The sequence below is a fragment of the Homalodisca vitripennis genome, chromosome 6, assembly GCF_021130785.1.
Source record: "Homalodisca vitripennis isolate AUS2020 chromosome 6, UT_GWSS_2.1, whole genome shotgun sequence".
NCBI lineage: Eukaryota > Metazoa > Arthropoda > Insecta > Hemiptera > Cicadellidae > Homalodisca > Homalodisca vitripennis.
In genome coordinates this window covers 150,816,724-150,870,251 of record NC_060212.1, presented here as the reverse complement: position 1 = coordinate 150,870,251, position 53,528 = coordinate 150,816,724, and the positions used below count along the sequence as shown (strand labels likewise).

At 33.2% G+C, this 53,528-nt stretch overlaps 2 protein-coding genes across 3 annotated transcripts; one reads left to right on the top strand and one right to left on the bottom strand.

Moving 5' to 3' along the window:
• The first annotated feature begins 2,772 nt into the window (after positions 1-2,772).
• Positions 2,773-50,223, top strand: LOC124365014. Of its 2 annotated transcripts, XM_046820894.1 has the most exons (6): positions 2,773-3,040; positions 3,383-3,452; positions 20,562-20,647; positions 21,414-21,482; positions 39,759-40,008; positions 48,540-50,223. In XM_046820894.1, the coding sequence occupies exons 3-6, from the start codon at positions 20,573-20,575 to the stop codon at positions 49,058-49,060; spliced, it is 915 nt and encodes a 304-aa protein (XP_046676850.1). In that variant the 5' UTR covers positions 2,773-3,040; positions 3,383-3,452; positions 20,562-20,572; the 3' UTR covers positions 49,061-50,223. The 2 variants fall into 2 exon arrangements, with proteins under 2 accessions (XP_046676850.1, XP_046676851.1); XM_046820895.1 differs by lacking the exon at positions 3,383-3,452.
• On the bottom strand, positions 16,722-17,912 carry LOC124365599 (piggyBac transposable element-derived protein 4-like). The gene has a single exon (XM_046821589.1). It carries the CDS (start codon positions 17,910-17,912, stop codon positions 16,722-16,724), a length of 1,191 nt encoding a protein of 396 aa, XP_046677545.1.
• Positions 50,224-53,528: the final 3,305 nt, after the last annotated feature.

The following is a 53,528-nucleotide window of genomic DNA, read 5'->3' as shown; positions in this document are numbered from 1 at the left end:
TACGACATCCTTTAAGCAGGCCGGTTTTCTCAAACACTTTTCAGGGGCCAGCCAAAGTTGAATACGGCCCTGCCTATTAATGATCAAAAATATTGAAAATATATGTTACTGATAGTATGCCGTTGTCCTTTCATACACTCTGCGATTAATATCAGACAGTATCGCGTTTATTCATAACAATGTACTAAAAAGTAAATGTAATAGAGTTCTTAGATGTTTAAATTAACTTACGTGCTGGATTATTACAGCAATATCAATCTCTGTGGTTTATTAGGCATATCATGGTTTCAATTAAATTTTACCAACAAATCTTATATTCTATTTATTTTTTGTGAAATTCATAGCATTTTATTTCAATAGTAACCTATATATGTTAAAATTAAAGGAATTTTCTAGTGGGAATATTTCCCCAACCCCCTACCATCGCCATCCTTTCTTAGCCACTATGACCAGTCCAGCCCGGTCTGGCTTCCGTTGGCTCTCGTGCAAGTGTTTCGTTACCGCGTGGGCCGAAACATTGATGGTACCAGGTACCAATTTAATTTCTTCAGGCAATGTCTCTAAAACTTTAAATTGATCGCAGCATGAGATTGTAAGATTTGTAGACCTGAATTTTACCACGAGCCTCATATTTGACCATCATACACTTGTACTGAAGATTTATATTTCACTTGGTCTGGTGGGCTCTAATTTTCTGTGGCTTCTCAAAAAGAACTCTGACAAACCATTTTCCTAATCATACACTGGAGCGCTCTCTTTAACTTGAGAAGGCTGTTGACCTTTTCGGTATTCATTTATTCTATTGTGGTACACTTCTGGTACTTATATTTCTTCACATTTTTTATACGATTTAAAAATACTAAAGTTTCTGTCACACTGGCTAAATGTATGGCCTCTAACTAGAAATAGTTGAATCACTTCTACATCCCTTGCATGTGAGTGCAAGTTAATTCAACATAATTAATTGTTGTACTTGTTTGTCCTGTAGTAGCATTACAACTTTTTTACGTTTGTTTTAACCCCGACTTCTCTATTAATTGCATAAAATACAAAGGAAACAACTGAATTAGAACACTTCTTAGCACATAACTTCAAAAATGTGAAGAAATACAATGTATCATCATTGTGGATGTGGCAGAGTTGAAAACATATCACTTGTAAAACTACTTTGTTACTGTGATTTTGGAAGTGGGGCATTTTGATTATAGTCAAACTTAACAACCAACACAGAAGATTGTTTTTTTTTAGAATTTTCAAAAAAGACGTTTTTAAATGTAAAAGTAATGTACGAGTAAATGTACGAAAAGTAGCCTGTCGAAAAAACGTATGGTAGGCCTTGTACTTCATGTTGTCAAGTGCCTGCCACATTGTTTCCAAGAAAAACATTGAAAACTCTTCAAATAGAATTTTTTAATTATATCTGGATTGTAGAAATAGATTTATTTAGTTAATAACGGGATGGTCTGTGTGGAATAGTATTTAGATGATCAGTTGCTAACTCTCAAACTTGAACACAATTTTGTTATAAGATTTCTTGCTTCTTTGTTATTTGAATGTCTCTCTTTAAAATATCTTTTTCTGAACAACTCTAACTATTTTAACTCATATTTGTTGAACACCAACAAGAAATTTGCTGCATACTTTAATTTCCACTGCTTTTTACTTAATTTCCAAAAAACGCTTCTTGCTCGCTCTTCGTCATACATTGTGAAATTAATGTGTCTTGTAACTCTTTACTATTGACATTGTAAAATCCGTCATGGTGATCGCTATCTTCAAAATTGTATAGCATTTTTCATTGCAACATTGTTTTATAGGCTGAAATGACTTACTGACCATTGTCCTTTTTTTGATTCTTTTTTTAGAGACATAGCCTAATGTTCTTTATGCAGTCGATTATTGTTTGCTACATTAGACTTCAATTTATACTTGTTTTAGCTATACTTTTCTTTTTACACTTTTTAACACATCTTCCTTACCACTATTTGAAGAAAATTCATTAGATTCTCCTGATTTACTCATGGTTAAACAAAATCTGTAAGAAATAAATACAAATATGAAAGAATAATGTTCTCTGCAAAAAGGCTTTCAACGTCATCTGGCTTAAAGAGCTGTAACTTTGTAATTGTGCCCATACAGAAATAATATTTATAGATTATACAATTGAAGTTATAGAAAGTTGGAATTTAATTGTGTTTGTGCCGAAAAAATCTTCGTGACCGAAGGTCCTTGTTTCAGCCACTGCTTCAATTCTCCTTAACTATCGCATCGACTTTAGCTGTCCATACTCAAAGCCAACGGCTATTCTTGGCCGTATAAAGTCGGTTTCCCTTGTTTTAATGATGAATTTTAGTTAAATTCGTTCGTTAAGTCTATCGCTAACAATTTGAGGTAGACCAGACAATCCAAATCGAATGATCGTAATGACATTAATCAAAGTATTTTCTATTTCATCTCATTTGAATTTATAGGATTCACATATTCAAATATAACAGACGTAACATATGTGAATTGTTTTACTCTAATTCTCCATCGGTAGAAGGCAGAATTTCATTTTAATTATGGGATATAATCAGAAACGTTTTCTGAAAATATGTTATCTATTTTCTTGTTAAATTAATATTTAATGTTGTATTACTATTTACCACAATATTGTCAAATATATGTTGGTAGTTTTATTCAAGAGTTTCTGAGTCTTGTTCATTTTCAACTCTATGGCCTGTGCTGCTTGCCTTGCAAAAATAACAATGCTTACTGCGTAGCCCGTTCCTTTGTTATAATCATTAGTGGACTGCTGAACCAGTGGACTTGTTATCTAAATCTGATAACAGAAATATACTCTTGCTCTTGTCTCTTTGAGCGTTGGCGCGTCATTCTAGAATTAGAGAGTTATGTGTGTTTTCTGATAGTGTTAATTGCTTGATGATATTTAAAACGAGCACTTGTTTAATATTGGTACTATTTCTGTAAAGTCAAGTCTTGAATAGGACTGTACCTAGAGATCTTCTATTAGTTAAAGTTTGTTGTGAGGATAAAGAAGGTAGGTTCAAATCCTTTGTTTGTCTGGGGAGAATTAAAAGAAAGTGTCAAATTACTCAAGTGTTGATAGTAGGGTTTAGTTTTTGTTGGGTTACTAATCATCTTATAAAAACATTTCTTCTTGCATTGGTAATTTTCATCCGTAGAACAAGCAGTTGCTTTTCTTTAACCGGTCAGATTGTCTTTGGGTGATTTGTATATAACATGGGTAAAATGTTTTGTTTACGGTATACCTATGTACATATATATTAGGTATCAGTTTATTGACAGTTAACTAGACAATACTGAGATGCCTTAATAATATTACAAATGCAAAAAATGCCTTTGTTTGTTTTGCTTTCAGGCTAAACTATTGTCAGATTTTACATGGACAATCAATCAATCAATCAATCATCTTTATTCATATTTGCACAGTAAGTACAACAAGAATAGTGTCATATTTTATCTTATTTCTATATATTTTTTTTTTTTCTTAGTAGTACACTATCATTACAATACAGAATTGTAAACAATCTAAAGACAGAACAATGCCATTACACACTCATTTATACTTAATTAAAATTTTTTATAACCACCAAACTAACATATTTGGTAATTATCATATTAACGGCCGGGGCGGAAAAATACGAGTTTTGCGTTAAAAACTTATTGGAATCGTCATATAGAACAAAAAAGTATAAGGTTTGATGGGGTGGAAATGAGAAATAACGAAGTTTTAGAAAATGAAAAATTAAATAACTTTTCAGTAATATCTCCATGTTCTACATCCACGTCTAGCGTCACGTGACCTTTTGTGGCCAATGATTGAACCTCGTGATGACGTCATCGGTTGCGCCGCCATCTTTGCAAACGTAAATGAAAAATAATACAGAAATGAGCAGAATTTTGATCAAAATAAATAATGTTTTTCTTAATTTCGAGAAAAAAATTAATTACGAGTGTCTCGGCCGCTGCCCCGCGGCGCTGATGTCAATAAAAGAAAAAATCCCTCGAGATAGTAACTATCAGTAAAATATATTAGGAATATATTAGGAATGTTGACAGGGGACATTGGGCCCTCTGAGGGGAAAGCACCTTTTGAAGGTAGGCCTTTAGTCGGCAAGAGCAAGCAGCGAAATGTAGACTCTGTGGAGAGGAGAGAGGATGTCAGCGCGGGAAGCAACATTTTGGTTGGATTGTCCTCCTGCCATCGTAGAGGACTAGGAAAAGATACCTGGGAGATTCCTCCTCAGCCCCAAGGACATCAAAGAACAGGAGCCTTAAATCTGATTGGTTTTTGCAAAAGCCTCGGTTTTTGAGGGCAACAAATAAAAGTAAGGGAGGCGCAACAAGGTCCCTTTTAGGACTAAGTGCGGGGGACAAAGTGTTTCCTCTTCCCCTCAGAAGGGAAAAAAAACAAAAAAAAAAAAAAAAAAAAAAAAAAAAAAAAAAAAAAATTAGTAAAATATAAAATACTAGAGGGGCTGATCAAAAATATAAATTGAAATGTAATGCAAAGGCAATTATGTAAAGTTAAAAAAACAAAATAATAATCTCCAAGAAAAACTCAAATATATAGATGGATCAGAGAACACATACCATTAGTGTTGTTGGCGGATACAGCTGGAGCAGCAGCTGCTGACACGAACTCATACACTCATTTTAAAAAATTCCATGTTCAATTAAAATGAGGATAATTTCGTTTCGGTTGATAACGTAAACTCTTTAAGGTGCCATACGAAACACTCCGACACACACAATTCACTAGGGTTAGGTTGAACTAGTGGATGGTTGATTCATCATTGTAAACGCACTCACTCAATCCGACCTACCTGACTGACACGATTATCTTGTGTAGAACTGTCCCATGCCCCGGGGGAACTCAGATAACAGGTACGTTATCAGGCGCTGCTATCAGTCCCGGGCCGCATAGATTAATATTCAAGTACGTAAACAGATTATTCCAGACACAGCACACAAAACTGAACATTAAAACATTAGGAACTTAACCCAATTATCAATATACACCCTAAAATTCATGTTTTATTTGTCATTTGCACCCCATTAGTACTATATATATTTTTTGTTCAGGAGGGTGAGCAGAATACGTTGGTAACGTCAAATTCGTGATTTGCCGCCCCCGCTGTTTAATCTTATGGTTCTACGAACATATTTTATTGCTGACATTTTAATTGTTGTGAGAAAATTAAACTCTTCTATAAAGTAAAAAAGCAGCATGTGCTAAGAATTTTTTCAACAATCTTAAAAAAGGTATTAGGGTTTTGGCTCTTTTTTGATGTGATTTTGGGGTAAATATTCAAAAAATTTATTTCCTTTAAAAGTGGGTTTTTTTTTGTTTTAAAAAATAATAATTTATGAGGTTCAACCCAATCTATGTGACCTAGTGTTATACCTATGGGATGTGTATTACCTATTGCAATTCTTTTATTGATAAATACAATTTAACTGACTGTAATGTACAAACTGTGTAAACTGTTAAATATATTAAGTTCTGAAACAAATGTTCTAACAGAGTTCTGTTTGCTTCAAAATTAAAACATGATTTTCTTAGTTGCCTTTTTTGTTGCATTAAAAGTTGGTCCATATTTCTTTTTCTTGTTGATCCATAAATGCAAATTCCGTAGGGGAAATATGTTGAATGGATATTAAAGCATAATATAAATTTTTTAAAGTTTTTCAATATTACATGAAATGGGCTCTAGTCTCCTTAAAGCCGTAAAGACCGCTAGACGTTTTACGAATTACAAGGATTAACATGTTCTTCCCAGGCTAAGTTTTCGTCTATAGTCAAGCCTAGAAATAGAAAAATTTTGTTTTCCTCCATCGCTGCTCCAATATTTCATTGTCCACTCAATACTGTAGGAAAAATTTTTATACTTGTTTGTTTTGTTGTGAAAAAGGAAACAAAACTTAGATTTAGATGTGTTTAAAAGAAGGTTTTTTACTGTTTAAAAAGTCTTTTATTAATGTCGATAGGCCAAAATGTTCGATGAAAATTCAACTAATTCTTCAGAGTTTTTGCATTTACGATTACATTAGTATCATCTGCATAAAGACAGACATTATTGTTGATAATTACTGTACTACTCCAGGTAAACCTTTTACGGTAGCACAAGAATAATAAAGGAAAGACCTAAAAAATCGATCACTGTGGGACTCCATATTGTACTTTTAAAATGGGTGAGAGGAAAATATTTTTTCTTTATACTTAATTTTTTTTACTATCCAAGACATGGTCTATTTCAAACATTATTGTTTTCTTTGGATAGATATGATTTGAACCAAGTTAAACTCAGTGTTCTCCACTCTTAGAAGGAATTTTGAAGCCACGATCCCACCTTTTTAAAAAAACTTTGAATTATGTTTTCTACGCTATCAAAGGCTCTTGAACAAATCTAAGAAGATTCAAATTACTTTTTTCACCTTTATCGACAGATTCAATAATCGACTTCTATAACTCAACACCGGCTGTTATAGTAGATTTGTTGGACCTAAAACCATGTTGTTCTTTGGATCAAGAATACCTTTATTAGACTCCTAGGTATTTATTATAAACATTGATTAAAAAAACTACTTTTTTCTAAAATTTTTGGGTTGAAAATACAGGAAGTAAAGATACAGGTCTGTAAAAACTTGACATACCATCTTCAAATTACCCTTTTTAAAAATAGGAATGACACTGAAGCTAATTTAAATTTTCAGGAAATACTCCTGAAATTAGAGAATGATTAATTATTATGGGTCAGCGGAATGCGGGAGGTGTTGATAAAAGGCAAGGCTACCTTAATGATCGTAATAGGGATGTCATCATTTCCTGTTGAGTATTTGTTTTTCAAAAGAATTTACTATTTTTTCCATTTTCGTTTTTCTGTTGCCATTACAAATTTAAATTTTGGTGTGTCCACTGTAGGGAAATTTGACAAATTCAAATTTGCAGACAGAATATTCTGTAATTTCTCGGTAACACTAAGTCTTTGACTGCATTAACAAAAAACTCATTGAAAGTATCACATATAGCAATTGGGTTGGAGGCTCGTTGTTACGTAATTCTCTTGATAAATAATTTAATATTTGCCTTACATTTTTTTGGCTGTTTACTGCTTCCCATGTTAACTAATTTCCATGTGGTTTTAATCTTATTTTTGGACAATGACAATTTTTTCCTCAAAGTAAGTTTTTTTTACTATTAGCTATATTACTTTTTAGCTCTCTTTTTTTATGTTTGATTAATAACTTTAAGTTGTTATCTTTAAAAAACCTTCTAAATTGGGAGATTCCAATTCTATAATTTCATTCTGTTTTATATTAATTCTTCATTCAATCCATTCTTTTGTTTTTACCCATGGGTTTTCTGGGGTTACATACCGTTATTAGGAAAATCTATATCAAAATAATGTTTTTAAAAATACTGTAAAAAACTATCATATTTTAGATTAACAGTAGATTGGTAGACCTCAGACCAAGATTCTGAGCTTATTATGTCTGCAAAAAATGTCTATGCTATCTATGTAACTATAATATAAATTTTCTTACTTCTTTCCTAGTTAAATTTGTGCTATCAGAAACTGCATTCATCAAATTCATTAGTTGACCATCATGATCCGAAATTTGAGTAATTACTCCATTTATACGAACATTGTTTGGTTCTATATTAGTAATAAAGTTGTCAATTGCAGTCTTAGAGTGGTCTGTTACTCGGGTGGGAAAGTTAACCATATACCTCATACCATATATAGACAAAATATTTACAAATCTGTTATAAGTATCATTTTTTATCAGAACATCTATATTAAAGTCTCCTGCAATTACAATTTGTTTAAATTTTGTGCACAAAACATCTAACAGTATTTCTAAATTGTGAAGAAATTGATTGGTCCAGATTTGAGTAGTTCGGAGATCTGTAAATACATCCTAGGGTGTCTGAAGTATGAGTATAGGCTTATTCTTATTTCATATATATAGTATTTCACTTATTGAAATAAAAAGACAAAGATATAATGCTTCTATATTATTTGTGGGATTTTATACCCATATCTTCAGGAAGCAAAATAAAAATATAAAGTTACACACACTCCTTAAAGGATTAAATACTATATAATTACCTGAAAACAATTGCAACAAACAATTACAAACACAACAAATAAAAAGAAAATAACCAAAAACGTAAATACACAACTAAAACATTCAAAGACCCAGCTGTTATATCATTAATGGCACAAAAGGAAATTTGGGTAAATCTTAAGATCAGCGACTTTCCGCTCCGATCGCCGTAATTTTTTGCATACTAACACAGGTTAACGTAGTTTCACCGAAAAAATTAGTCCTGATTGTCACCGGGGCCGTTTACCCCCCCAAAAAATAGAAAAAAATAAAATTAACCCTTTTAGTGCCAACGTCCGTATATACGGACGTTTGAATAACTACTGAAGAATGCCGACGTCCGTATATACGGACGTTCGGAGTAAAAGTCATACCGCAATAATTTTTCAACTTGTTCTAAATTTGTTGGTATACAAACAATCAGAATGAACCAATCTACATAAAAAAAATAATAATAGTAATATCGTAAGGTTAGTCAGGTGTTTAGCCATGATAGAAATGGCCGTGGTTGTTGCATCAGACAAAGTTGTGTCAGCTGATAGTTCACGTCTAACCTCTGTGTTTGGTTGTTTGTGTTGCTGCTTCCACAGTGTTTGTTTGTTGATAAATAGTTTACTAACAATGTTTTACTAACATAAAAAGTAAACTTCAATAAAATGAAAACCACATTTGTGTGCAAACGCTGTAAAAAAGGATTGCATCCCTTATGTGTGCCTCACCATATTTGTGTTACCACCGCCTAACTATAATACCTATGTACAAAAGTGTGTAAATTTTGTTGTTGATATTTTACAAAGTGTACATTATTTTTTAAGTAGAAAGTAGTTTCAGACAGTTTTTAACCCTCCAAGCGTCCACTGTAACACCTCTTGGCGTCATAGCCATTTTCTACCATTTGTAAGGGTTTTTTTTAAAAATATAGAGCTGTCATATTTACTAACAAAACCATGCATTGTTATATATCATTTTATTTAAAAATGAATAGAGATTATATAAAAAATAAATGTAATGTCCTTTACCTTGAATTTTATAAACTTTTTTGCCTTGAAAATGTAATTTTTTTTTTTTTTTTTTAACTTTGGCGCCCCCCCTAGAAAACACACAACCAAAAAGTTAAAAATCCAAAATAGCCATTTTGTCCACAATTTAGTCTTCTGTTAGAAAATATAAACACTTAGATCATTATAATATAGTTTTAGAATAATTACAACTAAAAAACGAAACTATGTACAATCTTGGAAAAGGCTGATATTGCTCAGTCAGAGGAACTGCTACTGCTCTCCCGTCGCCTTCTCTTTTTTCCACGCCCTCATGGGCCGCCAAAAGTGTTTTTGTAAATGGTAGCACTTGGGATGCACACCACAGTTGCATCCTGGACACCAGAAGGTGGATCTTCCTTTATTGCAAACAACACACTTCCTCATTTGGACCCCCAGGAAGACGCTCCAGTCGATGAGGATCAGGTCCAGCGTCACCAGCAGGTCCTACAACCACAGGCTCTTCACTGGCAGCAAGAGTGTCCACGATGCTTACAATGAAATTTCTCCTGTCCATGGGCTTGTCAGTGTTTAGGGAGTATAGAACATAAGCGTTGAAAAAGAGCCAAATCAAACAGATTGAAAAAATATTTTCTTCTTCCAGTACTTAGTTGTCTGGCGGTTGCAAGTAGTGTGAAACACACACTTATCGCTTACATCCACACCTCCCATGTCCTGATTATACTTATGAATGAGAAGAGGTTTCATCCCTTCCAGACCTTTTTTTGCTTCTTATCAGCTGATCCTCTGCATGACATGCAGTTGTCAGAGCAAACACAGGCTTTTTTACCAGCTCTCTGCTTGAACTTGACAAGCAGTAAATCTCCTTTCCTAAAATATATGGTTTTCTCTGGGCTCCAGGTCTGCATTCTTGACAGCTTTGGGTAAAAATTTAGAGTTTTTATTTATGGTACCTGTTAAAAAGGTTTTTCTGTACAACAGACTATTTGCTAGTGGAATTTTTGTATAGAACTGGTCTGTAAACAAATGGTAGCCCTTGTCCAAGAGTCCACATTTATGCATAATATTCATCACAACTCTTTCGGTGAACAAGACTGGTTCATTTATATCATTGCGGTGAACTGCTAGATAGTCAGTTCCACTATAAAGTTCAACACGCAATACATAGTTTGTTTGAGCTATCGCAAGCCTCAAATTTTTTGATCCCATATTGTTTATGTTTTTTGTTAGGAAGATACTGGATGAAGGTGCACCTATTCTTCATCCCAATTAGGCTTTCATCAATACAAACACTTTGGAAAGGTACAAAGTGCCTAGCAAAAGCTAAATTTAGATGGTCAAGAAAGTATCTTACTTTTTGCCAGGGATCATAACCGGGCTGACCTATCTCAATGTTCACTGCTGATGACAGATGCAAAAAAACCACTAATTAGAAAATATCTGCTTGATTTCATAACCATGGAATAAAATGGTGTACCCTGAGAGGTCCTAACATCCCAGTAGTGCTTCATATTTTTTTTTATAACAATCCCCATATTTATGGTCAATGCCATAAATTTTTTTCATCTCAGCTACTGTGACTGGTGACCATTTTGTCCACCTTGAATTTCTCGATAGGGTTCCCTCATTTCGTTTTTTAGCTATTGCTCTGTCAGCATATGCATTAGTTTTCTCTAGTTTAGTAACTGCCAAAAAGCTGCAGTTAGAAACAAATTCAAATACTCAATGGGCCTACTATTACGAGGAGGGCAATTTTTTTATACCAGGATTTCTGACTTGGAACTGAGACCTAATGTCCTTTTCTGGCTCTGGGGGATAAATTCTGAGCCATGGATTCAAACGCCTGCAGGCCTATCACCGACAACACTACCATTATCAGAAACATCATCTTCATTACCTGGAGTTTTCTTTGTCAGATGTTTCCAAGTCTTCATAATCGGGAAACGTATTCCTCACCGCTGCCCGATGAAAAATCTGTTAGTGAATGGTCAGATGGAATATTTCCCACATCAATGTCGCTTCCATTGCTCTCATCTTCACTAGAAATCACTTCGTCTAATATATTCCGTATAGGACTAGATTGAGAACGTAAATTGTCACTCATTTTCAAAAGATAACCAACTATAAACACGAACTGACCACGACAAAACAACGCTACGGCAACCTGTTTGTGCAAGAACAGCTGTCAGTAACACGTCGTTGTTTTTCTACAAGCCGTACAGCTCACCAAACATTATAACTGTCTTGAGACAGTACACGGCAGAAAGCTTGTAATCTGCTCTTTACAACGATATACGATACTTGACGTTTGTTGCGATAGAAACGCATCTAGCGGCGTCTTTGTAAACTACTGTCTACCCGTCGATTATTCGACGACTGACGCTCCAGCGGTGTACTTCGACATCGAATAATCGACTTCTAACGCTGGGAGGGTTGATGGTTTCATAGTGGAAAATAGGTACTTTGGGATTATACCGACCACACCCAGACATGAATCGTTATTTGACATTTTGCTTCTACTGATTACTAGATTAGCGTAAAACAATATTTCGTCAATATAAAACAGGAATTGTCTTATCGCAAACCCCTCCCCATCCTCAGACAGAGGTCAAAGTCGAGCGGTCTAGTAGATAACGTGATTGCAGAGTCTCGCCACCCGTTCAGCTGGTGCGTCGCTTTGTTATACTTCGTGTTTTACCTCTACATTTCTCCAAACACAAAAATTCAATAAAAACAAACATTACCAAACTAAAACTAAACTCTTTATTGAAAAAAACACTCAAAACTTGTTTTTATTCTTGATCACATTCCGCCACCCAAAATGCGAGTGCCTCCAGCCATCAGCGCGGGCTTCGGCAGCACCGTTAACGAAAGAAAAACATCCCTCGAGATAGTACCTCGAGATAGTACCTATCAGTAAAATATCAAATTCTAGAGGGTCTGATCAGAAATATAAATTGAATTGTAATGGAAAGGCAATTATGTACCATGCAAATCATGTGATGCCGCGCGGCCTGCCGTAATCGGGATTCTCGAGAAAGATAAGATAACAGCGACACCAATACCGATCACAATACCTGGAAATGCTTGTAAGTTTGTAATTACAGAGTTGTTTTTTCGTTCTATCATGTTTGTTTCTATAAATTTATATTTGTGTGTTCTTCATACTGGTGTGGTCGGTATAATCCCAAAGTACAGGAAAATATTATAAGCTTTATAAAGAAGCTAAATAGTGTAAATAACACAAAAAAGTGAAAATGTAACTTTCTAAAAAAATTAACATGATTTTTTGTTTTGTTTTTGAAATATTAATCAAAACTCTTTATGTGTGTATTCAGTTTTACTTCCTCTTTCAAGTGATAGTATGTGTTATAGTGAAATAATTTTTTTAGAGTACTATTTTTCATGTGAAACTGGAAAAATATAAAAACTGTAACTAAAATGTCTACTTTTTTTAATTTTTTTAAGTTAATTACATTTAGAAATATAATTTGCTTTATAGTTTTTTATAAGGAAATTTATTTTACTGCAAAACAATGAAAAAAATTAGGAAAATATCTCAATATTTGTAATTTTTACAATTTTTTTAGTAAAACACTGCAAAACGGCTGAAATAGGCCTGGCATCCTTCGGTAGTATTATGTGAAAAATCACTGGCATTTCTCAGACCAACTTTTGATTTTTTGTCTGGTACTAAAAGGGTTAAAACATAATTAAAACAAAAAAAAATTAAAATAAAAACAATTAAAATAAAAACAATTAAAATTAAAGAAATTTTTTACCCAAATACCATTAAGGGGGGTACAATGTAGCCACTGCCTCGAGGAAAGCGTAAACCCTTTCTTCTGGGATGTATTTGGTTTTAAACAAGTACTCCGCGAGGTAGCCGATGAAGTGCTTGCTCTTGCGACCGTATTTGGGGACTTCTGACTGGACGTCACGCCACTTCTGTTCAATTGTGTTGGTACAGGCGGATGTTAAGGGGTCAACAAAGTCCTTTGAGTGATTCACAGTCAGGTGATTAAACTGATACTGTGAAAGGGTGTTGTAGGCCTTCCAGCAATCAGTTATTATTGTGGATCCTGGCAACACCCAAGTTTTAATACACCGTATCAGAGTCTTCGCTGTACAGTCTTTAACTGGGATAAGGAAGGTGTGCTTGGTCTCCCGATCTATTCCCCCCAACACCCACTGTCCTTTTACTATCCGTCCTCTGTTGTACTTTCTTTTGCCAAATTTGGCTTCATCAATTTCAACTACGGCGCCAGGTCCGCCCAACTGTTGGCTGTTTCTCTTCAAGTGGTCAATGTAGACTTCCCGGATGAATGAGTAGTAGTCCACTATTGTCGGGTCTGTGAGATGAAGATGAGTTTTAACAAATGAGTGCCTCGGAGGCGATGTGAAAAGATGTTACAATTAAACGCCACGATGTTTTAATATTGACTTTACTTCGCTCCAGGAACGTGCCGACCTTCGCTGAAATACGCCAGCCACACTTTTTCCGGGCTTTCTTCTGCAAAGGAACAATCTTTCCACACCTGAACTTTAAGTCATCTGTCAAGTTTACCGAGGTAGTCGCTGATCTTAATATTTACCAATTTGGAAAAGTTAATTTTAACTTAAATTTAAACCATTTGGGTATTTATATTTTAGAAGTAACTGGCTTGTTCGAGATTTTTCAATTTTAACCTATTTAAATTGTCTTGAGGACAAGGGAAGACCTTATTAATCCCTTTAAGGTCATAGGATTCTTCAATTTTGTGTTTTTTTTGTGCTCAGCAGCATGTTTGGACAATGGCTTCTCCTTGTTTTTATGAAAAATATCAAATCTGTGCCCTATTATTCTGACTCTAATGTGGTTAGATGTTTGCCCAATGTACTGATTGTTACAGAATTTACAATTAATTTTATAAAGTACATTCTTAGAGTCAGTTTACTTTGCCTATAATGATCCCATTGTTAAACCAGTTACACTACTTTTTGAGTTCCCTAGAGTTTTTCATAATTTTGCAAGAACCCCAACATGTTTTTCGCACGGTTCACATCCATTAGTAACGGGTAGGTGTAATTTAAATAGTTTAGGTTGGACAAGTTTGTTTTTCAAATTTGGAGGTTTGCAAAATATTACTCTAAGTGCTTTAGCCATAAAAGTTTGGGTATCTGGAGAGGAAAGTAAGACATTATTGGCAATTTTCATAATACTGTTAATTTTGTGTAGTCCAGAAAAAAATGGTGTATTAAACTTTGGTTGTGTTTTGTAATTGAAGATGGGACGCCCAGTACACAAAGTAGATGTTTTGGTTTGTTTATTTGATTTTTTAAAATTTTCTCTGGGTAATTTAAATGTTTAAAAGTGTTGCTTCATTTTTCAATGTAATTTAAGAAGTCTATATCATTGCTGCATAGCTTCTTGGCTCGTATAGATAAACTTTTTGTAATAGACCTTTATATGCATTGGATGGCAACTTGAAAAATTTAGATATTTCATTGTATTTGTTGTTTTAACATGTAGCTTTGTTTTTATGTACCCTGATAGGAAAAAATGTCTAAATCTAAAAAAGTGATCATTACATTAGATTAGTTCCATGTAAATTTTAAAGGAGTGAACTCTTGAAGATTTTTCAAAACTCTTGCAAAGTTTCTATCCCATGATGCCATATGAAAAATATATCATTAACCCTTTAAGGAATATGGACATCCTATGACGTCTTCTTTTGATAGGCTAAAATGAATAATGGATGAAATCCAAAAAAATACCAAAAGGAGTAAAAAATTAAAGTCTTTAAAGTCTCTTAAAAACGTTTCTTTACATTTGAAAGTTTAATAAAAAAGGACTACGTGTTCTACAAGTCAATATTTCAGTACTTTTTCAAAATCAAATGTCTTATTTCCTCACTCACTACGGCAGACTCAATCAGTATTGTCTGCCATTTGGACAATAGTAACAAACTAGATGGTTGCTCAACTAATATGTCACTCTCACAAAATAAATATGGCCACAGTATATAGTATACAAGGAATGTCTAGTATAATGCGGCGGCATATTCTGATAGCAAAGCGATGCGTGCTCAGCGCGACCTTGAGTCAGTAGCTTTTACCAGGTAGCTACTGCGATTAACAAAAAAGGAAGTTAAGTATGTTGCCGATAGATGGAACCTCTTTACAGACTAATCTACTAAAAGGCAATCAGTAATATCAATGCATTTACGATAATACAAAAATACAGAGGCTAAACGTCATATGACATCCGTACTCCTTTGGGCCACTATAAGAGTATACGCCATATGACGTCCTTACTCATTATGTAGAGTTTACACGCACTCCTTAAAGGGTTAAATACTATATAATTACCTGAAAACAATTACAAAAGCAATACCAAGTGTTGCCAACAATAATAATAGCTTTATAAAAAGTAGCAAAAGGGTAGTAAGTTCCGGTTTTCAAGAACCTCCTGGCGTCTGGCAGGTCGTGACCTATAGGAGCTCTTAGTGACTAGGACCACACAGCCTCTGACAGCTTCCACTATCTGGTAGGTAACAGCCTCTGGCAACTCCTGTTCTCAGGCAACTCTCCAAGCCTTTGCCAGGTTCAGACCTTCAGACCTTTGACAGCTCCTGGCAGTTGTCACCTTCTTCAACTTTTCCGTTTTTACTTTGATCTCTTCAACAGGCTGAAAATATGTTCCCTTCAATGCAGTTTTCACTTTGGGAACAGATAGTATTCACATGAAACGAGATATTAAAAACTGCTTCACAGAAAGTGCATTGTGAGCTGGTGCATTATGCTGACGTAAAGCCCATGATTCATTCTTTCAAAAATCTTATTGTTTCTTTCTTGATCTTTCCTAAAGTTGATTAGGACTTCAATATAATATACCTGACTAATTGTCCTCAAAAGGCCCTGTAACATGGGGTGAGTAATTAAGCAGGTAACATGTCATGTAGCAGCACAGTCTTAACACATTCACTGCGGATGACAAAATTACTGGCGACAGAAAATGCGAGAATTTTTTTGTTTTTTACTTACCCAAAACGAAGTCAGGATAGTCGAAAGGGTTGTCCAAGGTATCCCGGAAGCTTCGTTGGCCGGAACGGGTGACGTCATGTCCGTGCTGAGTCTGCTCGTCATCCGCACCGGGTGCCGGTCACCGTGTTGTATGTGCTCGCAGTGTACTAGGTTTCGCTCAAACACTCGCGAATTACAAGTAGATAGTACATCAATTACACAGATATATTATATATTAGTTTTAAAAATATACAACATAAAAAAAATTAAGTAAAAATTAGAAAAAAAAACTATTTACATCCCCACCCACCGCCAAAGACTAAAAACTACTTATTTGTCCTCGTGATACTTATTAAAGCAACTGAGTTCACACAGACCTGGTTCGTCAGGGCACACTGCACAATAGTACACTGTTTCCTTACGCTTGCCTTCTTGGTAGCAAACGCGGCACCTCCGGGTAACTGACTTGCCGTTTGCTTTGCTCTTCGTTAGTTTGGAGAGACGAAGCATGCTGTTGCGCGTCGGTTTTATGAGCAGTGGGGCTTCCTTTGGAGGGAGCAGGTCTTCAAAAACACGAACTCAGAAGTCATACAGGGACAGTCTATCTGAGTTGTACATGTTGTACAGGTAAAAAGAATTTGCTACAACAACCTGGAGAAAGTGCACAACAATTTTCTTGTGCCATTCCAGAATCTTGCACTCACAGGGGTAATAAGATACCATTTGGTCCAAGCGGTCAGTCCCCTTCATGTGAGAGTTGTAGTACATGATTGGTTTTGGCAGCGTTCGTTTTTGGTTTCTCCTGTTGGTGGTTTGGACCATCTCGTTGTCATATTGTGTGGAGATGTAGGTCACCGTCCGCTTATCCCTTCCTTTTCCAATCATGACACTTTGGGCATAGTTCGCTATCGTTTCACCTTTGCCCAATGCCTTTGCCTTCACTGCTGGAGGTGTATGGAGTCTGTTGATGCGTAGGGTGCCGGTAGTGTAGGTTGAGTAACGTAGAAGTTTGGATGATAAGATAAGATAAAAATTATCCATGAACAGGGAATGGCCTTTCCCCAGGAAGTCACTCATCAGCTTCATGACGACTTTGACGTTATGACCTTTGCCACTACAAGAGTCATGGCTCCCTGTGTAAACATGGAAACGCAGCATGAGTCCCTCGGGTTCATTCAGGGAATAAATTTTGATTCCATATTTGTCGCGCTTGCCCTTTAAGTACTGGCGGAAGACCAGTCTACCACGCCACAGTACCATCTCTTCGGTGATTGTCAGTTCACGGTTGGTATAATAGATCTGTTGCATCTTATTGTTGAAATAATTAACAATATTTTGAATTTTAAAAGACCGGTCATTAGCAGGTTCGGGGTGATCAGGGGTATCAACTCTTGAATAATGCAGACATCTCAAAATGCCAAGAAATCGATCTCGAGACATGTACTCCTTTAACATAGGAAAATTCAACAACCGATGAGTTTTCCAATAGTCGTTCAATCGATTCACTCTGACGTTACCAGTCAACAGTAGAAGGCCTAAGAATGTTCTTAGTTCGGCCATCACTAAGTCCTTCCATTTGGTTATGTGAGATGCGGGAGTAGTGGTGGGGCCACAAAATAGTTCCAGGGCATACAGGTTGGTTTGTCTAATGATATTCTCTAAAAACACGGTGTCAAGAAGGAGATTGAACCAGTCAATTGGTTTGTCACCTGGAATGGGAACAAGCAAGCCAGGTTGACCAGTGAACGGCAGGTCACGTAAAGCAGCCATGTCGCTGGCCGTGCCGGCCGACTGGGGGTGGGGGACGCCGCCTTCACCGTCCCTAGAACTAAACTTGACTCATTGTCTTCGTCAGATGAAAAATTATCGTCAATAACATTATCGTCTTCTTCCATTATGAGTACATACACTTACACAGTCAACAGACACTATAATCCACTCACACAATATCGCAAAGCATACACAAGAAATGAAAATGGCGAACCAGCGACGAATCGCACCAACTGACTCACCGAAACAGGCACACCTCGCTATGAGTGTTACAGCCTTCCCAGGCAACTGCTCAGCTCATACTGAGGCAATATGAAAGCAGCTGCCGTATGCCGAGCTCGCCCGTCCACCGCCCGGCGCGCTACTTTCGCATGACGAGCATGCTCGTTACCCGCAGTGAATGTGTTAATATGAAAAGCAAGTTGTTAGAAAATCTATGTGGCAGGTTGACCTGCACAAGTAGTTGACAACCTGCCTCCCCACCATTGCAATACAAACTGTCTGCGACCTGCTAACAGGGCAGTGCTAACATGATGGGGCCGTACTCAGCTTTGGCGGGCCCCATCATGTCAAGCTACCGCAAGACCCGTCACACTGCTTTATCCCCTCCTATCCTGATAATTAGTACAGAAATTCACTGTAGAGGGTTTGAACATGATAATATTTGAAAAGTAATAGTCACAATTTCTTTAAACGATATTACAAATTTAGCCTCTAATAGCATTATATAGCTATAGATTGAGCTATCCTTAGATATTGTTCCTTCAAATAGATTTGTGGCGGGGCCTGGTCCGTGGTAAATCGTCTGAAAAATCCGGTCTGAGTACGGCCCTGCTTGCTAACTGCAGTGGCATCATCTGGATAGCATTGCCTCAAGCAAAAAAAAGCTACAAGCTGTGGCACTGTTATTCATTTGTGCTTAGAGATGTGCGCAGTCTCTTAAAACGGCTCCTTGTTGGTAAGAATAAATTGCTATCATTTTTTAGCATTATGAACTGAACACTTTTGCCTATGGGACTAGTCAAATGGCAAATTAATTTATTTGTGACATAATATACAAAAGAGCAACTTTAGGGCTATAATACTCTCTCAAATGAGTTACACAAAATAAAATCGGCCCGGGAAACAGCACTTCCTGAAATTTCCAATGCCATGATCATTCCAGGATTTTGGATACCTAAGTAAAATTAAAGATAAAGGCTCTACAAGCAACCCACATGGTTTAATTAACAAAACGGGAGAACGGTGCGAAATCAGTCTGAGGTAATACCTATATTAAATTTTTAAAATTGTATAACTGTGACAAGCAGGTTGCCACAACAGCTGGTGGATGGGACACAAGGAACACTTCTAGTCAGGTTCCCTGTTTTTATGGTGGAATCATGTCAACAAGGTTTCAAGAACACATTAAATTATGATCAAACACTTGGATGTCTAAAAAAAGATTAACATTGCCTTCAGTTTTGATTTATTCTTTAGGACTTTTTTTTCATTCTTGGAGATTCAGGAGTCTTAGTTGATTGATGCTTTGTTTCTGGTATATCCATGTTTTACCACACACGTTGACATTTTTTAGCAATTCAGGCGGTTTTTCAATCAGTCCATGATGTGAGAGCAAATGTTTTTCCCATTATCTTTGTGATCCTGAGTGTGTTTTTTTGCAACCATTTTTCCATAAACTTTTATCATTTCATTATGCAAAACTTGTCTTACTGTCTCTCTGTTAATGTTATGTTAGCGGACTGGCTCGATTCTTTTGTTTAATGTTTAATCAGTGGGGCCTGATCATCTTACCTACACCTCCATTCGCAGCCCTCTCTCTCCTTTCTTCCCTCCCAAGCTGATGAACTGGTTCACTTTAAAATAGATCTGAAGCTTCCAAATATAAGAATTTAGTGTGCCTGTGCATACCTTTTATTTTAAATTTTGCATTGTAAATAATTAATCATTTTCCTGGTACTTTTGAGAGTCTGGAAAATTTTAGATATTAAAAATAGAAATTTCCTATTTAATATTGGCTAAAACGCAACTTACGTGTTTGGAAGATTTTCAGGTAATTTTTTTTTTAATTTGGATTTTTAACTATTGGACTATAACCTTTTAAATTTTAAATTGAATAAATTTTATAGTTTTGATATATTTTAATAATTTTTTTAATACAAAAAAATAGATAAAATAAAATTTTATGAAAAATTCCATCTTTTTAAAACAAAGTTACATAGTAATTATAGTCTTTAATCAAGATTTGTATAAAAGATTTAAAATTATTTTGTGAAGAATTTTTATTATAGGAAGAAATTTTTATCTTGGAAGATAGCCAGACTTTATTTAGTTTTTGTGTGTGTGAATGAATTTTATATTCAAAACAAGAAATTTTGAAAAAACCTGTACTTTTGGTGAAAAAAGTCTTGGCAAAAGGTTGGAATTATATTTGAATTAAATTCAAATTACTGTGTATCATAATTTAAGAGTTCAAATTTATCTCTTATATACATAGACACGTAGATAATAAATGTTTATATTTACACATTGCAGTAAGGAGGTTAGAAAAATCATATAAAACAATTTTAAGGCTTATTTAAATTTTTTTTATGATTTATTTGCATTTTTAGAAAATTATGAAGTTACTATAATTGATTTATTCCACAGAGAAACAAAATATGTCATATGGAAAGGTGAAGAATAAGTTAAAGGATAAAACTACTCCAATCAATAAACCAACTAGTGCTGAAACTGTAAGTATATTTATTTTTTTGTTTTTGTAGATCTAATCTGTAATAGTTAGTTTATTGAGAAATAGTTAAGTATGAGTAATTGGTAAATAGAGTATGAGAATAGAATCTTTAATTAATTTCCTTACAATCAAGATTTGAATTGTTATCCCTCCTTTTCCATTAACACTTCATACTTTCCTAATGACATAAATACTGATATTTAATAAAAGGAAAATATGTAAACTATACAGTTGATTGTTTTTATAAAATTAACCTTTAAAGCGCTAGTCTATATGCTGAGTAAATGCTAAATAAAAAAAACTTTTATTTAACAATGTTTATCTTTTAGAACCCTAAAACATTCATCTGGGTAAAGGCTGTGTTTTCAGGTTTGGTTTGGATAAATGTGCCATTATTTACAATGCACAAAGTAAAACACTAATAATAATAAACCATATACTAAAACTTGAAACACTGAGAGTGAATAATCAATAAGTAACTATACTGGTGTTTATAACTGATTCCGTATCAGAGGACAATCGAAAATGTATAGTTGTTGCTGTGTCTTTGTATGGTGGATTGGTAATCACTATAAACATGCCATGCTTGAAGTTTTCAAGTGTGTTTGCCAAAGAATCTTAAATGCCCCATACTAATGTACTGGTATACTGAACAATTTTAATGCATTTTATAGTTTATTTTCATTCGTTTTAATAATTTATTTGAATTCTCTTAAATAAAATTTTTTAGTTACTAAGTTTTAAGTTAATTGATTTCATTAACACAGGAACAAAACATGGTTGAAAAGGTGAAGGATGAAACTACTCCGACCAGTAAACCAGCTAGTGCTGTAAATGTAAGTATAATATTTTTTTTTTTTGTTTATATAAATCTTTATACAAATTGAGAACTTCAGAAGGTTGTTGTTGTGTATTGATTGCTAATTTTAATTTCAAGAATATTGATGATGTGAAGGCCTGTAATTGACTGCAGTAGTCATTTCCTGGTTCAAGTCTATAGTGCCACCAGCCAATTAGCTGTAGAGATTAGAGATCTACTGAAGCTTTGGTTGTTATCTTTCTGTTGTCAATCACTAATGTAAACAAACAACTGCTATCTCTGTTGCAAACTCACAATACTTCTGACAGTGAAGTTTCAACATCTTATTTCATTTCTTCATGTATATTTCTTCATAATATTTGCTATTGACAATTATTAAAATAATTTTTAAATAATAAAACTATTGAAATAATTAAAACTAATTTATATTTTACTATACATTAATCTTATAATATTATGATATGAATAACAATCTTCTTATAATATTATGACATGAATAATTAAATCATTAAAGAAAATTATAATAATGGAAAACAGAACATTTAATTAAGCCATGGAAAAAATTAGAGGACATTCAGCTTGGCCAGGAATAATAGAAACTGTTGAACTAGAAAGAAAATAAAATGTTTTTAATGTGATTTTTTACTTTACAAACGTGAAAGGTGTTTATAGGCCTAGTGAGGTGACTCCATACAAGGAAAACAGAACAATTCTTCAAATAAATAAAACTATTAAAAATGATCATCTTTCTAAAGCCATTAAAGAAATTAAAAAAGGCTAGTCAAAATAAAACACAAAAGTAATTCACAAAATTTAGGTTAGAAAACCACCTCATCACCTACAAAGAATACAAGTGTACTCTTCTACTTCCACCCCTCCCTCCCCCCAAGTATTGAAAAGAAACTGAATAATCACAATAACACCAAAAATGCGACAGGAAATACAACATTGGACTTTAAACCTAAATTTTCAAACAAATGCTCTCTCATATAAGTGTACTCAACTTGAACTAAGTTCAATGAAAGATAAATGTTCCCCTGGAGTTCCAAAATTCCAACAAACAAATTATGTACAAAATACAAATCCTCCACAGTCAGCATAAAATATTAACATTATTACTTTGAATGAGAATTTGACACTAAAAGGTTTTAGAAACATAATTATCTCAACATGGTTTATACTACATAGTTGATTCCCAACCCGTGTCACTAGCACATCAGTACCGTCAATTGACAATTTCATAACAAATATTGAAAAAGTTTGTAAAGGTCATAAATGCAATCTGACCATGATGTTCAATTGATGAAGGTTTGGTAATGTCAGCAATATTTGTATAAACACAGGAAATAGAGAGAAAGTAAGAAAATTTAATAAAAGTAATATTAAAATATTTTAAAAACTTTTAGAATCTGATAATTGGTTTGATGTGTGTTTCTCTAATTTAAATGATAAGTACAGCATATTTCATGATATTTTTTATATTATTTTAATTTTAGTATGCCCAAAGTGTCTATTTTAAAACATGTTAAGATTTTTTTAAATAATGGATTTCAGATGATTATGAGAGAAAACAAAAATTTTTAAAATAAAAAACTTTGAACAAAAAACAGAACTTCAGGGAAGCTAAAAAACAGTTTTTGACAACAAAATCAAACCCTCTTCCGACATTATTAGAACAACCTGAATTTAATCAATTTTGGAAGCAGGTAAAACTAAAAAAGTATTAAATAATAATTTTGTTATAATTGATAAAAAAATTTACTGTAAAAAATAATCCTACTGAGGTGTGCAAAGTTTTTCATAGATATAGTTGATAGTTAAATATCTCACAATATAGATAAGAGTTTGCAAAAGCCTTAATTTATTTTAAAAAATCTATGCAGAAAGCATAATTTTTGAAAGTTTAGATTCTGTCAAGTAATGAACGATAAAATTGAACAAATTATTTCTTAATTTGCAAATAAATATTCAGCAGGTCTCGATGAAATACCAGTGGTAATTACAAAAAGAGCCAAGAAATATTTAAAAAAAAAACCATTAATGCATATTATTAATTACAGGAAAGTTTTCCCACATATCACAGATTGCTAAGGTGATTCTAATTTACAAAAAAGGAGACCCTCAAGTTTGTGGATTGGTAAACACTGTAAACAGCAGTGAAAATCACTTGCCATGCTTGAAGTGTAAAAAGTGTGTTTGCCAAAGAATGTTAAATGCCCTATAATACTGTACTGGTATACTGAACACGTTTAATGTATTTTATAGTTTATTTGAAATCTTTTAAAGAAGATGTTTTTAGATACTAATGGTTTCTTCAAATCAGGAACAAAATGTTTTGGCTGAAAAAGTGAAGGATAAAAATACTCCAATCAGTAAAGCAAGTAGTTCTGTAAATGTTAGTATAATTTTTATGTTTTTTTGTAAATACAATCTGTAATAGTTGTCTATTGAGTAACAGATAAGTATGAGTGTTTGGTAAATAGAATGTGTAAGAAAAAAATCTTATTTTCCTTACAATCAAGAACCAAATTACCCCTCCTTTTCAACCAACACTTCATACTTTCTTAATGACACAAATACTGATATTTTAAAAAGAGAAAAATATGTAACATTATACAGTCTACTTTTTTTTATAAAATTAAACTTTAAAGCTCTAGTCTATATTCTGAGCAAAAGCTAAATAAAAAAAAAACTGATTTATTGAACAATGTTTGTGTATATTTTGGAACCTCAAAACAATCATCTGGATAGAGACTGTGTTTTCTGGCTAGGTTATCTTTTTAAAGAAAATGTTATAATTATTAATTTATTTCTTCAATACAGGAACAAAACGTGTTGGTTGAAAAGGTAAATGTTAAAACTACTCTAATCAGTCAACCCAGCAGTGCTGTAAATGCTCTTTCCACTAAAATTTCATACTTTCTCCTTAATGACATAAATACCAATATATTTTCAAGAGAGAAGTATTTTAACATCATACAGTCCTCAATTTGTTTATTAAATTAAGTTGTGTTAGCCGAAGAATCTCAAGTGTCGATAATACTGTACATCTTTTACTCGATCGCTGAAAATTAGTTTATGATATGCTATAACCATAAAGTTCTATACTATCCACGTACTTTGTAATCAAGTCAGTCAAAGCAAACGTGAACTTATCACTGTCAAACATTGATTGCCACTCTAATGTTTAGTATACAGTTTAGTCACCACAAAGCGTAGTCTGTGATAACATTCCTTCCACGATTGTCTTATCTTTGTTTTGTGCACTTGAAATGTATATTATACTTAAAAATAAATTTATCTTGAGTGAAGTCAAGTCAAAATGTCTTTATTTACTCAGCACAAATCATGTACATAAAGAGTGTAAAACATTAAATACAAATAATTACATGTTATTATTTATTATAGCCTATTTAGAATTACTTATAATTCATAAGGGTTATTCAACAGAACAATTTCAATACCTTTTTCAACTCCTTCTGATTCAGTTCATTTTTAATCGTAATAGGTAGTGTTTCCAAAACTTTGTTACCACACGTGTTGTTTTTTTTTTTTACTGGAAAAAGAAAGCCTGTTTTTCACTGCAGGTGTGTAAAGTCTGCACACAGGAGAAAATATGTCCTGGTTTAAACTAATTGGGTACCTAAAAGTATTGAAACGATCTAATATCTCCTGTAATCATAAAAGTAAAACAATAAAACTGTGTAAATTGACATAAGGCATAAAATTGAATTTTTTCATGCAGTCAGTAGCTCTTCACCACCTGAAAGCGATGGCACATAAGGAGTCTGCGGAAAACCTTAAATGTAAGCATAGGTTGATGATGTGTATACCATTTTAGAGGTCTTAATTAGTAGAACATCATGCCACAAATTTAGACCTCAAAAGGTTAATCCTAAACCAAATGGCGGTTTAGGATTTGAAAGTTTCAATACTGATCTTATGTGCAAATTCAAGAATGGCTTAACCATATCAGATGAAGCTACAAAACTTCACACATGATTATTGTACACTTACTTTTTAAGATGTATTCAGTGTTCTGCTATTCTTCTATGGGAACGTTCCAAGTGGAGTCAGTAGCACATTTTTACTGTAAGCATAGGTTAATATGCACAAAGTTGTAAAGGGCTAGTCAAGCAAAGAAGTATGCCACAAACCGCATTTCAAAAGCTTTATCCTTTACAAAATGTGGTGGTTTAAAGATTTTAAAAGTAAACTGTAAATTCAGTTCAGTGATCTGTATTTGGGTTTTTACAAAATACAGTACATTAGGTTTGGTAAAGACTTAAATTAATATTACTAAGCTTTTATTTTTGTGTTTTGATTTTCATCTATAATTGTTATAGTATTACTTTGTAACTATTATAGCATAGTATTGAACAAATAAACAAATTTTCTGTTAAGTGATGAGTTTTAATTACTTGTTAAAATAATAATGTACTGTACACTACATTACTGTAGATGCATATTTGTAAACAAATCTTGTTAACAAGGGTTTTCCATAACACACTTGGTATTATAGAGTTTATACAGGGTGAGTAAAAAAATTCAGGACTCTTTTTCCTTTCTATTTTGTTCTAAAGTTTATTTAATAAGATATCCTTTGGGTAGTGGTGCAATGTGAAAAGGAAGTTTCATTTGATTTTGAAAATATTTGTGTCCTCCAGAAATGCAGGAGTTTGAGGGTAACTAAAAAATATTAAATGTAAACTACTTGCAAGTGACCCCTCATTTTGAAGAGCATAAAAAAATTAAAGAATTGTGAAAACTATAGATCGCCATCTCTTTCCCAACCAAAATAATTGCCAGAGTTACCAGAACAATTTTTTAAATGTAACTCCACTTTGCCAACTTAAATCAAATGTTTAAACTGAAGTCTGTCTACTATTTAAAATTGAGAAAAGCTAGGGTGAGCTCCTCTCTCATGTTTTAAAAAGTATTTGGTTGCCAGCCTCAACAATCCTGTTCCTTAAATCTGCAACGTTTTCTACTGGTGTTTTCTAAATTATGGATTTAATGTGACCTCATAGAATAAAAGTGTGACCCCATGGCTGTAAAGTCCAGATACCGTGCAGACCATTCTGTTATATCATGCCTACTAATCCACTGACCACGTAGTTGATTTTGTTAGTGAGGAAATGTACAGCACGGTGAAAATATGTTGGGGCACCATCCTGCTGGAAGCAAACAATGTCTTTTTAAAATTTATGTTCATTTTCCTTAATAGCAATAGTTATTGTCGAGGGAGAAAATTAATTTTTGTAACTTTTGCAAATACAATTCTCCATTAAGATTCCTATTAATAAAAAATGGTCCTAACATGTGATTTCCAAAAATCCCAGCCCACACATTTACTTTTTCTGGTCATTGGGTGCAGGATTCACAAAGGAGATTTTCTGTGTTCCAGTACCTGAAGTTGTGTTTGTTTATAGTCCCATTGATGAAAAACCGCACTCTTCATTGAACACATTTTTTTGAACAGACAATGGATGAGTAGAAGATATTAGTGCTTCTTTTTTCTCACAAAATTGTAGACTCAGTTTGGATCGACTCATGTACAAGTGTACCAAGTCTACTACACAAGCTGAAATTAATTTTTTCAGTAAGTGTACCACAGATCCTTGGGAAAAGTCACCAAGATTTGCTACCAATCTGGTGGACTGCTGTAGATATTCAATAAATTGCTAAAATTTAAAACTCTGTCTTCTCCTAAAGGAGGCTGATCTGAACTTGGAGCATCTGAAATAGATCCAGATACTCAAAACTTATTTACTAAAGTTCTTAAGTATTTTCTTGTCACAGGTGTATCAGGTAAAACATTAACCCGCCTTTCTGCCTCATGATAATTTTCATTCGAAGCCCTGAATATAATAATATTCTTTTTACTTTATCATCTTGACTATGGGCATTGTTACTCGTAGGCAGTAATAATTTGAGAATATTATTTAAAAGTAAGAATGACAAAGTTATTCAAAATCAATAACTGTAATAATACTAAAACACACACAAATTTCTCTAAACACTTCATGAAACCGTAACCAAACAATAATACCACTAGATAACAACCACTCTAAAAGTATGACCTGTTCTGACGAGATTAAAGGAAAGACGGGACTTGAGATTGAATTAAAAGGGATTTGTTTGTACTAAACCGTAGTTCGAACCAGGAAAGCCCGGTCAAGCTTTGCAAATAAACTATCTAATCTTGATTGGGTCCTTCATCCATTGCAATCCTAACTGATTCAGAACACAAAAAAATGAACTGGTTTCCACGGATACAGTAACTTTAACAACAGAAATGTAAGTGTGAACTCAATTAAAATTTTGACGACCTATAATTTTGTATAGAAAGGAGATAGTGATATCTGGTTTTCACCATTCCTTAAGTTGTTTTTTACTATTCAAAATGAGGGGTCACTTAAGAGGGGCTTACACTTAAATTTTTTTGAGTTGCCCCCATACTCCTGCATTTTTTGGGAACACAAAAAATGTTCAAAATCACCAAATGAAACTTCCTTTCCACATTGCACCACTACCCAAAGGAAATCTCCTTATATAAACTTAAGAACAAAATAGAGGAGGGGGTGTGCTGAATTTTTATTCGCCCTGTAAAAATCAATGTGTTCTCTATAGCACATCGATATAGTCTTAGTAGCATGAACCTCAACTAGAAGAGTCCCACAATAACGTGAATATTTCCCAAATTCTCGACTTGCTATGAAAGTTCTACTGTATTTATAGAGCACTTTTTAAGTAAAATAAAATATATTAATCTAAAGAATGTAAGTTTAGGATATAATTTTTGCATTTCAAATTCTTTCTTTATATACTTGAAATGCAATATAAATCAAAGCTCACAAAAAGAATAAACAAAAACATTTTTTACACAATTTAACTTTAAAATAAAACTATATACTTTAAACGTGTAAACTATATTATATCTCTGAAATCAACATGATATTTTTTATTTTATACATATAGATAAATATAATTAAAAATATATAATATACATACATACATATATATATATATATATATATATATATATATATATACATACATACATACATACATACACACACACATATACAGGGTGCAGGGTGTTCACAAAAAGGTGTCAAATTTCTGTGGGTTCTAGTATTCCTCATTTCACACAAAAAACAGTAGCAGTCGTGGGACTGCCGATAGAAGTGAAAACGGAACTATTAAGTTGAGAATAATTAACAATACGTTATAGTAGCAGTACATCTGTAATTGTAAATGTGACGCGTTTTTAATTTTCCAATTTTAAAATCCACGAAAAAATATTATCAAATAACTAGAAATATATTTTACCACGCTAGTAAGATAAATCTTATACCGTAATAATACTCATTTCATGATGAAGAGGTTAAATATTAAAAACATAATTAAAATGAATAATGCTAAATTTTAAATACAAATATTCGTACAAATATTAAAAATGTTTAAAAATATATTCGTTGTTTTCATTATTCATTTATCTGTATAAAAAATATGTTGTAATTGCTCAATATTAATAGTTAGTTAAACATAGAACACAAGTGAGTAAACACCGAGTGAACAACAGTGAGTTGAACACCGTTGTAAATAATACAGTTATTGCTACGGATAAAGTATATAATTGCAATAACAATTAAACCCACAATATTTTTAAAACTAATAAATTAGTTAAATTAACTTGGTTCTTTCGTAAAGGTATTTTTATTACACAATAAACTAATTTATTGAGTTAATACGGTATCAGTGAGCCAATGCGCCAACTACAGTTCCGGCAGAAACGTTCACTCATCACTTCATACGCTACTACAGGCTAAACTAAACTTCCAATAAAAGAATGATAAATTACAAAAAAAAATATTCATCTATTTTCACACAACTTTCTCGCTGACAAATTTTGTCTGACAAAAAAATAAAAAAAATCCTCGCTTACTACTTTTTTCTTGTCATTGTAAACGCTATGTAAAATGTAAACAATAATCAAAATTATTTCGAAATTTTTTTAATATTTAAAAATGTAACCAATAGATTGCCAATATTAAGAGCTTTAATTTGACGCATCTTACAGAATTGTACGACATTGGCTTCACTTTTAAATCGCAAGAGGAAGCCGTAAAGGTCACTGATTTTCGCAGTCTGTTTTCATACTCCGCCGGGACAGTTTTAACACACAGCGAGACTGACTTTTTCATGCAGGTTAGTAGTCCGCGGCCAAGTCTACGGTTTAAAAAACACAGCGAGACTGACTTTTTCATGCAGGTTAGTATCATTAGCATGTCGGTGACGCGAACCGAGAATTTTACCCTCTACCAAAACGCTCAACGCGCCTAAAGAAGTTTTCACTTCAAAAATGTTATATAAATATACAAAAAGAAATATCTCGTTTGGCGGCTAGCCACTATTTTGTATTTTTTGTGAAAAATTATTATCTCTACAACTCGTTAAACTAAAGAAACTTAATTTTGTAGGTTTGAATAGATCAGATAAAAATAAAAAACGGTGTTATTTTCTTTAATATTAACAAAATGGTGTCTATTTAAAATGTTTAAAGTCATAGCAAAAAACCAGTATAGTTATAAAAACTGTAATTTGGTGTCAACTATCCGAAAAATTTTATTAAAAATCCAACAGTACTTGTTTTAACAAAATCCGTCAATGTGTAAGCGAACATGACAATTTTAAAGGTACGCTTGAACAAGCTAGGAGCAGCAAAAATTTTGTCTTTTGATAGGCATCAGCTATTATTAGCTATCAGTTATAACAATTTACAATATACCAACGATTTTGCTATATTTATAACAATTCCAACAATACTTTTTCCAACGAAATCCATCAACGGATAAGCGAGCATGATCATTTTACAGATATCGTACGCTTGCGCAAGCCAGGAGCAACAAACTACTGATAACTCTCAACTGTGACATGTTTGGCGCTTATTTTTATTATTTATTCAATTAAAGTTATTTTTTCTTGTTTATATTTTCTATTTAACTAGTTACTTTAATAATTCAACTTTTGTAAATATTTATACAATTTTACGTCTAAAGAAGTATGCTGAGACGTAAAAAACTTATAAAGAGTTTATTCATATATATATATATACACATGAAGCTTATTATTTGAGTAATAAACGACCACTGTGCAGCTGAAAAACAGCAGATGTTGACCAAGTATGGAATGTGCTCAAGTTTACATGTCAGCAAAGCTGTTGAATGCCAGCTGTCTACCATATGGCTTTTATCAACATTCTTGGAAATTGTAGTCATCAAATTTTATGTTTACTATTATTTATTGTTGCTGCATTTTTAAGATTTAATTTTTAATTTACTTCTTTTAGTTTTCAATAAAAAAAATATTTACATCTATGTTTCCAGTAATTTGTGGAAATAAATGTGATTTTGATTTGATTTTTGTTGTTGTAATTAATGATTACATTTTAAAATGTGTATAACAGCTTGAGGTATTGTTGTTTTGAATGGTTTATTGAGTGTATTAGGAATTCCTGCTTTGTTTCCTTGCTGAGTTAAAACCAAATTCTTAAGAAATCAAGCCTTTTGTAGTTTTTCCATTAAGTAAAATGATGTACATTTTAATTGTGTGTTTGTGTAATTCACTTGTCAATTTGTTGTGTTAAGCACTAATACTTCAATTATTTGTTTGAAGTTTATTTTTGACGATGGAACTGTTAGAACTATGCATCCAATGCAATTATTTTGAGTTAGAGGATAAAATTTATTGGCAAGGTGAGGGGATGGCAATGGATTCTCCATTGTCTCCTATTTTCGCCAATATCTTTTTGGAGGAATTTGAGCGAAAAGCTTTGGCTTCAACTCAGTTCAAACTGAAGATTTGGTGGAGGTATGTGGATGATACCTTTGTTATTTTTCCTCATGAAGACACTGAATTAAATAATTTTTTGAATCACATTAATAGTATTTCTCCTTCCATCCGCCTCACAATGGAAGTGGAAGTTCAAAACAAGCTTCCCTTTTTGGATGTGTGTGTAATAAGAGATAGGGATGTCCTTAAGACAACTGTTTTTCGGAAGAAAAGACACACAGGAAAATATTTAAACTATCAATCTAACCTTCAAAAATCTGTCAAAGAAGGAGTAGCCTACTCATTATTTGATAGAGCAAAAGAGCTTATGCTCAGATAAAGATGGATTAAAAGAAGAATTTATGAAAATTGAATCGAATCTTAGAGACAATGGTTGCCCTCAATTAGTAATAAATAAGTGCAAACGAACCAGAAGACTCATTCCTGAGTCAGAAAAACAGAATAGTGATAAATTTGCGTTTATGTCAATCCCTTATATGCCGGGATTATCTGAGAAAATTAGAAGAGTAGGCAGAAAATACAACATTAGAACTATGTTTAAAACACGCAATACTCTTAGACAAAGTCTCGTAAAAACAAAACCAAAAATTGGCACACAGGATTCGAAAAACTATGTTTACAGTATAAAATGTAGTTGCAATAGGGAATACATAGGCGAGACAAAAAGACCATTAAATGTAAGTGTAAAAGAGCACAAAGAAAACACGAGAAAAGTTTCACAGAAAAGTAAAAAATGCACATCATTGTTGGTCCGAAGACCATCATATGAATTTGGATGAAGCCAACGTAATACATCAGGAACCACATTTCTTCAAAAGGAAATTAATAGAGGCAACATACATTATAAATTATAAATTGACCAACCAATCAGTCAACCATCAGTCGAGATTAGGCCGCTTTGGTTGCCAATTCTAAAAAATGAACTAAAAAGAAAACCAAAAGTATCAAACGGATCAGATATTTGTAATAAATCAATGCGGAGTCACAATATGGTTTTAAGAAGTTCATCTAGCATGAACCAATAATAATAATAAAAAAAAAGGCCCATTTCTGTCCCCCTTCCTTTTTATTTCCGCCATCTTGTTTCTTTCTGCTATGACGATTGTCATTTGCTATTGGCCTCTGGTCAGTCGTAGGTGTTTGGTAGACAAATACAGACATATTGTGACCTGTATTCTGTAGTTCAGTTTTAATGATTGTGTATAGTTTTTTATTAAGTGCATGTTTAGAGTCAGTGAAGTTCACACACAACATGTTGGTTGTGATTCCTGAATTAGGCGTGCCACAACGCTTTGGTATGATTTGTTTATTTTAACCTAGTTTGTAATTATGTATTAGGTTAGTTATTTACCTGAAGAAGAGATCAGATTGCAGATCTCGAAATGTAGTGTTAACTACTGATATTTTGTTTCACTGAACTATGGCAAATGTCCAGAAAAATCTTGATTCCTTCACAATCCTTCCATCGTCAAAAATAAACTTGAAACAAATAATTGAAGTATTAGTGCTTAAAACAACAAATTGACAAGTGAATTACACAAACACAATCTATAGATCAATTTAAGTCAAGCTACCTGAAGCTATACATGAATGAACTGCACTGTTGAAAAAAGTCCAAACAAAATTATTTCCAGTAGAATGGAAATTTTTTTAAAAGTGAGACAGATGGGTTCTCCTCTGTCAGATATATTATCTGTATATACAGTTACATATATTTAAATTATAACAGTGTTATTTGAAAAAAGGTTAATCCATATTATTTACTGTTATTATGTTTCCCCTGCTTAGGTCTAGCTGTAATTGGTGAATATATTTCTCTGTTTTGGATAAGCTGTTCCTTAGAGCCAACAGTGTTTAGAATTTCAATGTTATCAGATTGTATATATGTCCATTTTTAAATTAATTTTTGTTGGCCAGTTTGTATTTGGAGCAAGTTTGTTCCCAAGTGTGTACTTTATGGTAAGACTAGTTTTTGCCATGTATAATAATGCACTCTATTGGTTTGTTTCCTTTTATTTTGCAGTCTACTTGCTCTAGGTTATTTGTGATAGATTACATCAAGTAGTTTTCTTGAGTATTTATTTTAGTGCTAATGTTTTTGGTTGAGTATTTAAGGACAGGGTTGATTTGTTTTCTTCTTGCAGTAACCGTAACAATTGTTTTATTTGGTCCTGGAGAAATTGTGGTTAAGAAAATTCAAATTTGAAAAGGCTGGTTTTCTTTTAGTATCATTGATTGTCATTACTTTGCATAGTTTTTAGTATTTATTTTTTTTTTATTCTTTTAGAAGTGAACATTTTGTAAACGTTGAGATATAAGATGGAGAAATCCGAATATTCATGGCAGAGGCATAGATCTCATAAGGTTTAAAAGCCAACTCTCTTGGTGAAACAATCTTGGGTTTTAATCCATAAGAACTATATTAAACTTCAAACATTTGTAAACTCTTGATTTTGGTCAATGTCTTAATTTTAAAGACACAAGCAATACACATATAAAGACTTTTTAGTTTTTCTTGTAGAATAAATACTTGTTGAATGTTTTGAATAAATACAGAAAAATTTGTGGTTTTTATGAATAGCCCATAGAATAATTTTGATTTGTTTAATATTATTTAAGAAATGAGACATTCCTTATAATTCTACAACTAAAAATAACAGCGTAAAAGCATATAAAGTTTAACATAGTTCTTTTGGGATAAAATCAAGATAACTGGCAGTACAGCAGGCTCAATCAATCAATAAATACTTTATTCAAGTAAATAATAAATGCACACTGTACATTGAATAGGGTCAAAATAACATTAATTAGTTTAACATAATTTATGCTTAGTAATTAACAGTTTACAATTAATTGTTCAAAGTATTATAGACTACTACTATTTTACCAATAAAGTTTATTTATCCAAACATATATATATATATATAAACATACATACATATACATGCATATACATACATATACATATATACATATATACACACACACATACAATGTATATTTAATGTATATACAATGTATATTTAATGTATATTTTGCAATACATTTTAAATGTTTCTCAGAACAGTGATTGTAATGAAATATAGAAAAGAAATTATCAAACAATCAAAATGGTAAAAATAAAATATTAACAGTTATACTACAAATGTATAAAAAATTTAGCTACACAATATTTTTTTTTTTAATTTTTATAACAAAAGATCTTGTAGCAAGCTTTTTTTTTATTTTAGGTTATTTTTATTGAATTTATTTTGTGTTATCTTCTGAAGACACATACTTAAACTATTATTATACAGCCTATTATTACTATGAAATTATCAAACATCCTCTTCTCCCACATATTTGTTGCTATTTTCCAGTAATAACACTGATGCTTTTGATAAAGTATTTGGAAGTTTGTATTATAAATAAAAGCCACCTGTAGTAAGTAACTTAGTAAGTTTTTATGATCTAGTTGAATCTTTCTGGTATTTTGCTATGTTCAATACAGTAGTACACTGTAGCGAAATGTTACCAACCCTTTAACAATATTTCAACATATATTATAAGGTCGCTAAAAGATAATTCAAATCAAAAGCAAAATTGATTCATGCACCCCTGGATTATTGTACAAAAAATTGTTATACTTTTTACGTAATAACACAACTACAAATTAATATTAAAAAAAAAAGCTAATTCATTCCAATGAGGTTGTATCTGATGAATGTTGATGCTTGGTACTTTTATATGTTTACTCACAATTGATCGTGTGTTATTTATAATTAAGTTTTGTACCAAGTGCAGTGTTTTGTTTGTAAAATAAATATTTGCAACCAATACAAATAATGATTATTCAATGGTACTAAATATACAGTGAAAACAAGATTCACTACTGTTATTATTTATAAACAGAGAATTAAGTATTATAAGTGTTTACCAGCAACAAATAACTTGGCATGGACCATCATTTATTTTATTACACTCATAGTTTTGTTATTGATAGATTGGGTTGTTAGTGACCATGGACAATCTCAGGTATAGGTCAAAGTGTGCGTTTTGATTTTTGTACTTACTTAAAAAACATGCTTCGTACATTATACTTAGTAATTTTGGGTTATTCTAGATCATAAAAACAACAGAAATTTCAAACCATGTCCCTCCCTCCCATTTTGTTGATATTAAAAAAAATTCATAATATTAATATTTTTTACACCTAGTATGTATGCAATTAGTTTTCTTTATTATTTTTACATAATATGCTGAAAAAGTATTTATCAGAAATCAGAAATTATTTGTTGACAATCTTTAAGATTACAAGTAGCGTCAATGAAAATAAGATATACATGTACATAGTTATTATTTAAGTCTTATTATAAAAAGTATTAGTGGTCTTGATTGAGTTGCCTCCCAAGAGTAGAATTCCTCTATCGTATAGATGGTTCTCTGCAGTAGCCAGTTCTTCATTACTGTCTTCATTTTCTTGAGATTATATAGATTATTCTTGATTTCTTCTCACAGAGCATTAAAGAGTTTCTTCCCAGCGTAGGTAGGTTTTTTTTCTCAAATAAAGCTGTTCTGTGAAGAGTTAGTGGGAAGTCTTGACCATGTCTTGTATTATGTTCAAGGAGGTCACCATTTCGAGGAAGGTCTCTTGCTAGGCAATACAATATTGTTTCTGTTATGTAAAGGGATGTTACCGTAAGTATTTTCAATTCTTTAAACATAGCTCTACAACTTTCTCTGGGTCCTAGGTTGTCCACTAAACGTATTGGTTTTTTTTTACTTAAGGACTTTGGAAAGGTTGAGTTTTGTTGTGCTTCCCTATCCTGCTATTCCATACCTAAGATGACTTTAAAATAGCGCATAGTACGCTATTTTAGTGGATTCAAGGTTGCTAGTTGCATGGGTTCGTCGTAAGGCATATAGAGATGAATTTAGCTTTAGGCATAAATTGACAGTGTGATTTGGCCAAGTCAAATTATCATTTATTGTTATTCCTAAATAATTCATGTCTTCTGCTTTTTGGAGGTCAGGGAGTTTGGACACATAGTTTTTATTAGTTCCTATAGTGATTTGCTTAGTCTTGGAGCTGTTTAATACTAGATCATTGTATCTGCAATATTGTTGGACCATATTAAATGAGATGTAGGAGTTAATTTCCAGCTGTTCAACATCCTTTTGGGCAGATAGCAGAACAGTATCGTCTGCATACATAATAGAATTTGTGTAGTTTTCCAAGAAATTTGGCAAGTCATTTGTGAATAAAATATATAGGATTGGCCCTAAGACGGAGCCTTGGGGAACACCTTGAGTCACTGGGAGCCTTCCAGACTTGACAGTGCAGGTGTCTCCATTTCATCTCTGTTTGACCTCCACAACTTGGTATCTTTCACTCAAGTAACTCTCAAACCATTTCAGAGCTGACTGTTGAATGCAAAGAGATTACAGTTTGGCTAGGATTAGGTTATGGCCAAGACAGTCGAAGGCTTTACTCAGGTCTAGAAAGATACTGGTGATGGTGTTGCCTTCTTCTAAGTTGTCTATAATAAATTCAACTAGGTCCATTATTGTAGTTACTGTAGATCTTCCTTTTCTGAAACCATGTTGTTTATTTGACAGGAGATTATTGGCTTGCAGGTGAGTGAGGAGTCTAGATAGTTATTTTTTGTATTACTTTAGATACAGTCGGTAGTAGTGAGATGGGACGGTAGTTTGTGGCCTCGTCTTTATTTCCTAGTTTATATTTAGGATATATTTTGGCCAGTTTTAGGTTTTTCTGGAATCTGCCTTGCATAAAGGATACGTTAGTGATGTGGTGTATTGGTCTTAAGAGTTCAGCCTCGCAAAATTTTATTATTTTGGAAGACATTTTGTCCAATCCAGAGGAGATTTTACTTGCTAGTGAGTGGATTGTTTGTTTAATCTCCTTTACTGTGGTAGGAGCCATCTCTGTCATTATGGTTTCTATGTTGTAAAGTGGGTTATATACTATGTTGTCATTTGATATTTGTTGTTATTTTAGGGTGTTGTCAGCAATATTAACAAAGAAGGCGTTAAGATAGTTAGCAATTTTATTTGGGTCGGTTTCTTGTTCTTGATCAATTTTTAAATGATTCAGGCCTGTTGTTGTTTGGTTTTTAGCAGCTCTTTCTCTATTTATAATTTCCCAGATTGCTTTTGTTTTATTGTTAGCTTGATTTATATAGCCTGCATTGGCCTCCTCCCAGAGTTTTAGATCATAAGCTTTCTTCTTCCGGTTTGCTTCAGTCTCATCTTCTATTCTTCCTGTGAGATTGAACTTATCCTGCGCTTTAATAAATTCTTTCTGTAAGCTCAAGGCTTCTTTGTTGTGGTATGTATTCCTTTTAGAGTGATGTTTCTTCGTTTTGAATGGACAGGCAACATCTAAGGCCCTAGTAAAGGTGATAAGGAAATTGTCATAAGCGTCATGAAATGAAAATGAAATGAAAATTCCTTTATTTATTTTTCCTTTATTTATTCCTTTATGTCATCAGTGTCATTTGATTGTGTCACATTTTCCCAAGTTTCTGTGGCTAAGGGGTGTTTTAGGTTGTTTAGATTTCTTGACCTTGTATCCCTATATGTTGAAGATGTTGAGTTGTCAAGTATTTCAGGAAGATCAACTGTGCAGTATTAACAGGTATCATCTGAGAGACCGGTGTTAGAGACTTCTACATTTAGTTTACCTGGAGGGAGGTTAGTGCAGATAATGTCAATAGAGGAGTTAGAGGTGGCTGTGACTCTCGTTGGTGGCAGGGTAAGTCTTCTAAGGTCATATAAGGCCAAAAGTTCATTTAGATTTAATGAAGCTCGTTCTCTGTTATTGGTAAGGTTATCAATGTTGATATCTCCTGTGACAATGATGTAGGAGTTGTTTGTGTGTACTTCTGTTATAGTGTCATCTAAAACTTGGAGTGTTGTCTCAATATTGGCATTTGGTGGTCTATAATAGCCCAGTATTTGTAAGTCTATTTTATTACTTATTTTTATTGTTATTCCAGTCACCTCACATACCATTTCTACACTATATTTAGGTTAAGAGTGGTAGTTTTGTTGGCTAGCTTATTGTGTTTATATATAGCAACACCCCCTTTGATATGTAACAGTTCTAACTGAAACTTGCTTATATTATAATTAATATAAGATTGCATGCTTGTTTAGAAACTAATTATTAATAATTTACCTTTTGGTAAAATGTGAACCAAGGAGCTGAAAGCCCATTTAAATGTTATAAACATGCAACCTGGTTTTTACTTGAAATCCACTTGTATGTTTTGTTTTTTGAAGGATATAAAAAAAGATAAAATTATAAAACAGTATATTTTTTTCATGTCATATGTCATCTAGTTTTCACTCAAAAGCGTAAGACACATAAATAATAGTTATATCACCGTCAGACTATTAGATAAAGACTAAAAGTCACCTCTTTTAGTATCAGTATATGGTTATCCGACTTTTACTGAACATTAATCTGACAAAAAATGTATTTTTTTTCATATTTTTACCTCAGAAATCCCTCTATCGATTTCCAGATTGTGAAAACCAGGATGTATGCTTATGCAAATTGGCTTTCGGCTCCTTTTATTATCATTGCAGTTTAGAATTTTGTATTCATTTTCAATTAATTTTATTGATTTGAATGGTTTAGTGGTCAATTTGTTAACATACTTGCGTTATCTTGTCTGTGTATATAAAAAATATTTAACACTTTTGTCACATTTACATTATTTAATCAATAGCCAAACATTGATACTTGATGTTTATCGAGCTCTAAACCTCAAAGTTAATTGATAACATCAGTGTTTTTTGCAAACTTCACGTCATCCTCATGGGAAGAAATTTTTTAATTCGAGAAATACATGTAACAATGTTTTAAATAATGCAAAATCAATTTTGTTACTGTCCAACATCAATGATCATCGAAAATCAATAATAATCGACCATCCCTATTTTTAAGGGAAAACAAAATTGTTGGTTTTCCTAAATTCCTAGCATTTTCATCATATTTACTTACCTTTTAAACCTTCCCTGGACTCCCACATATAATTTGAGACCAAAATTAGCCAACTCGGTCCAGCCATTCTCGAGTTTTAGCGAGTCTAACGAACAGCAATTCATATAATATATATATATATATAGATTATAATTGCCATAGTTAAATTTATTTTGTATGATTTAAAAAAAACTGTTTATCCTATACAAATATTCTTTATTTTCAAATACATCAAGCATTGAAATGGCGTCAGCTTAAACAGTAATGAAAAGAGAGAATAACAGCTCTCTTTAAAAAGTGATATCACTGTCACAACTATGGTTAAGCACATGATTTTTTAATTTTATTTATGGTAATGGAGTGTGAATATTATTGCCTTCTTAGTTTAGATCAAGATTTATTAAGGGTTTTGATGTTGACCAGATATTAATGTGTTGCTAGATTGAATACAACTGTACAGAGTTGTTTGAGGCTCTCAAGTATATCCACAGTGCAGCAGAATGCTATAGTTGTCACAAACCTCTTCGTTCGGCCCGGGTCTGCCTCAACGGCCACGGAATCTGCCTGGCTTGCAAGACCCGCTCCAACCGGATGTGCCCCATTTGCAAGGTTTCTGTGACTGATATTAAGCCTGTCATGCTTGACCAAATCATAAAGCGGCTCCCACGGATTTGCAAGTTCTTCCAGAAAGGTAGAAACATTCTTCCCTCCTTAAGTTAATTAACGTGTATTGCAGTAGCCTATTGTTGTAATGATGTATCATTTTAACACTTTCACTGCCGACGTCAACGCGCATGGAATTCTATAGACTGCTGACGTCTTTTGACAGTGCCGACTTTTACAGCAATAAAAATGCATTTAAACATATTTGGACTTCGGCATTGATAGTCATTTGCTATTTCCATGTTTTTATTTCTTACTCTATGGATTATGATCTATGAAGTGTTGTTGGCAGTCATTTGGAATATCGGAAAAAAGTTGTTTCTTTACGAACTACCATTGTGTCGGCCATTTTTTTTCATTCTGTTAATGCGTAGTCTGCATTGTTATTGTTTTCCTTGCTATTACTTTAGTTTATAACGTTTATTTTGTGAGTAAATACAATGAATCGTAACAGTATTGAAGACAATTCAAGTGATGATTTATTCGAAGATGACACAGATAATGATCCTAATTTATGATCTGATGGACTTGTTGACATTGTTTTTTTACTCAAATAAGAAGTATAAGAAAAATAGTAATAAAAACTGTTATTGTTGTGTTTTATAAATAATTGGTTTATTACAGAAATTTACAGTTTATTTTTGGTGAAGATTTTTATGATTACCCTGGAACAACTGGGTTAGGCCTCGGGTAGGATAGGATATGATAAGTGGACCCGGTTTTTTATATCGAAGAATGTAGTCATCGATACCTAATATCGGCATCTCAAATCCTAGACTATCAATCGATATAAAAGTACCTACAGTCCTCAATAACAATCATTTGTTTTAAATTAAAATATGAATTTAATATTTACAGTGATAAAACAAATTATTATAACCAAAATTAGGAAAACTGGAGACGACCATATTTGCTCCTCTCACAGTTTCAGTTGTTTCTTTTCCACAAATTTCACATAATGGGTTTTTCGGTACGAGTCCAACATGTTGAAGCCATGAAAAACATGTCTTATCATCTTTAAAAGCAATGTCGTGTATTTTATAAAATTGACTGTCATTTTTAATAATCAAAATTACTTATGTAAATTGAAATATTACCCTACGTATATTATTTTAAAGTGTTTACATCTGTTAATATAGATTATGTAATTTAATAGTTCAAAATAATTAATCAGTATCGATTGATTATATCGTTGGTTATGATTAAGTAATATTGTTTGCCAATTTCAATATAAAAAACCGGGTTTGCTTATCGTACCCTACCCTAGGCCTTTACACTAAAAAAATATTTAAACATAAGTGGATTTCAGTTGTAAATATGTGTAGCTATAGTAACAGTAATGGCAATGCTGAATATAGCAAATAATAATGAGAAATATATTATGTTATTAAGTACATGGTGATTACTTTTGGGCAACTTTCTATTTTTATAAAAAACATTGTTTTGAAGTTTTAAAACAACACTTTCTGCTTGATAATATTTATGAATGAGCATTTGTGTAGAAAGAGCAACTCAGCTTCAAAAAAAATTCAAGTCCCATGGTTTTCTTATATAATTGGTTAAAAAAATGGAGGCGGCAGTGAAAGTGTTAAATAATTCAATATAATTAACGTATCATTTTAAAAATTTGTAAATGTTTGCCACTTTCAGTGAAAATACAATGTTTATGGACCTTAAAATTACTACTCTATCCAAGGGGAGGGGGAGGGAGAGGAGGGAGAATATATATTTTTTTTCACAGTCCTAAAGATTAGAAATGGTGTCACATACAGTTACAAAACATACAGATACAAAACAAATAAACAAACAATGAAACAAAACAAAAAAATTTTAAAACTAACATATAACATTTGTACACAGCAACAACAATATTGTCAATAAATAAATAAACTACTAATATATTAATAGCTTTTAATAATCTGTGGTGAAATGTCTGTCCAATTTAAAAATTCGTTTATATTGTAAAAAGGCCTGTTCAACAGCCATTGATGCAGTTTCTTCTTCTTCACTTTTATTGATTCTTCTTCGTTTACTTCGTCTGGAAGACTGTTGAAGAATCTAGCCCCCACATATGATGGTTTTTTCTCAAAATATGTCCTGTGGTGACTGGGTAAAGTAAAGTTGTTACAATGCCTTGTGTTATAGTGATGAAGGTCCCTGTTCTATTGCATCTTCCTTCCAACTACGTTAAGAACTGTTTCTTGTATGTATAAACTTACAACAGTCAGTAGTTTCCTGTCTACAGCTATCAAGGGGTTTTAAACAGGCCATAATTCTTAGAACTCTTTTTTGCAATAATAAAACCCCTTCAAGATTCTTTGCTGAGGAAGCACCCCAAACAAGAATTCTGTATCTTAGATGGCTGTCAAAAAGAGCCTGATAGGCAATCTTGACAATACCAGATGAGCTGATAGCCTTAGTTCTTCTAATTGCAAAAAAGAGCTCTACTCAGTTTGCTACACAGATCATCAATATGTGTTGACCATGTTAAGTTATTATTGAAATTTACCCCCAAATGTTTGACTGTTGTGGCTGACTGTAGATCCGGAATGTAGGAGACTTTTTCTTTTTTGTTGCCAAAAGTGAGTTGCATTGTTTTGCCTTCATTAAAAACAAGATCATTTCTTTGACAATATTTCAGAGCTTGACAAGTTGACGCTGATGTATGAATCTATTTCCAAGGACTGGACTGATTTATTAGCTGTGAGAATTACAGTGTCATCAGCATACATAACTGAATGGCTGTATGGTTCAATGAAACAAATCATTTGTAAATAAAATGTATAAGAGGGGGCCAAGAACTGAACCCTGGGGTACCCCTCTAGTCACTGGTAGAATGCATGAACATCTTCCATGAACAGTGTGTTTTAACTCAACTAACTGACTGCGACCCTTTAGATAGTCGTGAACCATTTTTTTTGCTGTATGCTTAATGCCCATGGAATCAAGTTTCAGAAGAGTGGAGTCATGATTGAGACAGTCAAAAGCCTTGCTCAAGTCCATAAAAATTCCTGACACAGTCTTCCTTTCTTCAAGAGCGTCCAATATAAATTCTGCTGTTTCCGCTATAGCTGTTATGGTCGACTTTCCTTTCCTGAAACCATGTTGCCTACTTGTCAGGATGTCATTAATTTGTAAATGATGTACCAAACATTCAAACACTATTTTGTCAATAACTTTAGATGTAGAAGAGATAAGCGAAATAGGTCTGTAGTTTGACACTTCGTCTCTTCTCCCTTTTTTATGTATTGGTATCACCTTGGCTATCTTAAGTTTTGTTGGGAAGTGACCTTGATATAGGGAGGCATTGATAATGTGTAAGAGAGGGGTAATAAGTTCGTTTTTACAGAACTTCAAAAGTCTTTAAAATGAAATTTCATCTATTCCTCTAGACTTCTTAGGCTTTAAGCTTTCAATTACCCTGCAGATCTCTTCAGGTGTTGTTAGCAGAAAAGACCACATAACAGTGCGCAGGTCTGTATACTGTACGCTTACTTTAGTTGTTTGGGGTGTTTTTAGTGTTTCTTCAGCCACTGTAACAAAATATTTGTTGAAGTAGTCGGCTATTTCTGAAGGGTCGTCAATACTTCTGCCTTCATGTGTCAGTGATGTTATATTAGAGTTGTGATTGGTCTTTAATTCTCTCTCACTATTTATAACATCCCAAATCGCTTTGCTTTTATTGTCTGAGTTATTTATATGGTCAGTACTTATCTGGCATCACAAATTTCATAACAGATCATAATTAAAAAAAAAAAAAAAAAAAAACGCTTGTTTATTATCCCCTACTTTTCTACTCAAACGGGAATGTAGGAGGGAGATGTAGTCTAGTAAAGCCATTAGCATGTAATAGCTTGTTGAACATTTGTGCTTCTGAATATAAAACTGCTGAACAAGAGAAAAACATGCACAATGTTAGCAGTAAATTTACAGGTTTGTTGGAAATATAGCTTTTTTTTCTGTTTTGTCTAAGCAACCTGTTTTTATGAGTTACATGATAAAAAGAATTTCTTTAAAACGTATCTAGTTTTTTCCCATCCTTTAAATCAATAAAATCAATGACTACTTATGTTAGAGGTATTGTTTGATAAAGACAATATAGGCTATCATTGAACTAATTGTTGAAGTCCCCATTAACATGTTTGAATAATTGCCCTTTATTTTATCCTTAATATCACACCCCCTTCGATTGTGTCAATGTGCGGAAGGATGGGAATGACAGGTTGGATGAACTTGTTTGACCCACTGAAAGTCATGTTATAAGGGAAGAAGTTCAAAAACAACGAGTGTATCAAACAATTTGTGAGAATTAACTCTAAAACCAAGACAAAGATTCCTTTCAGTAGATATTTAAAAGCAAGTTATTCACTTAATGCAACAACAAGTGCACTAATGTTGAAGAATGTCTCACTAAAATAACACTAACAAAAAAGTTAATAGTACAATGAAACTGAAAACAATTACAGTAAACCCAAATTAAGAGGTCTGTCCAAAAAGTATATGACCGCCGACCAGTAGGTGGCCGCGGCGGAACCAACCGGTTATTGGAGGGGAGGGACGAGCCTAGTCCTTCCCATATTAGGCATTGAATACGATCCGGTCACTCAGTGAGTCACAGCGCTCTGTTCCGTACAGTACTGCCGTGTGTGTGCGTCGCATCTCAATATGACTGAACGTGTTGAGCAGCGAATTTGCATTAAATTTTTCCAAAAACTTGGGCATTCAGCATCAGAGACGATTACTATGATACGGAAAGTTTACGGTGACGTGTCTATGGGCGATACACAAATAAAAGAGTGGTTTAGGCAGTTTAAAAATGGCCGCATATCAGTGGAGAGTGATGACCTATCTGGCAGGCCTTCAACGGCCAGAAACGCTGAAAATGTTGAACGTGTTCGTGCAGCAATTAATGAAAACCGTCATTGACTGTCCGAGAGCTGGAAGAAGATTTAGGAACACCAAAATCGTCAGTTTGTAACATTTTACACGAAGATTTAAAAATGAACCGTGTTTCGGCAAAATTTGTTCCTTGGCTGCTGACAGAAGACCAAAAGAACTGTCGACTTGAAATCGCACAGGACAATCTGGATTTGATAAAAAGTGACCCAGGGCTATTTAAAAAAGTTATTACTGGTGATGAGTCATGGGTTTATGGCTACGACCCTGAAACAAAGGCTCAATCTTCACAGTGGAAAACTCGTGAAGAGATACGGCAGAAAAAAGCAAGACAAAGTCGAAGCAATGTCAAGACAATGCTGACAGTTTTTTTTTACCAGGACGGCGTTGTTCATCACGAATATGCTCCAAGAGGCCAGACAGTAAATAAGGAGTATTATCTTGAGGTCCTAAGGAGGCTACGAGATGCGGTGGGAAGGAAACGACCTGAACTGTGGACAAGCCGTGAATGGATCCTACACCACGACAACGTGCCAGCTCATTCCTCAAATCTTATTCAGCATTTTTTGGTCAAACACGACATCAACCAACTACGACAGCCTCCCTACAGGCCTGACATAGCTCCTTGTGACTTCTGGCTATTTCCGAAATTAAAAATTCCTTTGAAAGGAAAAAGATTTGACGATGTTGAACAAATAAAACAAAATGTGACGAAGGACCTGTTAGCCATTCCGCAAAATGAATTTAAGGAGTGTTTCCGGAAGTGGGAGGAGCATTGGAATAAGGTAGTGGCTTGTGGAGGGGAGTACTTTGAAGAGGACCAGATTCCAGATTGCTGTTGCCGCCGAGTAATGTCAGTTCATGCCAGACGTCAAGGTCGGATACTTTTTGGACACACACCTCGTATTGTATATACATACGATTCAGGGTTTATAAAAAAGAAACTGGATTAGCTATGGGTTCCTTTTTGCCAGGTTTATTAGCAAACATCTTTTTGCATAAATTAGAAACCAACAAATAATCAATAATGATAACCCATTTCATGGTAATGTACTTCATGTGTAGCACAGTATGTGGATGACATTTTATGTTTCTTTCAAGGTAATGGAAGAAGAGAGATAAATTAGTTCTCTTTTACATTTATTTTAACATTTTAAAATTTGTTATATAACACTATCAAATTTTAAAAAGCAACTCAAAGAAAAAATTAACTTTTTCGACTTGACAATAACAAACGAAAATGGTAATCATAAATTCAAAATATTCAGAAAACCATATCAAAACGACCTTCTTGTTCAAAAAATGTTCTAATCATCCTTGGAATCATAAAATACCAGAATTTAACTAAATGGTAAACAGATCAAAACAAAATTTTCAATGAATATATCTAATTTTGAAAATGAAAAGAAAATAATTATAAACTTGGCAATAGAAAATGTATACAGTACCAAAACAATTGAAAAAAATATATGTGAAATGATCTATGGCTAAAACCAATAAAAACTTAAATGGTAATGAAAACAAACAAGAAAAAGGATATATTTGTCTACCTTTTAGCACTATTTTAAATAAAGCAACAAGAAAAACATTTGAAAAATCTACAATTAAGCTATAGATCAAGACATAACGGGTTTGATCTTATTAATAAACAGTTAAAGTAAACCAAAAAACAAAATGATTCTTATGAAAATTCTGGAATTTGTAAAATTAATTGCAGTGATTGTCAAATTATTATATTAGCCAGACCTGTTTAAATTTCAAGTTACTATTTAAAGAAAATATATACAAGACTTAGAAATGAATCAACATAACCAGTATATGAAGGTGGTTTTAAACATCTCTTACAAACATGTTGTAGTTATAAAAGTATGAAAGAAAAGCTGGAAATTATAGAATATAAGAAAAAGGGAGAAAATTATATTCTATATAATATATTTAAATTATAAAAGAGATTGAATTAACATATATATTAAATACAATACAAGTCGATACAAAAAATCCAATATTTGAACAAATTTTAAAACTAAGAAAGTAATCCTAACGTAGACTTTACTAACATAAGAGTTCATTAGATATTATCATCACCATATGTGTTATTATTTTTATTTGTTTATAGTTTGTTGTGAGGATATAATGTTCAACGATATGTATAATTTTGCAACCGTGACATGGCATGATTGCTGAAACACATGTCAGCAAATACAAAATTATGAAAAATTTAAAATCCAACACACACACAGACACACCCACACACCATTAGAGGTTATTTGTTCTTTTTTATTTTACTTTTATCAAACATTGCAGAATGTTAAAGATTATTGGAAATACAAGTGTTTGTCACATCAAAACATAGAAAGACTGAGAAATAAAAACAAACCATTTTAAAATAGATGTTGGCAAAAATATATGACTGTGTGACACTCAAAGGGTTAACCCATTGCGGATCAACGACGTGAGGGTGACGCGGAGCGAGGCGTGGACCAAAAGCACAATGACGTGACCCTCACGCGGATGACGTGGTACGGATGACTCATTTGTTTTGAACGCTTATCGCTGTTATAAGTCTCGGAGATTATTTATAGTCCGTTTTCCTGCACTGGCTTCCTATCTTATCTCTGGTACCTGTCCATAAATACTTACTCCCCTCGTTATCGGTCAATAACGTTTTTATTTGCGACAAATTGTTTGTCTGAGTCGTACAGTCGTGGCGTTCGATTTTCCTTTGCCTCGTGTGCGTGTACGTAAATAAAATGGGTGATAATTTACGATCATCTGAATTAGATAGACTATTATTAGAAAGTGGAAGTGATGAAAGTGATATCGATAGTGTTATTGAGGATGGAGACGATTCTATCACGCGTATAATTGTTTCCGTGACTATCACACCAAAATCCACTACTAAGACAAAGACAGTCTCAATATTTTGTAAATATTAGATTAGTTGTTTCTTGAAGTGACAGTTTTATTACAACATTTTTTTATTGTGTAAAACGTTTGATCCGTCCTATATCAAGCAGCTACAACACGCAAAAAACGTAAGTAAAAATGTTATGTACCTGTATTTTTACATTTGTTCTAGTATAATATACTTGTCTAATATGATCTGTATAATGCTTATATAACATAAATAACAACATAAACAAACAAAACATGTATAATTATATACGCTGGCCTAATTAGCGAGCGCGCTAAGCAGGCAGGTAGGCGTGCAAACACTGCGGGTGCTGCGTTGTAATACGGATTAATTCGTACTCTAAGGCCCGCGCGCGCGCCGTTTTCACGATCCGCAATGGGTTAATGTAGATTTCCAAAGACAAACTTTTTCCAATTTTGAAATTCCTTTAAAAACCTCAATTTCATTAGCAAAAGTAATCATATCTGATCAAAAAACAAATTGCCTTTGATAGATCAAATTATAATATTTCCTAGGACGAAATATTTCCAAAATGCAACATAGTTCAGTGTTTAATAATTCAACTTAAACATTTTTGAAATAATTGAAGACATTAATATATTGTATAGTTTTAAGAAGAAATTCTGTTTACTGACTTACCATAACTAATACTATCATTCTAAGGATAAGGAAAAAATTAAACTAGTAATACTAGTAGTTTGTTTTGTGAGAAAATTTTAACAACACGTACTTGTTTTTTTGTTGTAAAGGTTGCGAGAGTCTTGTGTTGGTCAATGACAATGATCACGAGACATTCTGCCGCTATCGCCAAACAGAATGTCGTATACCTCAGTGTGGGTGGAGAGGTGTTGCAGGGAAGCTACTGGAACATCTGGAGAGTGTCCACGCCAAGGATCTGGTTCGCACCGCCTCCGAATCTAAAATATTGATGTCCTTCAATACCAAGATGAACAGGGAGGGTCTGTGTGTGATCATCGCTTACAACAACATCTTCTGGCAGCATGTCCGTGTTCGGGCGGGCAGGCTGGTACAGTTCTACCAATACGTACCGCTTGAGAAACCGAAAGAGAAGTTTGCTGTGATGGTCACCTTTCACACACCTGAGACCAACTATTCTAGCACCATTCCGGTCCACAGCGATGCCTTCGACTTCTACAGTCTGTTCAAAGACAAAGAGTCCTTCCACCTACCCAAAAAAATAGCTCTCTCCTTCAACCAGTTCCATAGTGGAGTGCACTACTCCACGGAGATAATTAAAAAACCTTTGTAGATCACTTGCTCTACAACATACACATTAAGCAATTATTCTGAAAAAGAGTAATATATGCTGTAGGACATCTTTGATTGAACAGCTCATTTTAGTCTCCATATTCTCTTATTTTATCTAGTATTCTCTCTGATTTCCCACGAAATCAATCAATATTTTATATTTTAATAAGTGCCTTAGTAATAGTTTTGTCAGATATTTTTTGAAGTATTAGTCTACAATTTTTCATAAGATTTGTTTTTAACAAGTTGATAATCGCTGTGTTTTATAACTATGTTGTTACTTTTGTACGTATATTTAAATATAAGATATCTATTATCTATGGTTTCTTTTTTGGAACTTGAAAGTTTCATTGCTAATATTGTTTTGGATAAGTAACTGTTATCCTAATAATTACTAATAGCTGGGCAAATATAACTTCTGCCTAGAATATAATTGAAAAATATGTTCCTCAAAAGGCTGTTATTCTTTTATTTAAGTTTTAAGAATATTATATATTGTTAAACGTATGACACTGCATACAAATAATGTCATTTTTATCTATTTTAGTACAATATCCACATTGTACAATAATGTGCCTTAATAAATTTGTGTTAATGCATCTTTAATCTTTTAACATGCATTTTGCATTACTAGCTCCCATATTGTACAATAATGTGCCTTAATAAATTTGTGTTAGTGCATTTATGATATTTTTAACACATTTTACATTATTAGCTCCTAAAAATTACACTATATTTCAGGTTGTAGTATCTATCACCACCATTATTCAGGCATTAGAACAAATACTCTTAAACACACAATGTTTAAAATAACCTAAGATGGTATAAGGCTTTTAATAACCAAATAACATAAAATATATTTTCCCACAGTATTTACTAGAGTATGTGATTACAAACATAAACAAATCAAATATTGTTGTATACTTGTATTGATATTTTACTATAGAAATAAGCCAAAGAATATTAAGTATTATAAGTATACATTTATGTAAGTATTACTATGCAGTTAACATGTATACTGATTTATCACTTTAGCTCATATATACCAAAGTGCACCTACAACCTACTGCAAAGGTGAACTTTTATTATTGGTTGCAAGAGCAATAAGTTTATTTTATCTTATTTGTATTTGTATTTTTAACCAATAAATGACAATTTACATTGCATTGTGTTATTTCCTTTTATAATTTAATTGCATAATTGAAAACGATGTCAATTGAGACACGCACTGCTTACATGATATATATTTGTCCTTGTATTATTCAATTTAGTCCCACTAATATTATAAATGCGAAAGTTTGAATGTTTGGATGTTTGTCCTCGAATCACGCTGAAACTGTTATACGGATTGTGCTGAAATTTGGAACAGGTATAGCTTTTGGTCTGAATTAACATTTAGAGTGCTTTTTACCACCCATAACACATTCATTTCACCAAATAAAGTCGAATTCAAATTGAAAAAAAGTTTGTTTACATTCGAATGTTATGATAAGAACGAAACGTATTTTGACAGCTGTTGACAGCTATAGTTCGAGAAACTTTATGAAACATCTGTTTACATTTGAATTTTATCAATAATAAGTAAACAGTGCTTGATCGGTAGTGTAATGCAGATACAGTAGAACCCCTCATATCTGGCCTCGGTTTTACCGCACCTCGGTTTATCCGGCCACTTCCCGGAAGACAATATCGAAATTTATTTACCACGGCTTGCAGACGCGCAGTTGCACGCACTAGTCTCCCACGACTCTTGCGTTATTTTGGTGTATCTATTTGTTTACATTTTCCTGTGTTGTCCTCAGTTGAGCTAATAGGTTTAACCTGTAAACAGTTCGTTGATTATTTCCAGTGCGGTTAGTACAGTACAGTACAATTGTTTTGTTTCGTCAAGTGCTGTGTACTGTAGGTTGGTTTATCCGGCCGAATCGTTATCCGGCCAGGGGCTCGGTCCCGTGGTGGCCGGATATGAGGGGTTCTACTGTAGTAAATAAAACATTAATATATAAATTTTACTCCAGATTGCGCCAGTGACGAATTAAAATCATCTTATGCATTAAATACTGTTATAAAATGTGGCACCCTGAAGCCAGCCAACAAAAAACTATTATCTTAACGCCTGAATCTCAGAAGAAGATACCTATATTAAACACTGACTGTAAAAAAAGTCAAATACAACAAAAAAACATCTACAGTGTCTCGCTCAAGTTCAAAAGAAAAAAGAAGCTACTACGAGTTATATTTCCAGCTCTAAAGGAAAAGAAGAATCACCCCTTAAAGAAATCGCTACAGTGACAATTAGCCAGCCGCTTAAAACCTGTAGACTCCCACCAGAACATGCTAGGATAAGAAGGGAAACAGAAACAATAGTAGATTTTTTCGATAACAATATTGAACACTATAAAACATATACCCTAACCTTTCAGTAACCGAGTTACCCATACAAACACCAACTCAAAACTCCCAAACAAACAATAGTATTTTAGCCCATCTCCACAGAAAAATGAACAAATACAGAAATGGAAAGATCAAAGAAATCCATTGACACTGTTTCACTAAAACACAAACCGGATGGCCAATAAAATTGAGATGCTTAATGCACAGTTAAACATACTAAAACCTTATTTAGTAGTTCTCACAGAACAAGGACAAAAAAGGATACTCTTAACAACACCAGGCTCATTGGCTACACTCTGAAAGCATCTTTCTGTTGTGAAACTCATACAAAGGGAGGTGTCGCAATCTACACAATAAATTCGTTAACAGCTAAAACTGAAACAGTTAACTTAAAAGAGCTTTGCATTGAAATGACTTGTGAAGTGGCCGCATTAAAAGTTACCTTAAAAAAATCAATACTTTTTTTAAGAGGAATTCATAGAACACAAGGAAATCTAGAGGCAGGACTAGAAGTAATCAATGATGTCCTTGAAAGAATCTCTGCTGAAAAATACTCCACTATACTCATTGGGGATATAAATATAGACTGCCTTGCTAGAAGGAACGACTACCTCCAGCTGAGAGACACACTTAGTGGCCATAACATGTATAGAGTCGATCTCCCACCAAGCAGAATAATACCAATGTCTCAAACATCAATATACTGTGTCTGCACCAACCTGTTGCCAAGTGAATTGGATATTGAAGTTCTAGACACATGCATATCCGACCACACAGGTCAGATGTGCAGGATTGTTAGAGACACAGACCCACCTACAACACTGACAACAAAAAAAGACACACTAATTATAGAAACCTACTTAAATTAAAACAGCTATTGAAACAAGAAGACTGGACTGAAGTATACAGTACAATATACACAAATAATGCATATGCTAAATTTTATACCCTGATTCAGCAAGCACTAAATCAAACATGTCCCCTAATAAATGCAAGGCATAAAAGAAAAACCAACCATGCTATTACTAACCCCACTGCAATAGAACTAAAAACTCAGTTTCAAAGAGCCCAAAACACATACCTCGCAAGCGGTATGGAAGAACACAAGAGAATAGCATCAAATTTAAAAAAGGAATGTGATTTGCAACTACGACAAATAAGAAAACAAATAAATACATCTAAAATTGCAGAATCCAGTAATAAATAAAAAAACTATCTGGAATATAATAAACTCTGAAAGAAAACCCAAAGAAGAGACAAACCATCTAACTAGACGAAGTTCAAGGGCAGGAAAAAACAAACCCATTAGAGATAGCAGACCATTTAAATCAATATTTCACCACTGTTGCTGAAGAAACAATAAAAAGCAATGGAAATGTTAAAAGACAACTAACTTTACCAGTTCTTAACACAGTTCCTCCAAATCTTGTATTAACACCAACTTTTATACAAGAAATGTCTAAAATTATTAAATCACTGCAACCTAAAACTTCAGCGGGGTATGACGATATATCCTCTAAACTATTCAAGTTTTGTGAGGATGAACTGATACATCCCCTTATAGACATTACAAATAAGTCTTTCAGCTCAGGAACCTTTCCCTCAGCACTCAAAATAGCTAAAGTTTATCCCAAATTCAAAAAAGGCTCCGCAAACCAAGCAGCCAACTACCGTTCCATTTCGCTAATACCTACTTTTTTCTAAAATAATTGAAAAAATAGTTTTAATCAGACTGTTTGAACACCTCTCACTTAATAAACTGTTAACACACAATCAACATGGTTTCCTGGCTGGAAAATCAACGAGCACAGCACTGATAAGCCTAGTAGATTTTCTTCTAGATCAACTAGAAGAAGGAAATACATCTACTGCTGTACTCTTAGACTACAGTAAAGCTTTTGCCTGCCTGGATCATGACTACCTATTAAAGAAATTAGCCACTCTAGGAATACAAGGGAATGCAAAAGCCTGGTTCTTCAGTTACCTAACCAACCGAAGCCAACTGGTTGAAATTACACATTTAGTAGATGGCAAAATAGAAGCAGTTAGCTCTAAACCAAAGCCAATTACTCGAG

What these genes read in the sequence shown, in the direction of transcription:
- LOC124365599 (XM_046821589.1), bottom strand. Translation starts at nt 17,912, where the DNA reads ATGGCTGCTTTACGTGACCTGCCGTTCACTGGTCAACCTGGCTTGCTT.
- LOC124365014 (XM_046820895.1), top strand. Translation starts at nt 20,573, where the DNA reads ATGTCATATGGAAAGGTGAAGAATAAGTTAAAGGATAAAACTACTCCA. An exon ending in AACCAGCTAGTGCTGTAAAT is followed by an intron (nt 21,483 to 39,758) that starts GTAAGTATAATA and finishes ATGTGTTGCTAG; the next exon opens with ATTGAATACAACTGTACAGA. An exon ending in TTGCAAGTTCTTCCAGAAAG is followed by an intron (nt 40,009 to 48,539) that starts GTAGAAACATTC and finishes TTTGTTGTAAAG; the next exon opens with GTTGCGAGAGTCTTGTGTTG.